The 70,233-nt window shown below is 40.2% G+C and overlaps 6 protein-coding genes across 7 annotated transcripts in view; 4 read left to right on the top strand and 2 right to left on the bottom strand.

Annotated features, from left to right (window-relative positions):
* The window catches only part of coro1ca (coronin, actin binding protein, 1Ca), a 32,720-nt gene extending 5,327 nt beyond the window's left edge, over positions 1–27,393 (top strand). For both annotated transcript variants that reach the window (XM_007559140.2, XM_007559141.2), the window contains exons 2-11: positions 7,346–7,542; positions 20,232–20,354; positions 21,943–22,072; positions 22,187–22,368; positions 23,257–23,376; positions 23,514–23,618; positions 23,733–23,878; positions 24,069–24,126; positions 24,223–24,465; positions 24,905–27,393. In XM_007559140.2, the coding sequence (XP_007559202.1) occupies positions 7,346–7,542; positions 20,232–20,354; positions 21,943–22,072; positions 22,187–22,368; positions 23,257–23,376; positions 23,514–23,618; positions 23,733–23,878; positions 24,069–24,126; positions 24,223–24,465; positions 24,905–25,024 (1,424 nt within the window). In that variant the 3' untranslated portion in view covers positions 25,025–27,393. The remainder of the gene's footprint in view (positions 1–7,345; positions 7,543–20,231; positions 20,355–21,942; positions 22,073–22,186; positions 22,369–23,256; positions 23,377–23,513; positions 23,619–23,732; positions 23,879–24,068; positions 24,127–24,222; positions 24,466–24,904) is intronic.
* A 2,088-nt stretch (positions 27,394–29,481) lies between these two features.
* Positions 29,482–34,728, top strand: LOC103142863 (transmembrane protein 119a). Its single transcript, XM_007559139.2, has 2 exons — positions 29,482–29,764; positions 33,772–34,728. The coding sequence occupies exon 2, from the start codon at positions 33,787–33,789 to the stop codon at positions 34,522–34,524; it is 738 nt and encodes a 245-aa protein (XP_007559201.1). The 5' UTR covers positions 29,482–29,764; positions 33,772–33,786; the 3' UTR covers positions 34,525–34,728.
* Positions 34,729–37,501: 2,773 nt separating this feature from the next.
* On the top strand, positions 37,502–41,416 carry tmem119a (transmembrane protein 119a). The gene is made up of 2 exons (XM_007559138.2): positions 37,502–38,251; positions 39,948–41,416. The coding sequence occupies exon 2, from the start codon at positions 39,954–39,956 to the stop codon at positions 41,319–41,321; it is 1,368 nt and encodes a 455-aa protein (XP_007559200.1). The 5' UTR covers positions 37,502–38,251; positions 39,948–39,953; the 3' UTR covers positions 41,322–41,416.
* A 17-nt stretch (positions 41,417–41,433) lies between these two features.
* On the bottom strand, positions 41,434–43,645 carry iscua (iron-sulfur cluster assembly enzyme a). Its single transcript, XM_007559137.2, has 5 exons — positions 43,427–43,645; positions 43,195–43,308; positions 43,000–43,110; positions 42,843–42,921; positions 41,434–41,848 (listed from the first exon to the last, which is right to left on the bottom strand). Exons 1-5 carry the CDS (start codon positions 43,526–43,528, stop codon positions 41,781–41,783), a joined length of 474 nt encoding a protein of 157 aa, XP_007559199.1. The 5' UTR covers positions 43,529–43,645; the 3' UTR covers positions 41,434–41,780.
* A 633-nt stretch (positions 43,646–44,278) lies between these two features.
* sart3 (spliceosome associated factor 3, U4/U6 recycling protein) lies at positions 44,279–54,867 on the top strand. Its single transcript, XM_007559136.2, has 19 exons — positions 44,279–44,516; positions 45,880–46,006; positions 46,096–46,200; positions 46,302–46,486; positions 46,673–46,778; positions 46,996–47,120; positions 47,230–47,385; positions 48,553–48,691; positions 48,800–48,907; positions 48,983–49,060; positions 49,512–49,570; positions 49,850–49,959; positions 50,069–50,181; positions 50,775–50,851; positions 50,973–51,132; positions 51,240–51,691; positions 52,205–52,357; positions 52,866–53,053; positions 53,141–54,867. Exons 1-19 carry the CDS (start codon positions 44,322–44,324, stop codon positions 53,340–53,342), a joined length of 2,838 nt encoding a protein of 945 aa, XP_007559198.1. The 5' UTR covers positions 44,279–44,321; the 3' UTR covers positions 53,343–54,867.
* Positions 54,868–55,846: 979 nt separating this feature from the next.
* On the bottom strand, positions 55,847–58,480 carry ficd (FIC domain protein adenylyltransferase). The gene is made up of 2 exons (XM_007559135.2): positions 57,890–58,480; positions 55,847–57,250 (listed from the first exon to the last, which is right to left on the bottom strand). Exons 1-2 carry the CDS (start codon positions 58,161–58,163, stop codon positions 56,169–56,171), a joined length of 1,356 nt encoding a protein of 451 aa, XP_007559197.1. The 5' UTR covers positions 58,164–58,480; the 3' UTR covers positions 55,847–56,168.
* Positions 58,481–70,233: the final 11,753 nt, after the last annotated feature.

Here is a 70,233-nt window from a genome sequence, read left to right as displayed (position 1 = left end):
TTAAAGAAGAGAAAAGAGGGAGAAAGGGTGACCGACTTCCCTGCTGCTTTCCCAGCTGGATACAAACACTACATCCTCCACCGGCTCCGCTTCTTTTAGCCATCACACGTGGAGAATTGTACGTGTGAAATCCTTTGGGGGTCGGTCTGTCTTAATCTCGCTCTCTGAGGACAGACAAGGGAAATATCTAGAGTTTGCGTCTCGGTGAATTCCTGATTATTCTTGGGGGAGTTCAAGTTAGCTGTAGTTTTCTGAAACAAGCCCAATCAGAAGTGATAAATATTTAATTTTAAGTATCCTAATGTGATCAAATCAAGCTAAGATGATGGTTTAGCATTTACATTTTATGCTGAGGCACTTAATCTCTGTCATTAAATTGTTCACGTTTTTATACTCATTCTTGACCAGTTTAATTCTTGTATATTCTTTGTTTTGATTCAGATGCACAATTAGAATAAGTGGCTGACACAACATGATTACCCCCCTGGAGTCAATAAAGTATTCTGAATCTCCAAAAATTTATGGTGGGAAATTAATTCACCTGTAAGGTGTTGGATGGATGAATGAATGATTGGCCTCGCAGTCGTAGATTCTTTAGTGAAGTATGTCATAGTCGTTTTTTGCACGTTTCTTGTCCACAAGTGTAGGATAGTTTAGTCTGTAACAATTGGTTAGTCTGCCGGAAAGATATACATTTGCCTTCTTAGCCGAAATGGGTTACTACTCTCTCCGGTATTAATCTAACCTTTCTCGAACGTTGCTGTGAGTCTCAACGGAGGTGAAGGCTGACCGAGGGCACCTGGGGGTCAACAGTAGCACAGCTGTGTTTGGATTTGTTAGCTGTCTCAGACACGGCCGCCTCCGCTGGTTATGGTGCGGCACGAAGCCTTTAGAAGTGCACAGCCTGTCTTCCTATGGCTTTGTGGACTGAGGAAGTGGGTCAGGAAGCGGAGGCAAACCAAGCAGAAGATGTAATGGAGGGCTTGGTCCTGTGGACTGCAGTATGGTGTGAGGGCCGTGGTTAACTTTTGAACGCATTTAAGAATTGACATGATACTGATGTGGTCATATTTGTAATACGTGCTGAGTGTGTAAAAAATAAAAATTGCATAACAAGGCACTTTATCAAAACAACAAAACCTCTGTCTGCTAGAACATGTTCTTTGGAAAGAACTGACTTGTCTCGTCGTCATAGATTACATTCTTCCGACATGTATGACATACCTCAGGTGGTGTCTAGTCTTGTCTGATTTGATCTCGACTGTGTATTCAAGAAGAACATCAAATGGAGGAAGTATTATTCAAAATTTAATGTTAATGTTGCCTGATGTTTTGTTTTTTGTCAATCAATAGGAGATATTTCTTTTGGGTTTTTTAAGCACAACTGGAAAGGAACAGCTCATGAACAACAGACTCAGCTGCTGTTTCCTGTTAACTTGTAGATTAGGCAGATCTTAATCTGCTAATTTTTTTTACACAGCTTGCAGAAGATGAAACTTTGTATCAAAATATTTGCACTACTAAAAGATACAGCTACAAGATGCTTCAGTGTGTCCAATAAATCAACTGCATGGATGAAATATTTGGAATGTTGTATTATTTGGGCTGCAATATTTTAAAACTCTAATTGCTAATAATATCCACTTGGATGGTCCATTACTGTCACGTCTGAAATAGATTTCAGTGACAAAGATCCTAAAGTTGACAAAATGGTGGGGATATCAGTAATTGTGTGAATGTGGGTAAATAGCAATCAGTATCATCATTGCATTTTTCAGCAATATTTTTCGAAATATTATGCAGACTGTTTGAAAACTAATCAGGAGATCATGGCTACTTTTAAACTAATTTCTTAATCTATCAGCTTTTTTTATTCCATTGTTGAACATGTTATTGGACTGGTTTTAGTTTCTTTTATTTGTATTTTTTAATGACCCTTGACTGACGATTCTTACAGCGTGTGTTGCGTTTTAATGCGGTCGTATTGTCCAGGACATCCTGGTAAATAAGATTTATAATTACCCTTCCTGACATGGATGTAGACAATATTTTTGTCACTAAATGAACCGTAGGTATTAACCTGTTTGACACAGTGTCTCTTTAGTGAAACATGGAGGCTATGCTGCATTGTGAATGGCTGAATCATCTCTGATTTTTGTCCTCTTTCAAGCCTAGCAGTTCAGGCAGGTGCAAAATCATTTCTTGCATTGTCTCCCACCAAAACCAGTGACGTGTGGAAACGGAGTGCTGTTTTGTGCATAATTCATTAGGGGAAGGGGGAAGTGGCTGATCAGGAAGAGGAGGCGACTGCTTTGTGCTCAGGACTTTTTATTTTTTCTTAGGATCTAAGCTGTAAGCAGGCAGATGTTCTACTTACGTGGCTTTTCATACAGTTGCAACTTGATACATGTGCACACACTGTTACCGGCAAAAAACACAACCCTTTCCTGTTTTTGATTGGTTTTGCATTGCTATAAAGTGATTCTTGTAAACCGGGACTTAAGTAGGATAAGAAGTTTAAGATTTAGTTTTAAGTCTCTCAATGCAGAAAGTTGAAGTGAGAAAGGAGGGTGTTGAGCTTTAAGTTTCATACTAAACTTCCAGACTTTATCTAGTCCAATTTTTTTTATGTCTTAACCGAAGGAGTCTGTTATTCCTGTTCAGGAAAGAGGAAGTTAAGAGCTGAAAATGTTGTATTTGTAAATATTGGATCAGGTTTCTGAAGAACTGGCAACCTGTCTGCTGTATAACCAGCAACAAGGCTTTCCCTGGTGGAGTACATATTGGAAAAAGAGGTGGTGGATTAAGTATTGGAAATATTTCTGACTGCTTGTTGCCTGACTTGTCAGTATGGTACTCTATCACAGTCATGTGGCGTTGAGCAGAGCTGGAAAAAAAAAAAAAAAGTTCCTTATCTGCGATTCAGTGGAATCTGACTGGAATCTGGTTTCCAGAGCGCCCTGTGGCCTCACTTACAGGAAGAGGATTTAGCTGCCAGTTATCTGTGGTCTTGGTAGCAAAAGGCAAAGAACAGACACTGTGGAGCGCTCTGAGGTGGCATCATGGAAGTGTGTGTTGTGACAGGGGAAGCTAAGTGTGGGTAAAATAGGTCTGTAAGCATTTTTAAGTAAGGACTCAAAAAAGATGAACGTAAAACACTAACACAGAACTTTCAGATTTTTGCTGCTGTCAGCTGGATGCAACTCGGACTTGGGAGATTGTGACTTACACATTTCTTTGTATTTATTAGATCAGTTTAAACAGTGCACATTATTAATTTAATATTGAGCTTTCCTGTGCTTTCAGAGAAATTACTTGTCTGTGTTATATCTGCAAATCCATTTGTCAGCCATTGCATTCTAGTTTAAGAATACTATTTTAAAGAGTTGATTTTTTGTGAACTTTTTGCATTTTTATCTAAAGCAGTGTCTTGAGTGCTCATATTAAAGCACTTAGCAATGTTTATAGAAGTTGCAAACAATTTTCCTTCATCCATTGTGAGTGCAGCTTTGTAGAGTGCATGAATAAACAGCAAGGACATGGAAAATGTCATCAGTGAAGTTTGATTGTTTTCGTCTTGAATAAAGAAGACTAAACATTACTAAAGCTAGGATTTTTTAAAATGTGATTCTTCTGGATTTTTATGCATTGTGTCCATAAGCCCTTCAGTTCAGCCCCCTTTATAAGTGGAGCTATGGAATAAAATGCGAAATGCTTTTCTTGCAGTAACTTTAAAAATGGCAGCAGTAATAACATCTCCAATGGAACAAAAGTACTATAGTGTATTAGACATTTGCTGGTATGCTTTAGGTTTGTCTTAAAATACCATGTTATCAAATCAATGACATAAATAGATTGCAGAATATTTTTGCTTTACGGTAGCACAAGCCTAACAAGCTGATGTTGGTTGGTTGGTTAAGTAGGCGTGTTATTTTCATTGGTAGACGTCCTGCTGCAGATTGCTTGACAAACATGCCACTCATAGCTTGGCAGCTGTAGTTTTAAAACAGAAATGGTGCTCTTTTAGATTCCACACCTGTTTTTCATCATCAAAAATATTTTCAGACTGAGAATTTGTCTCGATTGTAACAGATTTGAAAGTGTTATATAGGCTTTCTGCATCCTGCTGACTAGCAGTTGGCAGCAACGATTGGGGGAAGAGCTATACTGGATTATTTATAGCTAACTCCAGTTACTCTACTGGTTTTTCTGGCAAATGTATTTTAAAGACTTTTTAATAAGTTTGTTTTTAAGCAGCACGTCTTCAGCAAAAGTTGCAGCAAATGTGTTCTGACACTAAGCTTGTGCTCTAGATCTGTACTTTAAGGTTTGATTAAACTTAAAGTACAGTAAAAGGACAAAATATTTCCAGACTTAGCTTTTCTATGCTCAGTTGGGTGAAGATTCATTACTAAAATGCTTTGTGACTCAAGGGACAAAAACGGCTGTTGCACTTTAAATGCTAAAAGGACTAATATTTTGCTACGCTGGCTAAACAAAAAGACTAGCAAAGCAGAGACAGAAGTAAAGGTTTATTTTTTTACATTTGAATTTACTTCTGTTAAGAATTTAGGTGAACAAAGTTTTCAGTGTTGGAGACAAACAAATGCTAGACATCTGGTGCAGTGAGAAACATCATGTCTCCACTGTAGTGTCTTTAATGCACACCCCTCTTCTCTCACTGAAAACACAGTAAAGACTACCATTGCTACAAAAGCTTTTTAAAAATGTGTTGCTTTCTGGTTCAATCGGTGACCAGATGTTCATTCAGGTAACGCATGGCGTCCTCAGGGATTCTTTATACATATACACGAAAGACCAAAACTTTTAGCTGTTTGTCTTCTGTAGGGTTTTCAAAAATTAGCCAAATATCAGAAAATGCAAGGAGAAAAAAACATAGATTTGAAGTGAATATGCAGCTGCTTTTATGACACAACTTGGTAATAGATTGAGATCCAGCTATATAGGAATGGTCAAATTAAAATAATTTGATTATTAAGCTTTTAACTTTTCTAATATATTATTACACGGTCACATTTTTGATGTACTATGTTGGTTCATCTATTGTTTACACACAGTTATCAGCGTAGTCTTGCTAGAGGACTGTTGCTTGTGTCCTGTGGCCATTGGGGCAAGAGGCAAGGGACATCCCTGACAGGTCAGACGTCATTCACAGGTCAACATGAAGACACTGGACCAGCAACCATGTGCATACACACTTACTCATAAGATCAATTTAGAGAGACCATTTAGCCTGACGTGCATGTTTTTCCAACTCTAGCAAGAAACCAGAGTATCCATATTTGCTCTGGAGGAGGGCTGCTAAAAGAAGGAAGCTAGAGCATGTTGGAGTCTTTATGAAAAGTTTTACTTCAGATAAATGGACAGATCACCTCACTCTCTTGAATTTACATTTAAGCCATTTTTTTTTTTTGCTTTTTGGAGGTCATATTGTCGTTTAACTTTGTGTCTGTACCAAAAGTCTTTTAGCTCGTTGACCTGTGGCCTGGTGGTAGATTTACCTATTTTTGTAATTCCTTTTTTGTTCTTTCAATCCTCTGGATCACACATCTGTGGAAGTTGTAAGCGTTGCATTGAATGATTTGCTGACGTCCTGTAAAACTCTAAACCGCCACCCACTTTGGAAACTGAAGGCCAGTTTTTCCTGTCTCACCAGCTCTGGTTTAGTTGAGCTGTACGTTTAACAGTTGCTTTTCAAAGGAACCTCAAAACATTTCTTGCTTCATACAGCGGGTGCAGAGAGAAATGACTTCAAGGGGAAACAAAAAAAATAAATTAAGTTATCTATATTTAAAAATCCTTCCCAGTGAGACGTTTTTTTTTTTTTTTTTTCTTCTTTATCCCTGTCTCAAGCCTCCTGGGTACCGTGTCACACCAGCATTCACCATAATCTGATCTGAAGGCAGTTGTGCCATCACATCTCATTTCTTTAATGCAGGCACAAACATGTTGTCCCTTTTCAAAAATGTCCTCAGGTCACTGTTATTTCCTTACACCATTTCACCTTCGTTGAGCAGAATGACGTCTGACTTCCTTGGAGCTGCCTTGTGTACGTGTGCAGACATTCCTGACGATCAGCAGATTTCATGTTGGATACATGAGAGAAACGGTTTATAAATGATCAGAATGCAGTTATGTTTACTTTTTCACTTGTTTTGATGCATTGCTGACCTGTGTGTTAACTAATCGTGCAGTTTGGGTTAAAAGGTGCACTGAGCCCGAGTTTTATTAGTGATATTAGTGTAAGCAAACAAGCCCCACCCCGCACTATTGCTTGATTACCAGCCCACATGACTTTAGTTTTATGGAAGCGTTTGGTCACTCCCCTCTTCTAGCAGAATCAACACGCTTCTTATGTTGCAATTCTTGTTTTGTGTCGGGAAAACGAGTCGCAGCAGCTTAAGTCACATTCTTTATCTCTCCTCATTGCCGATTCTTTTCTTTTTTGCCCGCATGTACACACACAATGGGAAAACCACCTGCAAAACATGTCCCACATCCTGTGGGTCGTTTTGGTCGTGGTGACTCAGCCTGGAAATGCGTTTGTGGGGCGTATCAAAGTAAATTTTCAAAATAAGACACGAGGAGCTTTTGAAAGTGATTTATGGAAGTTGTCTCTGTAGGTTGTAGGTGAAGTCGGGCCTGTTTTTTTTTTTTTGTTTTTTTTTCCCCTTCCTTTTTTTTTCTTTTTAATCTGATGTTGGCCAGCTTTTCCATTATTTTTGGAAGTGCTGTGTTATTGTAGAGAGAGCTGTGGGACCCAATCCTCTGAATGAGCATGTTTTCCAGAGCTCTTGTCTGCCAGCAGATTTTTGTCTTGTGAGGATTTTCCCTGAAACAACCACAAAGTCTTTTTGTTTGGGTTGGGTATGGCATATCCTCTTCTGGAAGTGGACCTCTCTGTCCTGTTCCACTGATAAACGTTCTTGTTTAATATTCGACCTATTGGAAGATGGGATCCTGAAATAACTAGGAACCCTTTAAAAAGGCTTTAAGATATTACACTTTTTTCCCCCCATAAAATATACGTACAATTTACATAACATGGGATTGCTTTCAGCTGTCAAAATAACCAGTGATATGTTTAAAAAAACCCACACACACACAGTAGCCTAACACATCTACATACATGTTGCTTCCAAGTGAAAGAAATGCTTTCAGTTTGCAGTAAGAAGTTCACCGACATTTGAACGTCTTAAATATTTCACTCTCCTCACTACAACTCTGCAGAATGTAGCTTTTCTTTTATATTCATTAATTTCAGCAAAGCGAGCCTTAATTTTCCAGATGTTGCATGCAACTTTTTTTCTTTCTCCCCCTGCAGATATGAGACGAGTTGTACGACAGAGCAAATTCCGTCATATCTTTGGCCAGGCGGTGAAGTATGACCAATGCTACGATGACATTCGGGTCTCAAGGGTCACATGGGACAGCTCCTTCTGTGCAGTCAACCCCAAGTTTGTTGCCATAATTATTGAGGCCAGCGGCGGTGGAGCTTTTCTCGTTCTCCCTCTTCATAAGGTAAGTTTTCGATAATGTAGAAAATGTTTGTATTTACTGTACATGCGGCATTGGAGGAAGATGGAGAGATCCAGATGAGCTGATGAGTGTTTTTTTTTGCTTAAAGTCTGATTTCTGACTCGGCAGTAGATTACAGATCATACCTTCGTTCTGAGATTTTTGAAAGGGTTAAAACATTTTACATATCCAGCATGTTTCATGAAAGGCAGAGCTTGTTGAAAGCTAAAAAGGCTGAAACTGAGCAAATCTCTGCTCTATTCAGCCTTTAACTTGTGCTTTATTTCGCAGCCTGTACATCTTAATTTGTCACAGAAAATATGGGTTTCTTTTTCCGACATGAATTTTCAAACCCTCACTGATGAAGAAAACTCTCAACTTCAAGTCTCCTTTCCTCTCCAAGTGGCCTGTTGGGGCTTGTGCTGATCGATGACAGTCATTTTATTTATTTTTTTCTTCCCAGTGGATCATTATCTTTAGCTGAAGGAAGTCCTGTTGTCCTGTTGGTGTTGCATACACATGATTACTTTGTCCAGTTAAATTGAACACATATTTGGATGAATGCAAAATTAACATGAAATATCTGTGTTTTTATTTTAAAGGGATGCATTGGTTAGTTTCCACTTTTCTTTTTTTTAAATAAAACAAATGGTCATTTGTAACGAGCACTACCTCGTTTCTGCTGAACCATCCAGTCGGTGTATTCTGGGATTAATGTTTACCAGCAGGCTGCTTGACACGCCCTTATGTGTAAACCTGAAACTACTCCAGAGCTCTGAAGTTAACAGTGTCCTGATTTTTTTCTCCATATAAGGAATCACTCCTAAGATTTAAGACTTTTGTTGGGCAAGACTGCTTTTATAGAGCGTCTTGATGTAAACAAAGTAACTGAGTGTACTTGCTTCTTGTCTTTAAATGTGCTGTCATAATGGGATTAATTAATGTGTGGCAGAGGTTAAACCGCATCTTAAACCAGCCTCTGTCCTACTTAAAAGCAAAAAACCCAAACCCTTTGATGTCAGCATGGTTAATGGCAGTTAACCGTTTAGCCTCTTGTTTCTTTTCAGCAGAGGCAGACACTGGCGGGATGGCAGGTTCTAACACTATGAGCGACATAAGCACTGCAATCTGTTGACAGATCTGCCCAAAGTCTGTAATTAATGTACAGTGGTACTCTGCTATGTCATATGAGAAGGATCTGGCATGGGAACTGGATCCTCAGGGCTGTCATCGCACAGCTTACACCTCTCAGCACCTCATTCAATGCAGGGCTTGTGCTGGAGGTGGGCTGTGGGCTCAGGGCTTTCACGTTCCTGCTGCCCTTCTTTCTGCGTCTATCTTTGTGTGAGCTGCCCTCTGCATGCCATGTGAATGCACAGCGGTGGTGCAGCCAGAGAACAAACTCTGCTTTCACGACTACATCTGCTGCTGAAGAAAACCCCGGGGCAATTACCTCAAATCGGACAGTGGGAAAAACGGATACATTTTCAGACCGCCTTGCATTTAGGTTGATGGGCTAGAACTTGAAAGACCAGTCCTTCAGCTGTAGCGTTTGACCTATTCATTGAGAAACTGGAGCTGAAAGGGAACACTATCTTTCAGAAGAGCTTTGTATGTATTTTATGACTTAAGACAGTTTGCAGAGTACAGCAAATGAACCGGGTTCACAATTTGGCGAGTGGAAAGGATTTTTTCCTTGGAAATAATGGAGATTCCCTTTTTTAATTTTTGCTTTTTGTTCTTTAGATCATTTCAGCCTTTTATCTTTGTACAATTCTTAAATAGGTTTCTGAATTATAAAAAGTTTGTTGGAAAAAAAACTATGTAGCATCAGGAGGCTGTACAGCTCTGAAGTGGGACAAAAACTGTTCCTGCAAGCAGTAGAAACAGTGAATTACTCTTGTAAACCTGGACTCTGTGTGTGTTATGTTCCAATAAACCAAAAGTTCATTTTCAGGAAACCAGAATTTTATAAAAATGTAAATTGAAGTAATTCATTTTATATGGATTCCCTGCACATTATCCTGCCAATACCAAGAGTTATATTCTACAAGAGTTGATGCTGTGACATTTTTTATAGCTACAACCTCATTTTTGCATATTTTATTACAGTGGTCATGTTTTAACTTCCTTGATTAGGACAAAACTAATAACTAAGTGGAAATTCACCCTTTATAAAAATAGAACATGTAAAAGTCACTTCCTCGTCGTTTGCAAAACATATTTTTGTACTGTTAACAAAACTTCACAGCAGCAACACCGTACAATTTCTGTGTGTGTGCGCGTGTGTGTGTGTTTTAAGTGATGAACTGCAGCAGCAGGGTAGTTTATGTCTGATTAATTTTTTTACCCCCACACGGTGGATTGTGATGTGGATTCGATCAGCCTGTGGTTGTGATGAGGTCCCTCCAGGAAGTTGCAATGTTGCGATCACAACTATTGACACAAATTCATTTTTCATTTGCAAATTTTGCGCGTACATGCAATTTTCGCCATCTCTTGTGCAAATCTGACCAGTCACCTTAACGTTTCCTTCTTTTCTGACCAATCACTGCAACTCAGCTAAATTTTAACCAGGTAGATAATTTCTGATTTAATTTCCTGTTTCACAACGTCCGAGGCGTCTTTAAACGCACCGCGAGCGTTCACAGTCTGACGCTGGTTATACTGTGGATCTGATCAGTGAAGGGAGAGCTCCAGGGTCCGTCATGTTCAGCAACTAGCCAGAGCCAAAAAGCAAAAAAGACTTTGCTGTTTTCTTCCAAACAAACTGTAAGCTGAGTAATGCTGCTACATGCAGCAAATGTTGGCTAAATCATTCATCTATTTTAGTTTATAATATTAAGCTGGTTAAGAAGAATACTAAATGTTATCTATTTTACACCCCTTGCTTCTTAATGCCAGGAATAAACCCAATCCTCTTTAATTTCTGTACAGAAGTTATGCCCTCTGTTGCTTTCTACATATTTAATAGAAAAGTTTGTCACAATAGAGAGATCAGTGAGGGAGGGGACATTAGACCAGAGGCCAGCAGCAGGACGATGATGCAGGGTCTTCTCAGGTAAGGAGGGATTATAATTGATGAGAGAAAGAGAAGAAAAGAGGAGGTTATGTGCAACAACTTCAACTTTTTTTGTAATACCATATTATGGCAAAGATGAAGCTTGTAACTAACTGTTTTAACTATATGCTAGGACACTCTTGTGAAAGACATCTTTGATCTCACAGGGTTTTATCCTGGCTAAACAAAGGTTTAAGAAAAAATCTGTAACTTTGACTACAACTTTTTGAAAAAGGTGCCACAAAATCGGTAATTTTAGGCTGCATCAATCGCAAAGAAAACATTGCAGCATCCTGGAGGGATGCTGGAGGGTCAAGGGAGCCTGGGTTGCTTTAATGGTGGCCATCAGCTTGAATGTCTTGTTGGGTTTCTTGTATCTCATATTCCTCTTGATCCCCACAGAGACTGAGGCTTAAGGCAAGAGCGTTTGCTGGCCAAACAAGGACAGTGATGGGCATTAAACCAGACATGGGTACTTTTGGAAGTGTGGCCTGTCCAGCTGGAAAATTAAATCTGCATCTAAAGAGAATTTTGACCCATTGAGCAACAGGGTAGTCATTTTACTCTCTAGCTCTAATAGAGACCTGTGTTGTCATCTCTGGTTCTGGAGTGGTTTAACACGACTGCGATTGTCTCCTGGATGTGGCTGCTGTTTGGTGGCCATTGAAGCAGTGACTCCATTCTGCGTCTGTAGCTTGTGAGTGTTTCTGTGAATTGGCATTGCTTCACAATGCTCTCATGGCTGTGGTTTTTTTCTTGCTGCTTGTGCCAACTTTCTCCTGTACTTTTTTCTTCCACTTAACTTTCTTTTTCTTTTGTTTGATAAAGCACTCTGTGAAACCCAACTTTGTTGCTCTTCCACATTTTACCCTCTTTGCGGTAGGAGTTAATATGGACATGTCGAGTTTTCTTCATCATCGTGTAGTTCATTGTTAAATTATACGTGAATTTTTATTAAGTGTTACTCTAGTTTCTGGTTCCCCCTAGCTGTAAGCCATAATCAATGCTTAAAACTGAAAGTGTGATTTATTTGGGTTTTGTTTTATTTTGGTGCTGTTACTGCTGCAATCCTCCCATCTCTGATGCATCTGTTCTGTTGGCCCATCTGCTTGTGCTGTGCAGCTATACGTCTCTGTAGGCAGCCAGCTGCTCTGGGCCTTTGTCCTGCACTTACTCCCTCTGAAGCCTTTTGTCATTATTGCATTTTAGTATTGGGAGGAGGGGCTGGGGGTTTAGTTTGCTAGAAGTATGATCATGCTCCTTCCCCCTTCACAATTAAGCCAGTCATTGTTATTGTGGTGTAACAATAGGAGTTTAAAGAAATGTTTTTCTACATTCCTATGTTCTCATATATCTGGTTTGTTTGTTTTTTTATTAGAAATTTGAGTGTCATCAATAATTCAGAGGTACTTGCAGTTTTTTAAGCTAATTTGAAGCCTCATATTGTGATGGGATGGCTCTTTGTTTGACTCCCTAGGCTGTGGGTTAATGCAGCAGGTTCCCCCGACTCGGCACAGATATGATTATTGCTATTCATTCTGTCAGAACAAGAGTATATATATGTACACTCTCTCTCTCACACACACAGGGGGGGATCAGATGTCCAGCTAAACAGATTTCTTTTCTCGTCCCTCATGCTTTGAATCTCCACTTCTCATTCTTAGTTGAACACCAGCTAATTTATTCCCTGATTTCCATATGAAGGAAGTTGTGGGAGTGATGGCAACTAGCAAGTATTTGGTGATTCCTTTCTGTATGTGCTTAATAGGAAAAGGGAAGTTATTCCAAATACTTTGATTTAAATCTGCGGGGAAAAAAATTGACAGTGATTTATACATGCATCGGAACATTTTTAACATTGTTTTAGCTGAAACATTTATTTTCCATGCTGTGTGCGTGCCCACTGTTATCCACTGTATGTGGAGTTTATTTGATTTGGATTCATTCCCTCAATGATCCATTCATCCTGTGCTCAGTCTTAGCTTTTAGTAATCCCAGGGTGTGTGTACAATGACACAATATTTGTCCTTTCACACCATCTTTAGTTCTAACCGAGCTTCATTCAGCCTCTGAGTGCATAAACCTTTTGGATGTACATTATATCCCACGTCTTTCACAATACTTTGGTCAGTTTGTGTTTAAAGACTTCTGTATTGCTCAGTTCTCTCTGCCTTTACCGCCCATTCCTGCTGACTGCAGATTTTACCATATATGGTCATTCACTGCTCCCTGCCTGACAGGCTTCCAAGACCATTTCCTCATGCTCTGCCATTGGCTGCTTCATGCCGTGTCGGTGCAATTCTGAAAACTGGGATAGGCCAAAATGAGAGAAGCGCTCAAGATGATAGAGCTGGGTTGAAGTCAGATGTCGTCTGTATCAGAAAGATATTAATTGTGTTCATAGCCGATTTTTAAATAGTTGTTTTAATTTAGTCTGTCGGGGCTTAAAGTTTTACATATTTATTTATTTTTAAGCAGCAAGCCCTGAATTTAATCTGCTTCATTTTTACTAAAAACAGGTGTAGACTCCAGTGTGTTTCCCCCCCTCATCCTCTCCCTCCACGTCTAATTAAAAGCATGCTGTAAATGGCACAACTTCAAAACACATCTGGAATTGATATTACTGCTTCAATCTGGCTGTCCGGTTTTACAGATAAGATGCATTTTTTTATAAACTCCAGATTATTTGTAGTAATGTGGACTAATTTTAGCTAAACTGTCTGCACATGGATGGGGCGAAAGGCAATAGATTTTGATAACATTTGCACAAAGGCATTCCCCTCTGTGGATGTACAAATATCCTTTATGAACTTTTTGATCAATAATACAGCAGGAACTCGATGAATGTGAAATTCATTGAAGATTTAACTTGCATGAACCGCCTGATCTGGACCTTGAACAAACTGGCAACACAATTGGACATGGAAATCGTTATAGTCAAGTCCACAATTATTCATACTTGCAGATTTGGATTTAAAATTAAGTCGGTTCAACCAAAAAGTTTGTATCTGATACAAAGTGATAAAATAAATCAGTGTAAAATATGTAGAAATCTTGTCAAAAGTCATGTACCTGTATGTCCTTATTAATTGTATTGATACAAATTAACATTGTGGCAATCAAACTCTCCTCGTGTTTGCTGACCAGCTTGTTTGGACTTGTACTTTAATACTTTACATTTTTTTAATGAACTCAAAGTCTTTCATGCTGGAAGGCCTTCTTGCCAACACCCTAATCTGAAGATCCTCTATCAGTCAGTTCTGACTCTTCATGGGCCAATGCAAAACTTTTATATTCAGTAAATTAAGAGGCAACTTTAAACCTAAATATGTGACATGTATAAATAATGTTGAGCTTAGCAGTCTGTGTATTTATGTCTGAGTTAATCTCACATTCCAGAGTGAAAGACGTCTGGATATTCAGATGCAGTCTTCCACATAGCTACCTTTAGAAATGGACGGAGAAATCAGACGGCGGACACAATCTGAATATGTGCAGCTCGACTAAAGACCTGTTTCTTCTCACTACACACATTATACACTAGAAACATTATGTATTGCTTTGAACAACACTCTACAGTGTGAAAATTACTACCGAGTGATTCTGTTATGAAACATGCTAAATTTTGGAAATGAAACGGTGAAAGGCCTCCATTCTAAAATTAATACACAGTCTGATTAGTTGGTAATGCTAACTGTACTAAGGACAGATTTAAGATGTCGTCTCAAAAAACGTCTTACTTTGGCTGCTCTCACCTACAGGGTGTCGTCAACTCTTCAGATTTTTTTTTTTCTTTTTCTTTCATACCAAAACGATTGCTTCACACTCTGGTATTATTGTCATGAAGAACTTTTTAATCTTTAATGTCATTCCTTCCCACTTGGGAGCTCATTTGAGTTTTCTCCCTTCCTCGGCAGAATGACAGAATCTGCAGCTCAACCAAGACTAGCCCACGCTAAACTGAAGATCATTGTGTTGTTGAGACTGCCCCCGATTGGCAGCAACATGCTGTGGCATGTATATTTGCAGAGCGGGAGCATACTTGGTTTTCTCTCAACAGCATCTATCTGAAGAACTTCAATACTGAAAGTTATCTTTATTATTTTTCCTTTGTTCCACACGTACTTCCAAATCAGTAAATTAGCTCTTGGCTCAATTTCTCTGAATTTAATGAAGTTGTTCTTGTCGCACAATGGAGTATACACCACTCGGTGTATGCTTGGTACTTGTAGAAGGCAGTTTTATTGTGTGTATTTATTGCATGGTATTGTTCCCCATCATAAAGATAGGCCAGATCATAAATTGCTAAAAAAAATCCAGGTGTAACCTTTACCTTCGCTGCCTCGGCTGTTTGCATTAAACTTCCATTCGAAGGCTTGTAAAAGTGGAAATTTCCATGGAGCTCTGAGCAGCTCTGGACAGTATGCATGAAGACCCTTCAGTGGTGTGTGTGTGTGTGTGTGTGTGTGTGTGTGTGAGAGAGAGAATCACATGTTGAACTGCAAGAAAAGGAAGTGTGCAGCCCTCTTATTTGAATGAAAAGAATGTCCTCTCTTGCCTTGAGGGAATATTGTTCATGGTTTTTTTTCCCTGTGTGTGTTTCAGTGCTGTGCTTTGTATCCATCGCCTTGTGATTCACTCATTTTCTGCAACCATACGTGTTGCCATGCAACTGGTTGTTTTGAGGCCTCAGACATTCCTCTTAAAGGAAGTGTAGTTTAGTCATGAACATATTAGATATTCAGCTGCTTGGCTGCAGTATGTGACCATGTAGCCCCTGCATCTTGTGTGGGTAGCTGCTTTATGGCTTTTAGGTGCAAGTGCATTTCACTTTTTGGATATTCTTTTACTTATGGATTACTTGGTGGCCACCTTATTTGAAAGTGACTCACTAACAGAGTCTGGTAGGGTCCTGTTTAGCACTGGTTACTGTTAGCTAAGGTTACATTTTGTTAGGGAAAACTCAAAAACCTACACCATTTACAATTTGATAACCTTAGATATTTAGGCTCACTGTATTGCATGAAAAATTACACTATGTAATATGCAAATTGCTTGGACTGCAAAAAAGAATTAGCTGAAATAACATGCATCCAGACTCTCTATTCTTGTCATTTATTTTGTGACACTTGAGCAAAAGAAAAAGTAAAACAAAGTTGTTTCGGTAGCAAAAGGGCAGATGGCAGCTGAAAGCAACTTATTTAAACTTTGAATTGTGTATTTACTTATATTTTACAGTGGCTGGATAGAATGAAACCCAAAGCAGAAATATTTCAACATTTCACAATACTGAATCTATTGCATGTGATATCACAACATTGATCAGTATTTTTGCGTATTACCATTTTTTTTTTTTCTAATATTGTGCAGACCTATTGGCTGGCTGGTAACTAGAAGAAGTTTTAGAAATGGTTTTATGTCCTCTACTGAAGCAAAGTCAGTTTTAGATTTTGGTCAATTAGGATATCTGCAAGTCACTTTTAGTAAACATGTATTAAATAAAGATTAATAGACATGACAAAATGTAGTGATGCAGCCGAGCGATTGAAGTCAGGCTGCCAAGAGAAAGAGCAGCTTTTTATACACTTGCCCCATTTCATTTTTAGTTTTTGAATCAAGTACAATGTGACTGGAAAGATTGTTAAATGACCTCTGCTTATAGCATTAGGAGCCATAACTGTTCCCAATGAACCTGCCACAGTCATAACACAGCAATGCAAAGGTGAGAATAAAGCTGCTTTTTAAAATCATGTCAGACAAAACAATATGATTTATTTCTGTTTAAATAACATTCAGAAATGTTTGCTTTTAAAATGACTTACAAAGTTGTGGGGAAATTCCTCAAAAAAGTAAAATGCATTAATTAAAACCTAAGTCATGGCGACAATTTCAGAAGTAGTAAGATTGGCTAAAAATCTGCATAAAGCTGTTTTACACAGCCGAGCAAATTTAGAACCAATTTTCTCGCCCTTTAAAGAAACGGTAATAAAGCGCATCTCCCTTTTGTCAGATTTGCTACCAAGCCCTACCATAACCATGAGTAGCGGTCACAGAGGTGACCTTGAATCTCATATCTACCCTGACTTAACAGTAAGTTTTTCTTTAACTTCTCTTCTTTACCGATGCTCCTTTGTCCTGAGTTGTTTGCCATCCAAATATGTGGCGTCTGTATTGATCCAATATCATACAATTAAAAACGGCAACTCTTTCTGGGCTGTTCATTTCTAATATTGTGCCTTGCTTCCTCAAAAAAATTACATTTACTATATGGTGAAAATTGCCCTGAATTGTTTTAATTTCAGATTATTACCTTGACCTGCACTACATTTTCTGTTGAATTATAAATCTTAAAACAAATTGGTTTGCATTTGTAATTTGAAATGCCATAACTCTGAATCGGCTGATCAGACCTCAAAGGTTATAGCAAATTAGTGTTTGCCACTAAAACCCGTTTGCTGCAGCGTTGCATCAAAGGGTGAAGTTTTTGACATATCTTCGCTCTTATTGGTTACACACACATTTTTGGATGCTTTTGGCCAAGCTATGAAAGGTGAGGAAGGTTTTGCTGCTTGGTTCCACTCCTCTTGAGAAGATCAATAGGTCTAATCTGATATCTGATTAAAGTTTTTTTTGTCCAGCTTTTTCTCCATTTCATTTCAGAATGTGCTGGATAACAATAGACTAAAGCATCGAAATTTTGAGATGGTTTATGTGGTAGAAATTAAATTGGGTTCATTGACACTGCACATTCTGTTCCTATAGTATTTGGCAATGTGAAGGATGAGTAGACGTGTACAGTACTAATTATTGTTGATTATTCTTACATGCCAGAACTGGTTAGACTGTGATGATACTCTAAGGGATGTTGAACTGGACTGAACGCAATCCACCGTATCATTATTTGGATAGCGTTTTGTATTTTCAATACTCCAGTATCTTAATCAGAGGATTTATTCTCACACTTGTTTATGTAGTTTCTGTCGCTACACCTGGTATTCATTCCATTTCCTTCCTGCTTTGCATCCTGCTCCAGTTGCCTTCAGGAAATGGAAGAACAGGAATACGTTGATATAAGCTGTTAAGTACATTAGAATCTAATATGTCCGGTATGCAGGGATTTAGTCTCGTCCTTTTGTTGAAAGTTTTATTTGTTGAAAGAGGAATTTCCAGTGAACTCTGCTACATGTAAGGCCACATTTTTCTCAAACTACAAGTGTTATCTGACACTGAATGGTGGATCAGAAATTCCTGCCAACAGTGGCGTCAGATTTAGCTTTTTGCCACTCTAGGGCAGAGTAGGTTTCTGGGTGTGATTTGTTCATGGTAAGGTTTAGAACATAATGCAAATAACATTTAATGCAAAGATCCTTTCATTTTTGCATTAAATATGTTCACATGTTAAAAGTTTTGTTTACCAACTGTACATGCTGGTTTCCAAGCAGAATCATGTCTGCCAGATCTTTATAGTTTGCCACTATTTGTCAAGCCAAAAACCAAAACGCTGCTGTCAAGGTTCCTAACCAGTGGCTGATTTAGAAACAAAATAATTTTCTTCCAAGTAAGGCAACCATTTCACCAACAGCACCAAGCTTTTGTTTAACCAAAGCAAAAAATATAAAACTAAATAAAAAATAGATGGCATTTTAGAAGTGTGATTCTGTAAAAATGAACTTGCTGCTTATATTTTAATTGGAGTATATTAAGTTTATTTGTACAGATATTTCAGCAACAAGGCAGTTCAAACCTTACACCATAAAAACATGATACAGTAACAAGCGATAAACGGTTCATTTTGTCAAATGTGATAATCAAATGTACATCAAATATCTTGATCAAGAGTAGATGACGTTCTGATCAATTTTGTTTTGGATGAAGAGATTAGTTTCCCTGAGAGACTTGGCCTTGCAGCTAGACAGAGGAAACCATTTCCAAAGAGAATTTAAATCTCAAACATGTCAAAGTACTTCTAAGTACTTCACATTATCAAGCCTTTGCTGTTTGTCTCTTTACATTTGACTATAATTTACATGGTTGCAGTGAAGGCCATTTGATTTGGTGGCTGTATTTGTCCAGGGATTAAGTTTTATCTCGGCTTCAGAGTTGAAAATGTGGTCTGCTTAACCTGCATTTTTTATTTATTTATGTTTTTACATGAAAAAAGTATTGCAGTAGAGCATGGGCCAGTCCAGTCTTCAGTCTAAAACTAGTTCTATTTAAATAATAGACACATGCTAAAGTGGTGGTAGCGTAAAGATATCTGCTTTGAAAATGGCTCCACTCATCATTTAGCTCATGTCTCCTGGCAAAATTTGTTATCTAAAGTGAAGTCAACCAGAATTATCAACCAGAGGCAAGATATTGACTGTTCACAAACCTCGCCACTAAACCTGACAAAAACAAGGCAAACGTACGAGACAAACACTTCAGTTCTGCTGTGTTTACAAAGTTTAGACTGTTTGGCATTTACTGCCTGGTATTTTGATGGGAGGAAGTTAAAGCAGGTGGGAGGATGATGGTATTTATTCTCAAACTCTTCATTTTATGGTCCCCTGTTTTTTTTTTTTTTTAAGTTATATTTTTTGGGGACTTTGGTTATGATGCCATTTTTTTTGACCTCCATCACATTTTATTTTTGAATGGGGCATCATTCAGACATGACTAGTATACAAACCGTGCTTCTTAAAAACTGAAGCTTTTCCTGGTGAAACAAGAATGGGACAGCAAAGTTGTCCACTGACCATTTATTACAGTGCATCTAACCGATCTGTTTTTCCAAGTACTTCAATAGGCGCTAAATTAGTCTTGGCTCTGCTGTTATATCCAGTCAAATAATCTTCACCAGTTTCTAGTTTGTCCATTACATAATATTCAGTTTTTAAGTTTTAATAGCTATCCTTCAGTCTTTCCTGGTACGATGGTGGAGTGTCTGCAGGCAGTGCGAGACTGTTTCTGCTATTAGACTGTTAAGCTTTAAATAGAGGCGCTGCTGCAGGGCTGCTCAGCAAGTGACATCATCTGGCCCTGTGGTGGTACTGAAAGTAAACGCAGACTAGGGTGTGTCTTAGACACCCAAGATATTAACCTAAAGGCTCGCTAAGGTAGCTTAGTATTTGGAGAGAACGTGTCAGAACCTGTTGTCTCTAATAAAGCTTTGTGTTTGTATGTCAGAAATTTCCATCCGTTTAGTTTACGAGTTGCATAAGTAGATTATGTAAAGGCCACAGTTCATTGCTTGATTTAGGGTTTCTAGCTTAAATGTAAAACTAAGTCTTGGCATGACATCACCACTAATGACGTTCTTTAATTACAATGGCTTAGATGTTGGAGCTGAATCTAATCGGAGTTTACTTCTGCGTAGCTCCAGAAACACTGGGGAGGTTTTTTGTTGTTGTTGTTTTGAATGAAAAAGATTTGCATGTTTTTTTTTTTTATTAATATTATTTTGGTTCTTTGTTGGACAACATTCAGAATATTTCCTTTATTTCTTGCTCATGTCACTCATCTATTGTTTTTACATTGGAAGAATCCAGCTTTGTATGTGAACGCTTCTTCCTGTAGCTGGGAAGAAGAATTGTCCTGTTTCAAAACACAGACCTGATTCAGACTAATCTTGTTCTGTTTATCTTTACAGTCAGGACGCATTGACAAATCCTACCCAACAGTATGTGGTCACACAGGCCCTGTGTTGGACATCGACTGGTGCCCACACAACGACCAGGTCATTGCCAGCGGCTCTGAGGACTGCACAGTGATGGTAAGGTTTACCTTCCCTGTTCTACCTAAAATCATGCATCTTAATAGTGAGAAAACTGTAATGCTCAAAATTTGGTCAATGAGTGATTAAAGTTTGCATGTTTTTATTTTATTTTATTGGAAGAGGCCTGGCTGTAGCTCGGAGGTGGGTGCAGGCCTCACACTCTGGATTAGATTAGACTGAAATATGTGTTATAGGAATCAGAGGAGGGGAATGATTTAGCTGTTTATTGAGCTGAGGTCACTGACTTCTTTTGAGACTGTTGTTCCTTTTTCCTCCACATGTCCTTATTTGGGCTGTTAAATGCAGAGATTAGTTTTCACAGATGAAACATACCAGCTATTAAAGTTGAAGAAAAGTGCATAAAATTTGGGATCTTTTGATGATGTTGAGGATAACTTTCTCTGTAGCATTGCATTTTTTTTCATGCTTTTTAAAATTAAAATACATTTTTGTTGTGCCTTTTTATTTTCTTGATTCTAGATCATTGTTCCATGGCATAACACTTTAATCTCTTGTTTCTGTGCAGTTGATTTCAATATTTATTTGTTTTTTTGTTGTTTTTATTGAGCATTTCATACATTAAGTTTCTGTTGCTTTGGTGTTATACTTCCCTTTAAGGTGACTTTACCCCATGTCTTGGTCAATGCTGCCCCCTGCAGGTTCCTAATAATATTTAGGATATTTATAGCCAGTAACACTGTATTGAGTCAATTCCATGCTGGTTGCTGTCAGTGAAGGATGAGATGCAACCTGTGCAGTTAATCTTTTCATTAACTTTTCTCTGTATTAAACCGAAAACAAAACAAAGGACAGCACATGTTGAGGCAACTACAAAAGTCAAAAGTCCAATTTTAACATGATCTTCAGATTAGTTCAAAGCAGGGTATCGAGAGCTTTCTGGAATAGGAATTTCTTGCAAATCAAAGTGTCAGATTTAACTTGTAACCCCAGAAGAACTGTTGTAGTTGTGTCAGATTTAGCATCACTGCTAGACTCTGAAGCAGGATACACTTAGTGCTGGTTTTCAATTCGGAACAAAAATACTTTATTAATCCCAAAAGAAATTAAAATTCAACAGTTCTTAATTGACTGCATTGCGCCAAGTTTAGATTTTAGAGGTGGTACTATGGTTTAGGCTGCATTTTTTTCAGAGGCACGCTTCAAGTTACAGGAAACTCTTAATACTACTGCGCACAAAACCACATTGGATAACTTGCCTGATTTGGTCCATAAGGACATTGTGTACGTTTGGTGTGGAGGAACTTTACTGGTCTTCACAGAAGCTTGACCTCAACCCAGTTATACAACTTTGTGATGGATATCCCCGTGAACGTTTGTGGAAAGCCTTTCTGAAGAGTTGAGGCTGTTTTAGCTGCAAAGGCTGAGCTGACTCTATATTAAAGCCTCCTTATCAAGATTGGGATGTCATTAAAGATCATGTATATTTAAAGGAAAGTGTGTCATTAGTTTTAGTGATACAATATAACCTGGACTTTACACGCACTAAAAATGTATTTTAATCCAGAACGGCTCTTGGTGGGTGTGCTTTTCTTCTGAGCCTCATTCATATCCTTGTCCGTTGTAGGTGTGGCAGATTCCTGAGAATGGCCTCGTGACCTCCATGTCTGAACCAGTGGTGGTTCTGGAAGGCCACTCAAAGCGTGTGGGAATCATCACATGGCACCCAACGGCACGAAATGTCCTTCTTAGTGCCGGTAAGAGCCCTGCATTTGTCTTCAGCTTTTTAAGTTTAACAATAATATCACAGCAATAACCCTTTCTGGCTCAGTGACGGTGTATGTTGTCTGATTTATCGCTGCTCTCACCAGGTTGCGACAACCAGATAATCATCTGGAATGTGGGCACAGGAGAGGCCATGATCTCCTTGGAGGACATGCACCCTGATGTCATTTACAATGTGAGCTGGAACCGCAACGGTAGCCTTATCTGCACTTCCTGCAAGGACAAGTCGATCCGTGTCATCGATCCCCGCAAGGAGACCATTGTTGCTGTAAGCCACTTCCAGATAAACTGTTCTGTGTCTGTTTATTTTGCCCAAAGTCAGAGGTAATTATAAGTGGATTTTAAAAATGCATTAAAACTGGGTTGTTTCTAGTTATTGTGGTACCGAGTGCAGATTTATTTTTATTGCACAATTATGCTAAAACTAGGTGTTTGATTGCTGCAAACATCAAGAGCCTGATTGGAGACAACAAATGAATACATTTGGAGAAATGAAAACCACATCACACCTTGGTTTTAACTTTGTGCAATCAGCATATCATTTTCTGTAATTTTGGTTTTCAACTTCCTGACTGCATGCACATGCATTCAAAACTCAAAAAAGGTGATTTTTTTTTTTTTTTACTTTTTTTTTTCAAACGCATTTAAATTCAGGTTTAGCTGCAGTCTGGTTAAAACAACAGCCTATGAAAACTACTGTTTTGGGAAAGGCATCACAATTAGTAAATTATTTTTTAAAGAATCCAAATTAACTGTCAGATGCTTTTTTTTTTTTTTACATTGAAATTCTCAAATAAAATTTTTTGAAAAGTAGAGGATTGCAGATTTTGAAAGGAGCTATGAAGTTAGTCCAGATGCTGGTAAAGCAGCACAATGTGCTAAAACCAACCAAATTAGAAGCCATTTTTATTGTGCTTCATGATCTGTGGATTCTGCAGATAAGGAAACTATTAAAGCAGTTTAATTTGAATACGTTATAATCAAATACCTAGAAAAAGTCTTGAAATTTGATTCTGGAACAATCAGAAAATGTTTAAAACGAGAAATATGTAGGAACACTTTTATACGCCAATATTTTCACTCTGATCATGTAGCATAGAGTAACACAAACTGGTGATAATGGTATCCTCAATAAGCGCCTCTTTGTGTTTTGCAGGAGAAGGAAAAGGCACACGAGGGCGCTCGACCCATGAGGGCCATTTTCCTCTCCAACGGCGACATCCTCACCACCGGCTTCAGTCGAATGAGTGAGAGGCAGCTGGCTCTCTGGAATACGGTGAGTTGTTTCATGTCCCCTCCAGACCCCACACATGCAAAGTCCTTCTCTTGTGTGTCCCTCAAGAATCAGAAGGATCCTAAACAGCTTTGTTTCGTAAAGCTCTGACTATATATAATTTTTTCCTGTTTCTCCAGCAAAACATGGAGGAGCCGATGACCGTCAACGAGATGGACACGAGCAATGGGGTGCTGCTGCCCTTCTATGATCCAGACACCAATGTTGTTTACCTCTGTGGAAAGGTGCCTTTCCTTTTCAGCCATCGGTTACTCGCATAACTGACATTATTAGATTAGCAGGAAAAGATTTTATCTTTTAAGCAGCAGGAATAAACAAGCTGCTTTATTCCCCTGCAGGGTGACAGCAGCATTCGTTACTTTGAGATCACGGATGAGGCTCCGTACGTTCACTTCCTGAACACCTTTGTGAGCAAGGAGCCACAGAGGGGCATGGGGTACATGCCCAAGAGAGGCCTTGATGTCAATAAGTGTGAAATTGCAAGGTAAGCAAAGATGGGAGGAAGGACATCCCTCGTGTTCTTTCCATAACCTCATTCAATGCTGTAGCCACTTACTGACTTCACCACTAGGAGGCAGTAAAGTCATAATGATGCACTTAATTCCAAATCATGGTGTATGCTGTCATGTTATGCACTGGACTGTGAATAAAGCAGTGTGTATTTGTGTTGTCAGGTTCTATAAACTGCATGAAAGGAAGTGTGAGCCTATTGTGATGACTGTACCAAGAAAGGTGAGTCCACAACCAAGTTGGCTTAAAATCTTCTTTGTCGTTGTGTGTTGGTCTTGTCGTAGGTGAAGTTTTTAATATCTTGTCCTTCCTTGCCAGTCGGACCTGTTCCAGGACGACTTGTACCCGGACACAGCGGGACCGGACCCCGCCCTGGAGGCGGAGGAGTGGTTCGAGGGCAAGAACGGAGACCCCATTCTCATATCCCTAAAGAACGGCTACGTCCCCGGCAAGAACCGAGAGTTCAAGGTCGTCAAAAAGAACATTTTGGACAGCAAGGTCAACAAGAACACGGAGAACTCGAGCCCTGCCAACAAGTCTGCTTCTTCAACTCCATCAATTGTGAGTTGCATGTCATTTTCTGTGTTTTCCAATGTGAGATTGCCACTTTAAAATGTCTGGTCTGCTGTGACTTTAAACTGCTGCACCTTGAGTCTGGAGGAGTAAAAGAGTAATTAAAAAAATATTTGAAAGTTTTGTGGGTATACTGAAGAAGAAATATATGATTTTAAAATTGGATTCACTGATATTTTTCCCCCCAAAACTTTGGTTGGGTGGGGGGGAAAAAAGCATGTTGGTTTGAAACTATTTCTGGACGACTTAAATACTCAAAGCATTTATATATCCAGAACTGGCTGTTTTCTGTAGTATTTTTCTCTTTTAACATGTGATCTTTTGTAAAACTAATTTGCAGATAGCTAGAAATCAGCCTGAAAAAGCCAAATTGGTGCCCTGTTTTTATAGAAAACTAAGATTCTCATCTGTCTCTTGTTCTTTACAGAAATCTGAGGCAAAGATGGAGGAGATCTTGAAAGAAATCAAATCCCTCAAGGACCTGATCAGCAGTCAGGAGAAGCGAATCATCAAACTTGAAGAGCAGATGTCCAAAGTTGCCATTTAGGGGCCATTTATCCCCCCATCCCACTACAATTCAGGACGTTCCTTTAGCTGGGGACTTCAGGGTGCGCGGGAGCGGTAATCCTCTGTCTTTCTGATGGCGTTTGGTCTGAATCCTGCCAGCCAACGATCCCCAGCAACATTCCAGACGAACTTTTTCTTAGCCAGATCCCAACCCTCAGTCTAACACAGGTGGAATAAGAAGGATTTGGTAAATTTAGCAGAAAGTACTTTTGCTTTTTGATGAAAAGAACATTCCTTTTATTCTGTTTCAGTCTTTTATTTCCCCTAGCTGATTTAAAAAAGAGGTCTTAATTCGTCTCATTTTAGACTGACCAAATCGACAACAGTTCCACTTTTTCTGATATCTCTTCATTTTTAAGTAGGTGCCAGTGTTTTGTGTTGGCGTGTCCCGAAACGAAAATGTTGCCAAATTTAAATTGTGTTTACACCTCCTGAACAGTATTTTCTTTCCCTTTCTGCGAGACTGTTTTAGACTCAAACAGTGAAGTTTGGTGAAGTGGACCGTTTATATAAAGAGGAGAATTTAATCATTTTACTACTATGAAAACAGGTAACGTAGCTGTAAAATGATTGAAATTTAGATGCCGGTTAAAGAAAAGGCCTCCCAGTTTTTCAGTCAACATTAAACATTTAGATAATACCCCAAATGACAAATCCCTTGTCTTAGTTCAACCTGCACAAATCTATCCCTGCTTTCTTTTCCATTGACCTCCATGTAGACATGCATACCTTTCCTTCCCGCTACATTCACATGAACTCTGAAATTTTTGTAGAAAATCACATTCCACTGATTTTATCATGAAAGGACCAAAAAAAGTTCCCGCCTCCTCTCTCTGTAAACGGTCTGCTGTAGCGGCTCTGGTCACCTAGTTCATGCTTTATGTGCTGCACATAGAAAGAATAAGAAGAGCTTTTTTTCTTTCGTCTTTGCCACAAAAACGGATTTGTCTTTGTAGGACCTGCAGCTTCCAATCTCAGTGTTTGTTGTAAACAGTCTTGCTAAACCCACATGTAGTTAGTTTGTTTTCTGTATAATTAGAGAAGAAAAAACACCAACAACAAACTGATTTATTTCAGAGCATCTTATGATAAAGGTGGATATTATAGAAGAAGCTGTTCATGGTGAAAATCACGGGTCCGGATGTCCCTGCTTTGTTTCCAGCTCAAAGCAAAATGAAGGTCCATTACCTGCCTATAATTTGGGAAAAAAACGAACAGTTTGGATACCGCTTACCTGTTTTTTTTGTTTTTTTTTTACTATTATTCTGTTTCTTGTTCCAGCTGTGCTTGTATCCCTCTTAGCACTTCCACTTTTTAAATCCTGTGAGTTAATTATGTCCTTAAATCAGTGTAGTTATTCCAAATACCAGAACCATTGGATTGTCCAACTGGAGTCGTTGCGGTCCAAAAGAAGCTCTATTTTTCTGAGGTTTTAGATTTGTTTCCCAGTGGGAAGCTGAGACGGGTTAATGGTTCAGTCTGTTGTTTGCCTTTGTTAATTAACACTGTACAGACCTGAAAGTGCCATAGAAGAAACTCTGAAAGTGTGTGTTGGAGGTTGTGTAGTGAATGGACGAATTGAAAGGTGCCTGGATTTTAAAACCACTTTGAGGTGCTATACTTTGTACTGACCCCCTGTTCCTAAAGTGCTGATGACACCACCGAGTCCTGCCAGTCATTCCGACACGTACACCAGGCAGCGTCTTCGCTCTCTGTTCAATCTGAGCATTGAGCCACTGACATTCTGGCATTTTTCTTCTTGGTACGGGTATAAAAATCTTTTTAAAATTGATTTCAAACCAAGAATTTTGCGGCTGTAGCACGGCCGTGGAAGTCAGCGGCCATCGGGATGCACTTTGAGCAGCGAGTTGTACATAACAGGAAATCTAATGAGGCTGCCACTCCGTAGATTTTTATAGCATGGTTGGTGCAAAACTTTAGTATCTAACAGCAATCCAAAGGGATAATGTAGGTGGAAGTGGCGCTGAAAGATAGGTGTATGTTTGTAATTAAGGTTTAGAAAAATGAGTGAAAGCTGGTGTAAATATGATCAGGAATCATTGTTTTTTTTTTTTGTGGTTGTGCTAAAGAGGGTGTTTGTATGGGTGATGGGTTTTAAACGTCTTCCCCCTCCCCTCCTGTTTTGTGTTCCTTGCACCTTTGCCCCCGTACCACCATAAGAGGAAAGCAGAACCTCCATCGCATATGAAAAATGAGAAACTAGATCAGACAAAAACCAACCAGGACGAAAGCCTCGGTGAGGTCTGCTCAGCTTCTTTTGTTCATTATCCTTGCTTCAAATATTGGACATTGATTATAAGAAAATTAATAAAGAATTTTTAAAATGAACTCGCTGCTGATTTTGAATTGAGTGGGATTGGTGGGCTTGATAAGAAAAGGCCTGCATTGATTTCAGATTGTAACAGTTTGAATCACCGCAGGACGTTTCTCATACTCCATATTGTCAAAAGTGTTTACTTGTCTTCCTAAACAAACATGAAATAAGATCACTGGGATCTGATGAAGCATGTTTTAGACAATTATGAATAACATTTTATATCCATTAAGTAGTTAGTGGTATGTTGGACAGCAGTTATGAGGCACAAAATGTTATTGCAGATGATCTCCGGTTGTGACGAAGAAGCCATCTTCCATTCCTGGGATGAAAATAAACTCTGGATGCCAAATGGACACGTAAAACGGGAACTAGTAAATAAAGCATCGATCTGTCTCCTAGAGTAAAAGAATGAGAGTCAAAGAATTTGAGGGAGGATGGACGAGAGCTGTGACGGTACCTCCAGCACCCTCTAGTGGCGAAACTGTGGATTGATTACTTTTTTTAACGTACTTGATAAGCATGATAAAAATGTTAGATTTAGAAAGTTAAGCTGAATATGAGTAAAGTAAAAAAAAAAAATCTTTATTTAAACAGGCTAGTGAGGCTTTTGGCATTGAACTGACCAGCTGCCAAGGCCTTGCAAACGTGTTTAATCTCCTGGTATGTTCTTTCATTTTGATGACCAAAGAACACACAAGACAAGTCAGAGATGAAGTGTAGTTTATAAAATGTCTCAAGATTTAGATGTTGATTTGTTTAAGCTACCGTCAAAGAGTAAAGCAAACCTACCACGACATGGCCGTCCACCTAGACTGACGGGCAATCAGAGCATTAATCGCAGAAGCAGCAAAGATTTCCTGACGACCTGTCCTGCAGAGATCTGCAGCTCAAATGGACGTATTTCAAGTAATATTTGTTGTACACTCCACCAGTCTGGCCTTTATGAAAGAGCTGCATTTGCAATTAGCCATGGAGGAAGGTGCTCTGGCAAGATGAGACCAAAATAATCTTTGTAGCTGATACGCATGACTGTGTGGTGGAAAACTAACATTACACATCACCTTGAACACAGCATCCTAGTTGAAACAAAGAGGTGGCAGCATCATGATGTGGGATTACGTCCCTTCAGCAGAGACGGTGAACCAGGAAGTTGGATAAGAACAGAGCAAAAGACTTGAGCCTGGTGTTTTAGTTCACCTTCCAGCAGATCCAACACTCCAAGCCTACAGTCAGAGCCACAGTTAAAGGGTTTACAGATGAGAGTATAGTTTGTGTTTGGCCCAGTCAAAGTCCAGATCTAAATCTGCACTGAAATTGTGACATTTTGCTTCAATAAATGAGCGAAGATCTCAGTCTCCAGCTGTGCCAAACTGCTAGACCCATTTCAAACATTCAGTTGTAGCTGGAGCGGAAGATGGTTTTCCACATGGAACTGACTAAATGTGGATAATTACAAATATGTGGAACATTTTTCTAATTTGCTTCATTTTAAAACGATTGATATTTTAGTATATTTAAAAAAAAAAGTGTTTTATACTGAAGCATAACCCTTAAAGGCAAAAACTGATAACCAAACGGCTCGTTTTCTGCGAGACGGTAAATCACTGCTCAGTACCTAAAGTTGAGGTCTTGTGAAAGAATTAATTTCAATCAGAGGGACATGAACAGCTTTGAACAAAAGCCTTTCATGTTCAAAGGTAAGGACGCCAAAATGGTCCTTAAGTTTATATGTTCACTTAGTTTGGTGTGTTTTTGGGAGGAAACTGGTGCTTTTTCTTCCCTGTGCTGCCTTCCAGAGTAAGGCTGTAATCACCACGGTCTTAATTAGAAAGGACTCGGTGGGAGGCAGGGACTGTTTGGTCAGACTCGCCCCAACAAAACCAGAAATAACCATTTCTGCTAAAACACGAGACCTGCGCACCTTCTGCAACATCACTGCAGCTGCTGGGGTTAAAGTGCCAGACAAACTTTGGGTTGAAGAGAAAAACGCAATGTGCTGAAATAAACACATTATGTAAAAAAAAATAAAATAAAAAAAAAATCTTCTTTTTATGCTAAGATAAGAAATCAGTATTATAGACAGACTTGATTTTAAAAAGGAAAGTAAAAATCCAAAATGGCTCCTGCATAAACTTGGATGGATCCTGAGGATGGAAAGCTGAGAACGAGGGAGGAGACGCTGAGGATGGAGGGCTGGGCATCCTTTTGCTCCGAGGAGACATTTTAAAGCTGAGTGAAAAATCTAAGTATAACTCAGCAGGGAGGGGTGGAATATCCTCACTCTCTCCTTCTTGTTGCTTTGTCCCTTCTCTTTTTTTATCAGTCCGAACCTTTCTGCTCTGCATCTGCTTCCCAGTCAGACAAACGAAGGAGATTCCTTCTGTAAGTATGTCATTAACATTTATATTTAACTTACAAGCACAGATAACGGTAGCTTCATTTGGTCATATGTGTCTTTTTCAAGCTTACTTGTGTTTTTAAAGATTAAAAAAAGAATTGCTTTCCTTACTAAAATGTGGTTATTTAACATAATACATCAATTTTATTTAAAACAGATGTAGATATTAATTGTTGCTATTTTTATTATGCTACATATTCAACATTTTGGTCTGCAAATCTTTTCTCTGTATTAAATAATTTAATATTTGTCCCTTTTATCAGATTCTCAGGTTTTGTACTGATGATTTATTTGCAGACTGTGTGTAGTTTCAACGAATCTTTTAGATAATTACTGATAGTTTTATAGACTTTTATGTTCGAAGACGGGCCTTTTAGCTCCTCACATCAAGGATAGGTCAGGTCGCTTTGCCTTTTCCAAAGAAATATTGTGGTGCTCTTTGCTTGGTGGCAAATCTATTGTCAACATCCTAAAAATACTTAATAGTTGCGAAACTTATTCACAAAGTTAAAGAATTGTCTAAAATGTCAATGTCCATCTGTGGTTTTCCTGAGAAAGGTAGTAACCATCTGCCCATCTCATTTACACCGACATGTCAACCCGTATAACTAATAACTAAAAATATGCTTGATTTTGTTCCGGTTGTCCTCTTTGTTTTTCAGGAAACAAACATTTTTATTATTTGTTCTTGCTCCTGAAACAACCAGACATTTAAGCAGCGCTCTGATTAATCATAGTGAAGGAGCTTTATAGTATTTTCCATTCTTTCTACTGAATGTTCTCCAGCTGGGATCATGTTTCCTGTCCATCGGCTGCAGCAATTTGTTCAAGTTCAGTAAAATGTTTTAAGTACAGACTCACTTTTAGAATCAGACTCACACAGGAACCAGTAAATGAAATTTTCATTGAAACTTTGTTTACTTAATATGAAAAGGTGCAGTGTCATTTAATTTCAAACATAAAAAGTATTTTTTTTTGTACATTTTTTTTTACAACTGACTGAATGTCCTCCAATAGTTGGGATTCCATTTCTTTTTCTTTCACCAGGTGTTGAAATCATTTAATGTTGGAAATGTTAGAACTGGAAAAACAGAAGATCAAACTTTGCAATTATGGCTTATAATTATATATCTAAATATCCAGCTCTGGAAAAAAATTAAATGATCACTTGCTCTGGTTTTACTTTTTATAGGTTTGTGTTTTGAGTAAAAGGAACATCGTTCTTTTATTCTATGAACTGCTGACAACATGTCTCTGAAATTCCAAGCAAAAATTTCGTTTTTATTTGCAGAAAATGAGAAATGGTCAAAGCAACAAAAGAGAAGCAGTGCTTTAAGAGCACAAATAATGCAAAGAAAACAAATTCATGTTGATTTAGAAACAACAACACTAATGTTTTAACTCAGGAAGAGTTCAGAAATCAATATTAGGTAGAATAACCAGGAGGTTTTCAAGGGCTTTCAGTGCAGTGGGCTCTTAAGTTTTTCCAGAGCTGTATACGTATCTATATGTCTTTTTTGCTGGTGATGTTTTTATTATTATTATTATTATTATTATTATTAGTGGCAAGAATAAGACTGCAAGTAGTTCATATCTCAACCTAATCAAAATTTGAATCACAAATATAAGAGAAAAAAAAAGTTCAACTTGGCTTCATCATGCAAAGCTGCTTTTGGGGAATATTAGAGCTTCACTGATTTTCATTTTTCACTTCCAAAGAACTGACGCTGTCAGGAAAATTCACAAGAGGTGCTCCGAATATTTAAGTTGTTTTTTTCTCAACTTGATGTACAATTTTAAAGTTACATTTTTGAAGTACTTTGCACAAAACCAGAGTGATCATCTGTTAAATAGTTTCATGTTTTTGCAATTGATTGAACATCTTCTAAAAGCTGCGGTTCCCTTTCTGAGTAAAATTATTGAGACTGGAATAAATTAGACAAACTTCGGATAAATCTGTTTTATAAATACAGCCCTTTGAATAGTATTTAGATTTTCTAGCCCCTCTACGTTCATCTTGAAGATCATCTAGAAGATGACCCCGAATGTAACACAACACCTCTGTTGTGCTCCCTTGGGGGCTTGTGGAAAACTTTTGATTTTTTTTTTTCTTTCAAAAATGACTTTCTTCTTCCACAAAGACTGGAGACAGATTCTCCCACCTGAGCTGTCGGTCTCTGCAGTTCCCCCAGAGCCACCACAGGCCTTGTGGCTGCTTCTCTGGTTGCTGGTCTTCTTGTTAAGCCTCTCAGTTTAAGTGGGCAGCTGTCTTGGCACACAGCTTACACAGAGCTGGGCTCTATCTACAACTCCGATCTGGGAAGTTAAAGTGGACTGAATACAAATACTTGATATGATTTTAGGTTTTTATCCGTAAAGATGATTTTCTTATAGTACCCAACCATGCACAACGTTGTCTGTCTCTACCATGAAATCCAAATCAAATAACTCTTCAGGTCTGTAGCTGTAATGCGCCAAAAAAACAAAACAAAAAAAAAAACATGGAAAGCTCAACTTTTCCAACTGACACGACGCGACCGGTCGCGTAAATCTTACGTCTGTGACGGCGTGGAAGCGCCTTAGAAGATTTAAATGAACTCTGAGGAAACTGAGCATTGTCCTATCTGATCTCTGCATGTTCTAATCTTACGTGGTGACTGAGTGGTAATCTCAGCCCCGTGGAGATATTTTGGAAACGTAAATTTAGCTGTAATTGCCAGACTCAAGACGCAGAGCGGTCATGTATGGCTGTACATCCAAGGATGAATACCCAGCCCACCATGTGGTCCAGCAGAATACACACTGCATGTTTGACCACACAAGCAGCGGAGGGGTTCGCACTGCTGCGCCACGACGAGCAGCAGCAGCTTCGCTCCAGCGCGATGCTGATTAGAGGCTTGTTTTCATAGCTTGGTGCTTCATAATTACACGCCAGATTAGGAGGAAAAAAATGTTGCTAAAATAATGGCAGCTGGAGTTTTCCTTATTAGCGAGAGAAAATTCAGTGAAAACCCAAGAGGCACCGTTTGGTTGGGGGAGTTTATTCAGTCAGTTGGCCTGTTTCACAAACACAGGTTTTCCTGGAAGCAGAAATATCTCCCTCGGGCCTGAGCTGCTGTGGGCGGGTGTGCACCAGCTGGTGCCCGGTGTAAATATAGAGGCCACAGCCACAGGTCTCCCACGCCTCTGTGCTCCCACTGGAATAAAGCTTCCTTCTGGCTTTGGTGTGGTGGCTGGGTGGCCTCCCTCTACTTTACAAATTATAAGGCCAAACTTTGCCGTCTCCACCCCAAATAAGTAATGGCTACTCTGGAGTCGGCTGAAATAGATCTGGTGCAAAAGCAGGGAGAGGCAGAAAACACGGACACACCAGAGATGGAGGGAGAGTTCTTCACGGAGAGACGTCTCACAAAAACATTTAAATCTAGATGCACAACGCATCTAGGTCTTTGGTAGCAAAACAGAAGCTTCGTTATTATATGATAGCAGGCAAAAATCTTTGGTCATAGTAAAGATAAACACGTTAGACCTTCATTGTCCCTCTGAGGGTAAAATTAATCTCACCTTTCTTTTGTGTTTCCTTTCCAAAGAGACATAATCGTATTCGATCTTTTAACGATTTAATTACATTGTTCATTAGGTTTTCTGTCGACTTCATTTTCTGGCAGAAATTCCTGTTGACTTCCATTTAGATACTCGGGATTGTCATATAGTCTGGATAAACCAACGCAAATGTTCTGTCCACCATTTTCAGGAGAATTGTAGTTTTGCGAGTTAACACTGATCTAAAAGTGTTTCAGTAACTTTTTTAAAGCTCTTTAAATAAGGATTTAAGGATTTTTGTCAAACCCTTTTTGATTTTAATTCATTCGTTGATTTAGTTGTTGTGTTGCTTGCATGTACTGCTTTAAATTTGACTTTAGAAATCAGTTTTCTTGTGTACGTTTTTAAATTAAAAAAACAACAACAACTGATTTTGCCGTTGTTGTAGGACCCGCCGTTGACGATGAAGTCCCATCTGGTTTTTCCCGTCTCCAGCGCCGCTCTGCTCTGGCTGTGCTGCGGCCTGTGCCACTGCAGTCCTCTGTTCTACAACATATCTGTGGACGGCAGCGGCGACGAACCCGAGCTGGAGCTCATTTTCCCCACCTCCTTCTCCACACGAGCGCCCGTCGAAGTCTCTGCTGCCACTCCGCCTCCCAGCCTCACCAACACCATCACCACCACCATGATCCGCCTGAAAGACTTTGTCCTGAGCCGAGTGGTGGATTTCCTGCAGGAGAACCTGCTCATCATCATCGTTGTCACCTCTCTTCTCATTGTTTTGGTCTTCATCATTTGCTGTGCGTTCGCCATGAGCCATAAGCGCAAGCTGGAGGCTTACAAGCCCCTGTCCAGCCCGCCCAGGAAGTACGCCGCCAGTAAAGCCGGAGCTCGCAAGAACTCAAGCGAGCTCCAGGAGAAACCGTACGCCGTGGACCACGTCAAGAGGGTCCACGTTCAGGGTCCGGCTTCCCCCAAGCATCTGCGCGTGCCCTCCAAGGCGCTGGTGGGAGACAAGGGAAGAGACGTCAGGTCGTCGCCTCGACAGGAGGCCAGGAAGGTCGGAGGCACAGAGGAAGTGGAAAAAAGGCGGGAGGAAGTGAAGTTCAAAGAACCAGTGAAGCAAAGGGAGGAGGTCCAGAAGAGCGCCAGCTCCAGTCACCCGGTCTGCACCTGCCACCTGAAAAAATCCAACCACTAACACACAGCCGAGCCAAAACGGGCCAGAGTGTCACTCAGAAGGGAATGCGTTCAGGTGGAATCACACCTGCTATGAAAACGTGCATAAAATCGGAATAAAGTCCAACAAAAGACAGAAAGCTGAGTGTCTTACTGAGCGGGTCTGTAATTAATCCACAGCGCCTCAGCGGGTTTCATTATCAAGATTAAAGAAAAAAAAACAAAAAACAGAACCTCTATATATTTATGTGAGGGAAAGGAAAAAGCTGTGCAATTTGTAAACAATGCAAATGGGAAATCCTAATGACAAGTAAGCGAATGGATACAAAATGGGTGGATAATTATGTGCATAATGTGTATGAATTCATGCACACAGCAGCACCCTCCACAATTACTTATGCCTCTAGTTAAGATGTGTGGAAGATCTGTAAACTTGTCAAGCCTCGTTTTCCACTGATCGTTTTTTTTTTTTTTTGCTTGTTTGTTTTGTTTTGGGGGGTTTTTGTTACAGCTCCGTCTGCAGATATCGACACATCCAGGAGCGTAACTATTTTTATTTTAGCCATTTCCTAACTAATGAAGACCAACATACATCTGCCTTGCTTGAATGAAATGCTGTCTTGTTTTTCCCCTTTTGAAGAATGGCAGAGAAAAAAAAGCTCCTATAAACGAGGTCATATTCATACCTCAGGGAAGTGCTACAAATTACTAAATGAAACTTCATAAAAACTCTGATCAGCTGAAAAAAAGTAAAGTATAAATAAGACAATGCTTCAGGTTTTACAGATGCAAATAACTATAACACCTTTAGTTGTATTTAAAAAGACATTTTTATTCCTTATTCATGATCTCCCACCATGGAATAAATTCTGCCAAATTAAAGATTGATTTTTATTTATTTATTTTTTTACATTTTTCAGGTGATATGATGCATTTTGTAGATGAATTCATTTAAGAGTTTCTACACCAGGCGGGTCAATAAACACGGAGTGCAGTGTGATTACAGTACATATTCTACATCAGGCTGATGCTTCTCAATACTTTGCTTCATGAAACCACATCACCATTTATTACTTATAAGGCAGAGATGAGTAACAACGTCTGATTTTTCCAAATGTTACTTGACGGGACTGTGATTTCAAAAAGATCATCGTGGCCAAGCAGAGGTTTTTCATGTGGGGGAAAGTTTTACCCCAACCAGAAAATCTCCGCTTTGTGTTGGATTTTTAAGAGCTTCAGAGCTGAACTAGCCACTCAAAGCAACGCCTTTGGCGACGTAAATAAACACATAAATGCCAGTAAACCTGACTTGATGAGCAACAATTATTCTTTTCTTTATTAATATTAACTTTCATATTTACCTCTACTTTAGTGTTGTTATATCTGGTGTCTTGTTGTATTTTGTTTCAGAACCCAGTCAGAAAACCAACATGAAGAATTGTCATTAATTTTATTTCAAAAAATATTTTTAACTAAAAGAGAAAAATATTTTTATTTTATCCTTCATACGTTTATCGGTGTTTTTGTTACCTGCATTGTCACATGGAGGGATGAAAAATAGAAATTATAGGGTTCGTTATTTTATATTTATATATTATATTAACGTCTGCTTTTCTGTCATACTGTAAAGAATTTAAAAAAAATGAGTCAGAAAGTTAAGTGATTAAATGGATTATATTTACACCGAGCATCTAAACTTAGATAAATTTGTATGTTTTGTAGGTTGTCTCTGTTTAATCCGAACCTCACACGTTGCTTTCTCTGTGACATTCTACAAAATGGCAGAGGTTTGTTTTGCTAATGTTTAATAAAACTAAAGAAGGACGTGTGCTTGTCATTCTTGTATGTGCTGCTACTCAATTAAAAAAAGAAAAAAGAAAGAAAGAAAAAACGCAGCCCTGAAGACATAAAATTAGGAAAGACAACAAGGTTCCAAAAATAAAGGAGGACTTCTACATAAACATCACGTTCCTCTGAACATCTGTAATTTGGAGCTGCATCCACTCAGGGATCACAGATGACTGCTTTACGCAAACAAAAGCTTCATAATATCTGCTGCGACAAGGCAGAAGATCTCCTTTAATTTCGCTGACACGGCAGGAAAGCCTTGACTAGGCCGTCGACGCCGCAGCTCTGAAAGCGGGAGAGCAGAAGAACGGATTGGTTTCTGGCGCTGACGAGACGGTCCTTTGTTCCCACCGGCTACTGTACAAGGTTCTTTAAATATTTCAGCAGATGTAACCCAGATACACACACGCCTCCTTTTGGCCCCTGTATTGTCTGCACAAACGACACACACTGATTTGTTCCAGTTTAGGGTTGCAAACAAATAAAGTGGCTATTAGGCAACACGCAGCATCCTCTGGGAATATTGACAGAGGCTGGTAGATGCTTTGAAAAGATATTCAACTAAACTATTTTCAGTTGCAATTAACTGCAATGGAGTGTCTCGAAAAAGTTGGGAGGCTGATACTGTGAATAAATACACGCTTTGTGAGTAAGTTTGTAACTGTAAATAATCCTGCAGCTTCTTGTTTCTCGGGGATTTAAAGACGATGAAACACGGAGGCTCATATGCCTCAGCTTCCTCCTCCAGAGGGGAAGACGAGAAAACATGCCACTCAAGTGAGGCAAATTACTGTCGAGCTGCGTGAGTCACAAAATTGTCACAGGAGAAGAGCCGTTTACCCTAACTGGACGATGCTTATGGCCAGAGCAATCATTACAGAGAGTTAAAATAACTGTAATTGCAATAAACAACACAAGCTGGACCCGAGGCTGTCCTGTCACCATGCAGTGGAGGATGGTAAATAAATCACAAAGTTAAGCAAAAACACCTGGTCACAACAATCATTATTTTAAAAAAAATAAAAGTATGGTGGATGACTGGTAATGCTGCATTATTATTTATTTTATTTTATTTTTTTTATCATAAAGGCTTTTCCTTATAATGCATCAGGAAGTTTTTGAATTGTGCTTTTGGCTATTGAATTGTTCTGAACTTAAATGGATTTTTTTTTTTTTTTTAAAAAGAAGAAGAAGAAAAAAAATACTGCCCCCGTGTGACTAATTCAAGCACTGACTTTTCCTTTTCTCTCTCCCTCCCCCCCACAAGTTTCACCATTTGTCTTTGTGATGGGATTATATCAAATTTATATATAAACTATGAAAGTAAATCTGATCTGAGTCATGAGCAGGTTAAAACATCAGAGATCAAAAATAAGATGACAGCAACTCACAATCAAAAAGCAGCCAGGTTGGCAGGAAACGTGAGCCCTGACAGAACCCACGGGTCAGATTCCCTGCTCTTTAGCCGGCAACGCTCTAAATAATTCGAGAAAGTACTCCCCCCTTCACTTTCACTCCTCCCATCAGGTAGCAGGAAACACAGAAACCTTCTCTTGTTAAGGAGCCCCGCTCGTGAGAATCAGGGTGTTGGATTTTTAACGAGCCCGGCCTGCAGAGACCTCAGCTATAGAGGACACCTGAGACGCACAGACCTTACTATTCCTTTCTCAAACTGATTGTTTTCATGTTGTTGCCTGCCTCTGACAAACAATAGGACCTCTCAGTCAATGTGCATGGTGAGGAGGATCCAGAAGAGGTAACAGAGCACCTTGAGGCGCTCGTGAAACTTTGATGAGAGTCCGGCTGGAATTTGGAGCAGCAGTGGTCATCGTTAAAGACCGAGGATCACAGACCCCTGACCGTCCCTACAGAGGAGCAAATAATCCCAAAGCAGGATAATGGTGAGTTCAGCCAGAATTTAGCTAAACGGGCAGCATTACGGTCAATCCCAGCCATGTAGTGTCATATTGTAGCACAATCAAGTGATTATGTTACCTTCAGTTGATATGAAAATGCTACACTTGTCAAACGTGACTTAAAAGAAATTTGACTTTGTGATTTAACATCTTAAAATTGGGCCTCTGTCTCTGTAAAACAGATTAAAGTAATTTAAATAAAATAAAGTTGTGAGTTGCCAGATTGTGAAAAGAAAAAAAAAGGTGGTTCATGATTCTTCTATTTTTTTTTGGTGTTTTATTCTTTTTTTTTTTTTTATTTCTTCATCTGCTGAAAAAAAATCAAAGATTCTCTTTGGAAAGAGGTGGTGAACTGCTACATGTTGTGACTGTAAATCTGAATTTAAGCACGGCGCATGATCTGAAAGAGGAAAAGCAGAACCAACAGTGGATGAGTCAGGAGTTCATATTTCTGTCTGTGACGAAGCTGCTGCAGGTGGAAGGACATTTACTTTAGTATCTGTAATGCAAAGATTCAAACCAACTTTCTGCACGGTGCTTCTTTTTTTTAGTTACGCTTAAGATTTATATCTGTTGAAAAACAGCATCTGGAGTATAAGTTTATAACCTGGCAGTAAAATTTGGTTTCAGGAGTAACTTTCTCTATAAAACAGCTCACTTTATTTTAATTTCTGGGCTTCTTATTGCCATTTTCTTTTTGCTTTGGTGCCAAAGAGACTTGATTCATTAAGAAAAAGATGATTGTTTCTATATTAACATTCAGACATTACAGTATTATCTCCATGTTGCAAAGTCAGCCAGCTGGAAACTCTGCTAGGTGAGAAATCCTTGAGGTCAAATGTCCCCTCCTGCCTGCAGTGGCTGTTCTTCCATTTCTTAGAGAGGCATTCATTCTGTTTGCAGCAGAAAGACAAATGTTCAGGACTGGCGGTGACTGACTTGTGTCAGAGTAGAGACTCTTCAATGTTTTTATATTAGATCCAGCACTAACTCTAGCACATTTTATTAGGATTTGTCACGGTAGGCCAACTCAAAGCAGCGCTTAACTGCGGAAGAAGAAAAAATATTTTTCCAACAGTCTCATTTGTGCATTTGTGTTCCACGTTAATCCCCAAATAAAGGCGTCACCTTATTGGTAAACAGAGACCAAGGAACTCAGCGGACAGGTCAGAGACAAAGTTGGAAGGCCGACGGTGACTCTGGAGGAGTTGCACTTCTCCAGAGTCACCGTAAGTTTGATGTGAATTGCTCATGATGAGTGGCAGGTCTTTAAAACTTTGACAGGACATTTCCAGATCCTTCCCCTCACTGCCTCCTTGAGTGAATAATTGATGAGGAAGGGATCCTCTGACGATCATCACACAGTCACCATATGTCAACAGACTGGATCCGTCCTCTAAATGTTACATTTTCAGGCAATCTGTCAGGGAGAAGTGTGCTTAAATAAAATGAATAACGATCCAAGGAGATCTGGTTGAAGGAGCCGACTTTGATAGACTATCAAGAAAAATAAAAGGCTGCCCAATAATCAACAAGCTGGGTCTTTGAACGTTGGAGCAAGAGGATCCAACGGTATCAAATGTAATCAATGGTTCTTAATAAGGCATAAATTAGAACGTTAGATGACTCATTAAGTAGTAAAACTGTTGCATGTGTCTAACTAGCTCCTCATCCTTCACAGTGAGTCATGCTGTGGTACAGACGTCATGTCCTCCTCGCTCTCTTCGTCTGTCCCCTGGCCTGCCTCGCCATGTCCCCGTGTCCCCCCGGCTGCTGCTGCCCCGGCCCAGGCTTTCTGGTCCTGTGCGAGTCTCTGGGTCTCAGGTCGCTGCCCCGCTCCGTCCCTCTCAGCACCTCCGCTCTGTCCGTGGCCAGAAACCAGCTCTGCAACGTGGACCACCTTCTCCAGGCCTTCTCCGGCCTGCAGGAACTCAGCCTCAGCCACAACCTGCTGGCCCGCTTCCCCCGCGGCTTGCCCCCCAGCCTGGAGTCCCTGCTGCTCCAGGAGAACCGCATCACTTACATCACGTCAGGAGTCCTCAGGCAGCTGAGGAACCTGACCCGCCTCCATCTGGAGGACAACCGAATCCGTGCCATCCAGCCCGGAGCGCTGCTGGGTCTGAGAAAGCTGCAGCTCCTGACACTGAAGGGGAACAAGCTCACCAGCCTCCCTCGGAGTCTCCCGCCATCGCTGACACATTTGGACCTGTCGGAAAACTGCATCTCGTCTCTGGACCTTCCCTCTCTCGCCGCCCTGGTCAACCTGCAGGTCCTGCAGATCAACAGCAACTGCCTGCGCTCAGTGCCTGAAAACACCTTCGACAGCCTGCCACGCCTCAGGTCCGTGGGCCTCACCAACAACCTGTGGGTGTGCGAGTGCGACATCTTGTATCTGTACCGCTGGCTGCTGAGCGGCAGACTGAAGATGGCTACGGATCTGGTGTGCAAAGAGCCGGTCCACCTCGCTCATCGCCTGCTGCTCAATCTCTCCGTCGTGTCCATCTGTCCACGTGTCCTAAAGCCAAATGAGAAGACGCGCCTGCCTGTGGTCGCCTCTGTGGAGGCGGTGGGGACATCAGATCGAGGTTCACATGAAAACGGGGATGATCTGCAGTGGAAAATGTCAAAAGAAGCCATTGTCACAAACGAACAAAACCTCCAGGGTTCTCGGGTTTTGCCCTACTCCTTCGAGACTCTCACCTACGAGGAGTGTTTAAACTTCAATGCGTCTCCATCAGTCACTCCCACTGACCTGAAAACTACATCTTTCCCAGAGGACCGGGGATGCAGAGAAAACACGACATTTCCCTACCCACAAGGCAACGTGTCCTCTGCTGCAGGGACACAGTCAGGACTGTCCACCAACAGAGAGGAGACCGTCCCTCCTGTGGACCCCCAGGTGTCCCCCCACAGCGACTCGAAGGTGATCGTCTCTCTGCTCGCCCTGCTGTGTGTGCTTCTGGTTCTTGTGATGCTGGCAGTGCTAACCCTGCTGAGAAAGGTTCTGGTGCGCCAGCAGAGAGTGGCGCCGGCAAACGAGCGATCTGTTGGGTGAAAGCAGCGGACACACCGAGGAGGTTGAATCGTTTATTTCAAAAATAAATATATATATGAAACTGTATGCCAAATAAAACCACAAAGCCAAAACAAATAAAGACAAATGCGAGTCATTTTCATTTTGCTCCTGGTTTATTAAAGATCTCAATTTTGTTTTTTGTTGTTGTGTGCAGGAGCAGGAGAACAGTCTGGGCAGCAAAATAAAAAACATAGATGTCAAATATTCAACTTGAGACTCAAAGCTTTTCAAATCATCAGCACTTCTGGTCATTTGAACCCAAATGAATACACAAACGTCTTCAGGAAAAGGCAGCTAAACTTTATTAATGCTCCCTGAAGGCAAGACTCAGTCACTCATCTTGACAGCTCTGCCGAGAAATGTTTGTCATCCTGACGTTGATGAAATATTTCAGTACGGTCGGTGCGTCGTAGCTTAACTGCTGGCTTTGGCACAACCCTATTTCTTCTCCTCTTGTTTTAGTCTGTAGTCCGACAGCGCGGCTTTAATGGCGTCTTCTGCGAGCACTGAGGAAGAAGGAATGGAGGAGAAACAGAAAGAGTGACCAACAATAAAAAAAAACCATACTGAACTATAAAACACAACATTATAAAACATATAATCTGTTCATATAAACTATTTACATATAAGAAATTCCATATAGAGAGCAGAAAAGGACAATATTTAGTCATATTTGGACAGTTACCTTAAAAGTTAGTACTTAAAAAACAAATTAAGGTATTTAAAGAGATTAGAAGTGAAATCTATAAATCCTTGTCAACAAGAAAGTTTAAATTACTAGTAATGAACAGTTTCTAATACCATTTTGTCAGCTTGAGGCAGAAATCGAAACACTAAGAAAACATTATGTTTACTGAATTAACTAATTACTTTTAAAATGCACCTAGTTTACATAGCTAAAATAAAGTCAAGAATTTCTGTCACAATGTTTGCAAAGGTGTAAATAATCTTCCATAATCTGGTCTGAAAGTAGAGCCTGGCCAAGTATGAATTATTCTTATACACGAGATACAGCTGCAAAAATAGGACCTTGAACTTTTTCATATTATTACCACAAAACTTTGTTGCATTTTATTTGGCTTCTATTTGATCGATCAGCACAATGCAGAAAATGGTTGTAAAGTGGAAGGAATTGATACGCGTTTCAAGTTTATTAGAAGAAATTGAAAGGTGTGTGTGGCATGCAATTGTTTCCAGCCCGCTTTGCTGGGGTCTAAGTGATTTAGTCTCAGTATAAATCCAGCTGTTCTCTTACAGCCTCACAGATTTATTGGAGAACAAACATAATTATGACGACCAAGGGAAAGAGCAGAACAGCCAAAGGTTAAAGCTGTGGAAGAGTTTAAAGCAGAGTAAGGTTAAAGGGGAAAGAGTATACTCAGAGGGCAGTTATTATCCATGCAGTCCACAGACCCGTTAATGATGGCTTAAGCTTAATCGCAGGTTGGACTCTGGAAGAAAACCTGTTAGAGGTGGATTGCTTCTACAGTTTTAACTTACTAGAGCAATGAAGCTTGACCGGAGGAAGGCAGAGTTCTTTGGCAATGTCTGTGTTCTTGATCTTCAGAGCTTCATCAACCTGCAGGATGAAATTAGATCAATCGGGTCCTCTATATTTAAATCAATCAATCAATCAACATGATAGTGCTGTTCCTACCGACTTCCCCTTCACCCACTCAGTCGCAAGAGAGCTGGAGGCGATGGCTGATCCGCAGCCAAATGTTTTGAACTTTGCTTCCACGATCTTGCCGTTTTCATCTACTTGAATCTGGAGCAACACAAGAGGCAGACCGTTAGTAACACACCTGTAGGACGGAAGTCCTGGCAACGGTCCTGTGCAGCTCCAGCTCACCTGAAGTTTCATAACATCCCCGCAGGCTGGTGCACCCACCAGCCCTGTCCCCACGTTCTTCTTGTTCTTGTCCAGTGAGCCCACGTTTCTAGGGTTTTCGTAATGATCCACCACCTTCAGAAAAGGTAAACATGCGTGAGGTGATCTGTTTTTGACTTCTAAAGGACAACATACCAAATTTCCTCTACTCAAAAATAAAATGGTTAGCAGCCTGAACGGTTCAGTCGGTTACCTTTTTGTGATAGGAGCAAAGCGCGTTGAGCTCCGGTCGGAAGAAACTTTTGCTGAATAATGACAGCAAAGACCTGGAGTTTCGTAAAGTGACGGCCGCCATCTTTAAGTGCCAACGGAAGTGAACTAGCAGGCACGAGAAACTACGGCTTCTTTGTTGACAAACAAGTGGGTATGAGTTTTGTATCAGGAGAACGCCCTCTACCGGCCAATTGTAGACTGAACGTTGTTGGACTCATGAACGTTGTATGGCAGGCTGAGGTAACTTATAATTGCACCACAATCCGAGCTGTACTTAAGGGATAGGACTCCCGCTGGCATGATGAGAAATGTGCAATAGAACAGAAAGTAAGGAGAACTTTTTAATTCAAAAATAGCACGTCGTCATCTTTCTTTTTGAAATTACGGATATATGTAAATCCATTACCAATACAATCATTATTTTAAAGACATGGAAGTATACTTTTTCTTGTTTTTTGTTGTGCTTTAAATCTCAAAAGTTAAATGTCACATGGACAAGAATTGACTTTAATATCAACCTGAACACAGCTCCACAACTGAATGACATGGATTACCACTAATACCTTTTCTATTTTCCTTCCATTTTTTTAACATAATATACCACAAATCAACACAGAACAATATGTCAAAAGTTTTTTTTCTTGATCTTCATTTAAAAACCTAGAAATAGGCGTCTTCAAAAACTTATAATTTGTTTTTACTTAAAAGGTAATGTATTTGTGGGGCTAAAATGACTCTTTGGATAGTAAAGGTTGCAAAACCCCGACCTAAAACAAACAACTGTGTGGGTTAATTCCATACTACAACGGCCTACCATACAACCCGCTTCTATCATCGTGTCGCCTTGTTGTTACCAGGCAGACAGCCTTTCCAACATGGCAGCGCCAAGCAACGCAGAGCAAACGCAGTTGCAAGATATGGAGGAGGAGGAAGAAGCAGGAATGGAGGAAAGGGAGATGGAATCGGACGAAGAGGAGGGCATGGGTGTAGAAAACTCCGAAGACGAAGAGGAAGACTCTTCTGAGGATGAGAAGGAAAATGAAGCTGAGATCCAGCGATTGGAGGAACAGGTAACTGAGTAGCAGCCCTGCCAAGCTGCTCGGCTAACCACCGCTAGCCGAGCACCTAATGAGAATGAATGAGTGGTGAACACACTTAACCACCAGGGGGGAAAACAGTAGCAAACGCTGAGCTGATATGGATTAAATAAAACAGATTTGGTCGTTTTAGCGACCATTAAAACGTTTAAGTCCACGCATTAGATATGTCGTAGTTTGCACGCCGTGATTAGCTAGCGCTAATCTGTGATGCTAACCGCCTGTCGTACATCACCCGCCACTTTACTCCACATGATGGAGTCACAGTAAGAAGCAGAATCACATCAAATATTGTTTAAAATGAATTGACTGCTCAATCCAGCAGTCAATTCAGAGAGACGGGAGTAATAATGATGTTGTTCAGCTTCCAGTTTGGTAGACTGAACTGAATTAAACATAGTTCAACACGAACTTTATGTTAAGACGGCTGCATTAAAACATAAAAAAAAATCTAATTACCTCTCGTGTATTCTGTAAATACGTCATATAATATTTAATCATAACCATAGCTACTAATTAATAGGTCAACTGGATATCAGTAAAACAGCATCCAAATCTGGATCATGTCTATTTTATTGCGCTGTGTGGTGCAGCTGACACTTTTATCTGGATCTGGCTTACATGTATAATTATTAAAACATCGGTTCTTTTTGTCCTGGAAAAGAAAATAAAGCTATCAAAGACAACATACTGTGTTCCAGATTGTACCATTAAATTGTATTAAAATTGAAAGTTAGTTCACACCCCATAAATCTGTAAACTAACACTGCCCAGTCTTTCTCTGCATATGTGGAATTTGAGGTAAATATTTTTTGTGATAAAGTGCCATAAAGACTACCAGAAAAATGTAGAAATGAAAGATTTGTGAAAATCCAGAGAGGGGAAACATTTCTCTACTCATATTTCTTTGTACACCTGGAGACAACTCTGGCTGTATTTCTGTGCTTTTCATTAAAGAGCTCCAAACCATAGGGTTTGCACGAAGGAACATTTTAACTGGAAAGCAAATTTATTTCAGAAAATGGTTTCTAAATGATGTCTTAGGACCCAAACAGCTGGAGGAGCTTTGAGATGATGTCTGGAAGATCTAAGGATCGTTGAGCTCTAGTTGGAAGGAAGGAAAGCGAGTGACTAAATGTGCTCTTTATAGAAATACTCATGAGTCAGTGTGAAGGAAAAATCCTGCAGTCATTTAAGACAAGAACAACCAAGTTCACTTTCTTTTTTCTTCAAAACTCAGCGATACGAGCTTGAACGCGAAACCTATTTTAGCTTCATGTGCTTGTCTTAAGTTCTCGTCAGACTTTGTCATACTTGTTTTTATGAATCGTTGCAGCTGTCGATCAACGCCTTCGACTACAACTGCCACGTGGATCTGATCAAACTTCTCAAGCAGGAGGGAGAGCTTTTCCGCCTGCGAAAGGCGAGACAGAAGATGAGCGAACTTTTCCCTCTAACCGAAGGTTTGTTTGTCTGATCCAGCTCAGATGTCAAAGGAGGCAGGATTTCCAAACGAGCCGCAACTAAAACGTTTTGTTTTTCAACCCTCCAGAGATCTGGCTCGACTGGCTCAAAGATGAGATCCGGCTGACCGAGGAGGATTCAAACCGAGAGAAAGTGTATGAGCTGTTTGAGAGAGCTGTGAAAGACTACATCTGTGAGTGGGCCTCCTCCACGGAGACTGTTTGGTTTCATATTTGGCTCTTTAAATGAAGTTTAATTATGTTGTTGTTGTTGTTTTATTTTTTATTTTTGCAGGTCCGGATATTTGGCTCGAATACGCCCAGTACTCTATTGGTGGCATGGGGTCACCAGGTGGGATAGACAAGGTGAGGTCCATCTTTGAGAGAGCGGTGACGGCGGTGGGGCTTCACATGACCAAGGGACAGACCCTGTGGGAGGCGTACAGAGAGTTTGAGAACGCGGTTTTGTCCACAGTGCAGGTGTGTGTTTCCAGACACTTGACTCTATATCCAACATCCACATGCATGAGTTATACCTAGATCGCTCTCTGGCCATTTAAGGGATAATTACCATTCTATCTGCTGTGTCAACGCTGAAGCTAATTCCTCTCGTTTTTAAGCAGTCTCCACATTTCAGTGTCGTTTTCTCTGCCGCCTCTGTCTCAGCCTCCCCCTGGCAGGATTCCCAGCCGCGAGGAGCAGGAGCTGCTCTCCGCTCAGCTCGAGCGAATTCATACGCTGTTTCGCCGCCAGCTGGCCGTTCCCTTAATGGGTGAGCACGGCGACTCCTCTGTCCAGATGGATTGCTGTAAAGTGGGAAGGACTCCTGTTGTGTCGTGGCCTTTCTGAAAGACCGACTTGCATCATTTAAATGTTAATATTAACAAGATGACACTTTCTTCAGTTTGTTGTAGGCAAAGTTAGACGTATGTTAAAGTTATTGATTGTTCCAAATCCACAGTCTAGTAATGTGTTTTGTGGTTCTGCAGACATGGAGACCACCTACGCAGAGTATGAGGAGTGGTCAGAAAACGGAGTCCCCGAGACGGTCGTCCATCTGTACAGAAAGGCTCTGCAGCAGAAGGAAAAGTGCAAATCTTACGAAGAGGCTCTGGTAAGCGACTGGCCATGTTTTTGATCTGCTGTCTTCAGTTTCTTTTAATCACATGCACGGTTTTTGCAACCGAGTACATAATGTCTCGCCTGCGCTCGTCTTCCTGCAGCTGGTAGCCGAACCTCCCAAACTGGCCGAATATCAAGCCTACATTGATTTTGAACTGAAGGAGGGCGACCCGGCACGCGTCCAGATAACATTTGAACGGGCTCTGGCTGAGAACTGCCTGGTGCCGGACATGTGGACTAAATACACCACATACCTCGTAAGTATTGGTTAGTGACCGACACCATCGTGTTCTTTCAATCAGATTTCTTTTTGGGGTTTTTTTTCTTTTGCTTTTCTTTTGCTTTTGTAGAAGCCTGGTTAGTTGAAGGTTACCGGCAAAACGGCAACTCAGACTTAAATGTTGAACATATAGTAAAGTTCATAAGGACAGATTCAGATAAGACGACTTGTTCAGTGAGGAGGAGGAGGAGGAGGAGGAGGAGGAAGTCAGTAGAAATGTTGTGTGAGTGCACCAGCCTGGAGACTTAACGCACCGACACCCTAATCTGTGATTTATTTAGGCATGCAGTTGTGAACCCATTCTCCCTGTAATCCACCACAGTGATGAATGACCACTTGTGAGAAATATTGTAATTGGGAAAACTGAAAATCTGTCATCATTTATGCATATGTTGTAATTTCTGCTCCTCTGTTGACCAGCAGTGTTACTCTGGAGAACATTGTTCTGAGTCAGCACTTCTTTTCTCCAAACAGTCCGACAGGAATACTTCAGCGAATTAGTAATACCGGCAATGAATAAAAACAAACAAAAACATTTGTTTTTTTTCTCAATAACCTGCAGTTTAGATCTTAAAAAGACGCTCTTACTAGATATGTTGAAGAGAGACGAACACAAAGTGAGCTTTTACTGATTCAGTTTCGTAATGAAATCTGCAGATGTGTTCGTATTGACAGTGAACACATAAAACGTGAAAACACTCATTTCTTTTAACTGGGAAACATTATGCTCACAAACAGCATTCTTGGAGTGAGAGGCTGGTTTTGGTGGGTACTACCGTTATGTATTCTATGTCTTCATCTTTATATGATATTTCTGTTTTAGAACGATGCGGCTTATTATTTTAAAGGGTTTTTTTTTAGTTCCAACATAAGAAATTGTATTATTAAATCTGCAACCGCTGACAGCAAAATGTAAAAGAGATTTGACTGGTTTTAATCTTATTCTCTTTTATTTCATGCCTAAGGTCCCTTAAGATATTGCAATTTAAAAATGTTTGGTTATCTTATGTGTTAGTGGGAAGATGTTTGCTATACACAAGCCTAAAGTGTAAAACAACACATCTTGCTTGTTGTTCTGTTGTAGATTTGGCAGATATGCTCCCATCTTTTCTTATTTAATTTTATTTTTTTTATTTCTTTTTAGGACCGTCAGTTGAAGATCAAGGATTTGGTCCTGTCCACTCATGAGCGAGCCGTCAGGAACTGTCCCTGGACCATGAGTCTGTGGAAGAGCTACCTGCAGGCTCTGGAGAGGCACGGCGCCGACCATCAGAGTGTGTCAGGTAACGGCTGAAGTGACGCCTCTGCATGTTTTTAATATTGCCGTTCCTCTGTAGAAGCCTCGCGTTGCCTTGACGGCGTGTCGGATCTCATTTTGTCCTTCCGCTCAGATGTTTTTGAAAAGGCGCTGAATGCAGGTTTCATCCAAGCGACGGATTACGTAGAAATATGGCAGGCGAACCTCGACTACCTGCGGAGACGAGTGGACTTCAGTAAAGGTGGGCGCAGTGCTGCATCATAGGTGAATCTGGGATCAACCGTTTAACTGATGGTGTTGTGTTTCTGTTCTCTAGAATCCAGTAAAGAGCTAGAAGAGCTACGCGCCGCCTTCTCTCGATCCCTAGACTACCTGAAGCAAGATGTTGAAGAAAGTGGGTGGATTTCTCTGAAACAGATTTTTTTTTTTTAATCAGCTTTACTTTGATTCAGTTCAGTTCTGTGTGTTTGTCATGCAAATTCACAATGTGATGTCAAGGATCTTTACATGGCAGACTTATTTTCATACATCTTGTTGTTCGAAATAAATAAACATGAGTTCAGATCAAATATCTAAACAGAAACATGCAACCAGATGAATCCAAATTGGAAATGCACTCCAATATGATGCTGCTTATAATACATTGCAAGATAGTTTTGAAATGCGAGACGTTGTTTACCTAAACGAGGTTACGCCGTTGTGGTCTTGACTTTGCAGCAATCCCTCCACCGGAGCAAGAACATGGCAGCAGTGGATGACTGATCTGAATCATTAGCCTTGCAGAGACTCATTTCTCTGAACTCGCTCTTTATTTTGACACATCTCTCCATGTTTTGTGACCTCAGGGTTTGGTGAGAGCGGAGATCCGTCTTGTGCCATTATGCAGATTTGGGCTCGGATAGAGGTAGGCAAACCCTCTGTGACGAATCACTTTTTAAGAGAGTAAGTGCTGTTACAATTATGGGATGTTTGTCAAGGCTAAATGGGGATTTAACACACGATTTTCATCAAAAACCTTTAAGCTTCATGAAATCAGTGCGGAGAAAGCTACTGAAATGCAAATGTGCAGTTTGTAGAGGACTTGTTCAAAATCAATTCAAAAGTATGTAATATATTCTGTCCTTTTAGGATGTAGAACAGGAAAAGCTGAATTTTGTCATCTTTTACATCCTCTGCCCACCAGGCCCACCACTGCAAGAACATGCAGAAAGCAAGAGAACTGTGGGATAACATCATGACTAAAGGGAACGCCAAATACGCCAACATGTGGTTGGAGTACTACAGCCTTGAGAGGTTTGTCAGATGGACTCAAAAAGAGGGAAACTTTATTTTAAAATGGCACAGAAAGGCTTTATAGACTTAATTCCCCAAGCATTTGTTTCCCCTCCTTTCTGACCCATAGAGCTTATGGAGACATGACTCACTGCAGGAAGGCTCTCCACAGAGCGGTTCAGTGCACCTCAGATTACCCAGAACACGTGTGTGAAGTCCTGCTCACCTTTGAGAGGGTAGAAGGTGAGTTTCATCCTGGAATAAAAAAAAAGAACAGAGAAATAAAGAACTTTTTACATGGCAAGAGGAGACATTTTTTTATAATTTATTGGACCGATGCCGACGTTAATGCCTACGTATGTCGTGCATCCCCAGTTGAAACGCACTTTTATTTATTTAAGGACATTGAAAAATGTCAGTCTTCTTAAACTTGATAGCACCTATTTATTTAGTTTAAATTGCTTCATATAAACCTTTTACCACATAGCAAGTCATAAGCACTGTACATATGCAGCAGTTTTCCAGGCTCCTAAATATTTGAACCGTCTTAGTGTGTTTGCTGCAAAGTCTGAATGTGCTGAATATTAGAAATGAATATTTACTGAAATATGTTGGAATACACATTCTGCAGAGTTCTAACAATCACCATCATCCTCAGGCATGTCGGCCTCAACCTGACTTTAGCCCTTGGAAGAAATGTCCTGCTTACTTCTACTTTTCAAACTTCAATTGGTGTAGCAGCTGCTTTTCAAAAGCTTTTCTGCTTTTTGAAAGTGTTTCCACATTAGACTGACTCCACACTCAGACTGTTCACGTATAGATGTGTTCTAATCCAGGTACGTTGGAGGACTGGGACACAGCGGTGCAGAAGACGGAGACGCGGCTCAACAGAATAAATGAGCAGCGAGCAAAGGTAGGAGCGTACGACGGCCCTGCAGCGTCGCTCTATTATTGTGCACCTGCACACCGTGCTGATGCACTGTTTGCGTGCGGCTGTGTTCGGCTGACGTTCCCGTGTTCTGCCCATCTGTCAGGCGGCAGAGAAAGAAACCAACCTGGCGCGTCACGAGGAGGAGAAAATGGAGCAGCGGCGGAAGGCCAGGGCAGAAAAAAAGGCCCAGAAGAAAAGTCGAGGCGGGGAGAAGAGAAAAGCAGAGCAAGATGATTATCAGGGGGACTGGACTGAGGAATCGGGTAAAAATGTTTGAGTGATTTAAAAAAGAAAAATAACCTACATTTTATTTTCCGATTCAGGGAAATGTTGACTCCCCCCACCCCCTCTCCTCCCTGTATTTTACAAGCTCCTAAAAGGCAGAGAGGAAACGGTGACAACAACCCAGACGAGTACATGGAGACTGAGACCGGACTGTTTGGGAGGAACGCCCCTCCTGGGAATAAGCCTGGCCCGGGTGGAGCTAGGAATGCCCAGCAGGGGTCAGCGGTCGCCGCCCAGAGGCAGAACGACGACCGGCGTGAGCTGCGAGACGACAGCTGCAGCGTGTTCATCAGCAACCTGGCGTACACCCTGGAGGACCCAGAGGCCAAGCTGAAGTTGCTCTTTGAGAGCTGCGGTCCGATCCGACGGGTCCAGCTGATCACCGGCAACAGAGGGATCTCCCGAGGCTACGGCTACGTCCAGTTTGAGTCGGCGGCGGCGGTCCCCGAAGCTCTGAAGCTGGACAGGAAGGAGGTGGAGGGCAGACCCATGTTTGTGTCACCTTGTGTTGACAAAACCAAAAATCCCGAGTTTAAGGTGAGAACACATGTGTGCTAATATCATCAGAAAGTCTTCCCAGTTCAGTGTTTATGGAATGGATCACATTTACCACCTTATGCAAATGTAAAATTATTAATTTAAAAAAAACGACATGAAAGTTAATTTTCCTGGGTCGTGTTGATTTTTGTTTTTCTCCCATTTAACATTTAGATTTTTATGTTAAAAATAAAAACAGAAACTTGGAACACCTTTTGATATAATGGACAAAAGAGTTAATTTCCTTTGTTGCTTTAAGTTGATTAAAACTTAAAGCAACACTGAAACCTTAAAGTCCCTTTGACAACACATTCGATTTCAAAAATGCTTAATTTTCATTGGGCAGCCAGTCACTGAAAATTCATATGTGTGCTTCAAATTATTTTGATGAACAAAGTCCTGCTACATGGTGAACATGTCAAAATGTTGTTGTACCTTGAAACCACTCCCCAATTGTTTTGTTTACCTAGGAAGGGAAGACTTAACACATTTTCACAATGATGTTCTCCGCAGGTGTTTAAGTACAACACATCGATGGAGAAACACAAAATCTTCATCTCTGGGCTGCCGTTCTCCTGCACTAAAGAGGAGCTGGCTGAGATCTGCAAACCTCACGGCAGCATCAGAGACGTTCGCCTCGTCACGTTCCGCTCAGGGAAACCGAAGGTGAGAGATTCGGTTTCTTGCAGAAGTATTCACGCCCTTTGAACTTGTCCACGTTTTGATGCGTTACAAGTTTAAACTTCTGTGTTCCTCGAGGAGTTTGACGCAGTTTTTTTTTTTCTTAACTAAATTGCTTGTGCGACGTCAGACTTCAGATCAGTAACAGTAAACAGCAGATTTTAAGTGTTGCCACATTTCTAGATTAGATTTTCAGTGTTGACTAGGCCGATATCACACATAAATATACTCTGATGTAAACAATTTTCTGCAGCAATTCCCTGAAGTATTAGTTTTCTGCCTCTGGAACGTAGGACAAAAACTTCTGTGCTACTTTGTGTTTGTCTATCACATTAATACAGATTAAATTGCATTGAATTTTGAGGTTATGATGCCATAAATTGTGGAAATGGTCAGTGGCTGTGAATATTTTGTCAAGATCCTATAAAAGAAGCCAGAAGAGTTAAAATATCCAAGAGAGCCATGTTTGTGATGCACTGACCTCTCTTTGCAGGGTCTGGCATATGTTGAGTTTGCAGATGAAACGCAGGCGTCTCAGGCGGTGCTGAAACTAGACGGCATCGATGTGGAGGGTAACAAAATCTCGGTTGCCATTAGCAACCCACCACGCAGAAACCTGACGGATAAGCCTGGCTCCAGCCGACCCGCAGGAGACATAATGCCTCGTCAGGCTTACGGATCGTAAGTTCACCAGCATTTCTTCCGCATTTCCAGCGTGTTGCTTGTCGTTGCAGCTCCTAAAAGTGATTCCACGTTTCCCCGTTTCAGGAGAGGGAGAGGACGCACCCAGCTCTCTTTACTCCCTCGCTCTTTGCACCGCCAACCGGCGCCTCCAGGCAAAGTGGAGAACGGGACTGCAGCAGAGCGAGCGCCGCCGCCGCCGCCATCAGGCAGCACGGCGGCCAACGCGGCCGGAGAGCCGAGGTCTTTGTCAAATTCAGACTTCGCAAAGATGCTTCTCAATAAGTGAGCGAAGCCGAGGGGAACTGTGAACTCCTCCTGCTGAAAGCCATCCTGTGTCCTTACAAATTAGTGTTGGTGATTTCTGCTGTAGTTGGTTTCCTGACAGTCCCTTTAATCTCACTCACACCTTCATCATCCGTTCTGCAAGATTGCCTTAACAGTCATGCACCTTCCCTCCGTCAAAGACCCAAACAAACAGAATTTTTATTTTTTCTCCGGTGTGACTGATTGTTTGACTGCCAGACTGGTTTATATATGTATAAAAAAAAAAAGAAAAAAGAAAAGTGTATTATATTTGTGTGTAAATATGTGAAGCTGTTGAGTTTTCTGCTTTTGTTTCTTGCTGTTTAAAGGATCTGATAGATGATTACTTGAGAGTATTTTTTAAATATTCAAAACAGCCGAACTTGTATTGATTTAAAAGGGAAAAAAAAAAGTATATGCAAAGGCTCTGACATGGTGTAATATAGTTTGTGTGTACATAGTGTGGACGTGCTCTGGTGACGTTTTAATTTTGTGTTACTTAGGACGCATCAAACATGTTTAGCCATTATATTTTTTACAGATGCGTGGTTTTACTAGTCATTGTTAAGTTATTACGGAGTGCACCTAATTCATCCATCAAATTAATACGGATTAACTTTTTTTTTTTAATCCATTGTGAGAGCTTGTTTTACAGTAGAGAAGCTGTGACACTCCTGAAGCTGGATTTTTCTGTCGTCATTGAGCCGTTCCAGATACACTGTCCTATCTTTTATCGGTTTTATTGCATCCTTTCAGTCGTTACAGAAAACAGCGTCCGCTACCAAGTCGGTTACGTCTCAGAAACCGATGTTTGTTTACGGCCCAAGCGGGGATTTATCGGAGTTGAACTGGATTTCCTTCTTGCTGTGAAGTTTTTAGTATTCCAAGATATTTGCTCACTCCGTGACGATCAACAGCTCACCGATTGTCCGACCGCGTGGCGCTCCAAGAGTCTGTAGACGAACTTCTTATTAGTTTTGAGAAGCTGTTGAGTAAATTTAATTTCACAGCTTGTGGGGAAAATAAACGGTAAACGGAGTTGCGAGAAACTTTTAAAGGGAAAGTGCGACTGGAAAGGTGACGCTGTGCCCTTCAGTCCCGGGTTTTGTCCTCAGAGGTTCGTTTCGTCCTTAATCATGTCAAAGGATCTCCACGGTAACCCACTAAAACAAACGACGGCTGTCATCTCACACGTAGGTCTTTGGAGAATCTATGCAGTTTTTCCATGTCGGGGTGAAGAGGTTGGGTTCTTGTACATACTGTTCGGTAAACAAAGATCTCCTTAGTTTGTAATAAAAGCAGATTTACATTTACAGATGGTATGTGTTGCTCTCACCACAGTGCCCTATGTCTAGAGTGAACTAAAAGTGTAAATACCAGTCTGAAGTCATCTTCTGTTTTAATGTCCAGTACTAAATGGTTGTATTGTGAGTTTTGCTGTTTTGTATGATTTCTAAAGTTCATGTTTTAAATTTGGAGGATCTGAAAAGAATAAAAGGCTTTCAGAATTTATTTTAGTTTGTTTGCAGGTGCATCAATTAGACCATGGAAAAGTTCATGTTCTAGTAGTGATCAAAAAGTGAACCGTATAGATTAATTGCATACATTTTTAATAATGCTTTTGTGGTTGATGAAAACCTTAAATTCACTTTTTTTTTTTTTTGGAGATTTGAATATTACACAAGACCAATAGTTCATTAGTTGGGCTTCAAGGAGGTTCTGGATTCAAACTGTGGATTGAGGTCTTTCTGCATGTATTGGGTCAGTCCATCCCTCCTGCCCTCCTTCGTGGTGGTATTACTTATTTGGCCACCCTTCCTTTTTCACTTATGCCCTGACGTCTCTTCCGCAAATTTTCTTTGTTCATTTCATCTTTTCATCTATGTGAGCCTAGTATATTATATTTTAAAATTAATGTAATGGATTGAGTACTCTGGAAGTTTGCATTTCTAAAAGAATGATTTTTTTTCTTTTACATTCTATATGATGATGTACTTATTATAGAATTAAGGCCTAGACATTGATGGGAAAGACTAGCTGCTTGACAGAAGCTCACTGTTCACAGGATGCAACATCCAGGCATATTTATGGAAAGTTAAGTGGAAGAAAAAGGTGCACCAGCAAAAAGGATAACTGTTTTGAAAGGACTGTGAAGCAAGGCCCATTCAAGAGTTTGGGGCAGAAGAATGGAGATTCATTGCTTCTGTTCCTCAACACATTCATGCAGTAATGAATGTAAAAGGAAACCCAACAGAGCACTTTTTACTGTATCAGGATTTTTTTTTGTCATTTGAACACTTTAGTATATTTTAACTAAATTTAAGGTTTTTATAATATGAGTCAATATTAACAGAACTAAACACTTGACATGCATTTTTGCACTCATCTAATAACATAAGAAAATAATTTCAATATTTGAATTAAGATGCTCCTGTGCATCTTTGTTAGACATTTTATAACCAAAATCTCATTCGATGTCAAAAGGGGTTTGCGCATGGTAAAGAAACAATGACTTTTATTTTAAAATAAATACATGAAAGTGCTTCACAGTATTAGCAAACAACTTTTCCTCAAGGCAAATATTTAAACACTTTTTAAATTGCAGCTTAAAAATTAAATAATTTCCTCACGTTAGTAGTCAAAACTTCCGTTTGCACTTAAAGAAAAATAAAATACTTGCAAGATGTTTAATGGTTTGACTCTGGCCAAATGAACACCATAATTTAGAAGAAACTACAGACAGAAAAACTTCTAAATTAAACGGTGCACGGTGGTGCAAGAGTACATCATGCTCCCTCTTCTCTCCGGTTTAGTTGTGGGCTGGAATGGTCTGTTTGCAGCTGGGACAGGCCTGGTTCCGGTCGGCTTCTGGGAGTCCCACGGCGTACTCCGTTGTGGAAATCAGCAGCGTGTCCAGTGTCATTTCCGTGCATTTGGCTATGAATCGAATGAAGGGACGCACGTCCCCCTCGTTGGCCGTGTTCAAAGTGGCGTAATATTCTGCCCGTTGCTCTTTGCGGATGGTAATTGGCGGATATCTCGCCTGCATGAGCACGAGGTTCATGAGCAGCCGGGACGTGCGTCCGTTCCCGTCTACAAATGGGTGTACGTACACCAGCTTGTAGTGGGCCAGAGCTGCGTACTCCACGGGGTGCAGCTGCAGGGCTTCCTCAGAGTTGAGCCACTGGACCAGCTCGTCCATGTGTCGCTGCAGGTCTTTGGGGTGTGGTGGGATGTGGTGGCCCACGAACACCTGGCTGGTCCGCAACCGACCGCCCTCCACAGGGTCTACGTAGCCGAGCACTCGTCGGTGAATCTCCAGGATGTTGCCGACGGTGATGGCTCCTGATCTGGACAGCAGCGTGGTGTTGATGTACTTCATGGCTGCATCCACGCCGATGGCCTCGTTCTGCTCCTGCAGGCTCTTACCGGGTACGGCATAGCGCGTCTCGATGATGTGTCGGATCTCGGACAGAGTGAGGGTGTTGCCCTCTATCGCCACGGTGTGATAAATGTGGTGGTAGTACGTCTCCTCCATCACTCGACGGAGCGCCGAGTTGCCTTTGGGAATGGACATCAGCCTGCGCACTTTACTGTCGATTAGGCTGAAGTAGCGCTGGTCGATCTCCTCCACCAGGGGAAGGGTTCGGTCTCTGCTGACCAGAGCTCTCTCGTTACACGGTGAGAGGGCCAAGGCCTTGGTGTAGAGGTGGTCCGCCTGGACCACATCCTTCTCCTCCTCCAGTATGGTCCCCAGCTCCGTCAGAGCGTCCACAAAGTCAGGATTCATACTAAGAGCGTGCACCAGCAGCTTGTGAGCCTTCTCCCTCTTCCCAAGTTTCTTCATCTCCAGAGCCTGCTGCAGCGCTGCTTTGGCCTCCAGCTCTGTCTCTGCATTCAGAAAACAGAAATGATGCAAGTGAAACATACAGCAGGAAACTAGATTCTTGGGGTACAGAATAACAATTATTACAAAGTACTCATTGAGACACGTTTTTAATTACTCTTATTTGTTATTTTAGTCACATTACAACCAAAAACTTTAATCATTTTTAACTTTTTCTAAACTGATAAAATCAGAAAAGTGTGGTCAACAATTATAATCACTTCCTTTTACTTTGATACTCCTAAATACAAGTGAGGACTACTAAGAACCTTCAAAAAGTCACCTGCGTAATTTAGTTGTGGTACGATTACAATTTGAATTGTTGTTAACAGTTTGAACTCTGGTCACTGGATACCAAAATATTAAACTTTGTGGTCCATGTGTAAAACAGGATGCAGTAGGAAAACTCACACAGTCCATTATTCTCAATATAATCATACAATGCAGGTACTTTTCTTTAGCAGAGACAAGAAGGTTGATTTAGAAGATGGATGGAACCAAATCCTTGGCAATGGTGAGAAAACAAACTGTTTGAGGACATGGCAGATTTAAGTCTGGGGTAGAGCTTCGACCTCGAGCTGCAGTAGATTGATTCAAACAAACAAACAAACAAACTCCCAGTGCCTTTAATAGGCCATCCGTACCTTTGCTGGGTTTGGTCCTCTGAGGCAGCACATCCAGGGCAGTGAAGGGGACAGTCAGGCTGGTGGACTGCACAGCTGGAGGAGGCTGTGAGCTCCCCCACAGCTGGCAGCGGAGCTGGCTGATGCCCCTCGTGGAGCCACAGCACTGGTTCTGCAACCCTATCAGGGGAAGCAGGAGGGCCACCAGAGAGCCGAAAACCACGCACAGTAGTGGGCCCCATCCTCCGAGGACACGGCGGCCGCTGATGTAGCACCACTCCGTCACAGCAACCATGGTGATCCCAAGTTAAATCCTCCATCCTTCGGCGCTAACAGCCCCCCATCTAGAGCCGAAGGGTGGCTGAGAGGAGAGAAACCTCGACCAGAATGAACACCTGCCTGGTCACTGGAGACTTTAAAAAACCTACGCTAGCTGTTTTGATTTACGTCTCTGTCGTACTTTGTTTCTTTCAGTTAGCGCTTCACAACAAATTCTGATGAAACCTTCTGAGTAAGATTGTTTCTCTCCGTCGGCACGAATGTGTACACATCAGACTTCCTCTTGGAGACATCTGAGTAATCTCGCGTATTATTGGTCAGAAGCTTACTGAAAAGCTGTGCCTATTGGTTAGAAATACAGCAAAACAATATGAAGTTCGTAACCGTTTCTGATTGGTTCATGTGTGGGATAGTTTTCCCTCAGCATAAACTGTCAGGCTTAGTTTACGCAACAGTTAGAAAATTACGTACACAGAACAAAGAGGAGTTAAAACTATTTAGCTTTCCCGATAAGATGAGATTGTGACGTCGTTTTATTTTTTTTATTTTTTTCCCTGTCACAAATTTACATATTTGTCTAAAGATGAGTAAATAGCCTTAAAGTAATTTCAGCTTTCGTTGTAAGTCCGTTTATTTGTAAAAATCTAACATTTAGCTTGAGTAATCTTATTAAGTGTATTTTTTTTTCTAACAGCAGTATATTTTGTATTTAAAAGAAAGTGACACTGGAAAAACATCAATTTATTTAATCTAATTTACTCTGTGTAGAGTGGACACCTACGACTAGGTAGCTGGTAAGACTCAGAAGCATTCAAGATAGTTTAGTTGGTAGCAGTGAGTATTAATATGAAACATATTATTAATGGTTTTGTAAACACGATTAATACATTATTTTATGAGATAGGTGGACTTATGTAAATATAAGTCCACTGATATAATTAAAGTATTTGGTTGAAAGCAGAAACTCATCAAAAATGTATAAGATACTGAAAGACAATAAAAATGTTTTCTTGTAGACAGAAAATACAAATTACAGTTTAATGATATGGAGAGATGATAGAGTTAAAACATGATATAAACACACAACATTGAAAGAAAAAAAAAACGGTTTTTTTTATTAATTAACAGCTGTGTGGATATTCATTTCAACCTAATTAACACTGATACCCTTAAATGAATTAAAGTGCAACCAATTGCCATCAGAAATAATTATCAAAGCCCACGTGTTTGTTATTTAATCTTGACATTAATGCATTTTTTGTTCTGTAGGAGATTTGTTTTATAAAAACACCAGTGAACCAGCAATATAATGATTACCGACTAACACAGGACACTGGTCAGGGTCTGAAGAGAGCCAGCTGGAGAAGGTTTTATTTTAAACTGAAGGGAGCTTAGTAGAAAAGCATGATAGATTTCCCAGATTACTATTAAGTAAAATAATTATGAAAATCTTGCATTGTTTTCCTTCAATTGCAATAATTTAGTCATGCTTTTTTTTTTTAACTATTGGAGGACGTTTGAGTACCCACAGAGAATTCATACATGCACCAAGCATTTACAGAATGGAGCATCTGAGCTCCATTCTGTAAAAATCTGTGCAAAATTTGTCTTTCAAATAGCAGTTTGTAGATGCTAAGGTGCAAGTGTGATTTGTTACTCTTTTAAAAGGCCAAGATTTCTTCAGAATCAGTGTGTAAAACAGTGTTTTGATACTGCTGCACCACAAGGTCACTCAGTAAAACCTTATCACACTCACACTGCTGAGGCATGAACAGTTCATGTGGGTCACAGACATAAAAACACTAAGACACACACACATAGTGAATCTTAAACAGTGTGCTTCTCTTAGAAGAATGGCAGTTGCCTCGTATACTGGTAACTATCTTAATTGATAGCATTAATACAATAATTGTCTGAGGAGGAAAACAGAGGAAGAGCAAGGTTGTTCTTCCAACCATTCATAATTATTTTGTATTCCCATCATCATGCAATGCATCGGGAAACTGGGAACCATGTAAAATAGAGAGAGAGAGAGAGACCTTGTGTAACCAAAGGTTGAAGAAATTACCAACAATAGTTCTGCTGTTTTCTATCCTCAAAATAAATCCAACACACAAGTTTTTAAAACTCCAACAATTCGAGCTGAGGACCTTTCTGTGCTGCCATCTGCAGCCTTCTAGCCCACATGTTGACCACGTGAATTTTATTTTAAGGACTGTAGCGCTCTGTCAATTTTTCAATTTTATGTCCTTACAAACGCTAGAGGGCAGTAGTGTCCTTTTAAAGTGACATGCCAATCACAACCCAACACCTCTTGTTCTCACTGCAGCACCCATGGCCTAAAAATCAGTAATTTTAAGACATGAGCATATGGCTTCTAGATTTTAAACACAGACTGACAGGAGAGTCTTAAAGATTTTTGGGGTTTTTTTTTTGTTAGTTTTTTTTTTTTTCATTAAACCCCTGTTCTGTAATACACCTTATCTATTTATAGCAGCTTTAATGTAATTGCCACCTGCTATGAACAGCATGAGGTGATCAGGACTGACTCCCTGGATAGTTGCCAAAGCCAACGCACTTCTCTTCAGCAGATGGGCATGGCGGGCGATCAGCTCTAAGTAGCTGTTATTCATGCACAGCCTGTGACTTTGCACACCCAATTACAGTCACTACTGCTACTACAGTTAGAGTTATGAATGAATAATTCTCTCCCTGTTTCTTTGTACTTTTATAAGTTTTGAGTTTATGAGGTTTTCCTTGTTGTGTTAAAAAGCCCGAACCCACGGCATTTCCCACAACTAAACAGTCTTTTTCTTCTCCTTTGGCTAACATTCACCTTGAAGCATAATAGCGATGACTATTAGTACGCTTCTATGTTTTATTTATACCCGTTAACGAAAAAGGAGGCTGTGTAAGTTACATTTACCTTTATATCCCAGTTGTCTGTCAAGGATGATGGATGGAAAGGAGCAAGAAAGATGGAAAACATGATGACATTTAATCAGCCTGCTGTCACTGATTAACTGTGATGGCTGGAAGGACAGCTGCGCCTCGTGGGATGCAGGCCTGAATATTGTGTAACTAGGTTAAAATTATACAGACTCACTGCTGTATAAATTTTGCCACTGCACCAGGACATATTCGTCAGGCTGCAGGTATAGGAAGCCGCTTTCTCTCCATAATGCATGAAACCAGGCCCATTGCCGTGGAGGCCACAAGGAGCCACAACAGGAATTTCCACATACGCAGCCTCAGCATGCAGTCTGTGTTTGGGCCATTAGAAATGAAGAGCAAAATCCTAGCAGCACGCAGCACTGCCGTGGAAACAGTCATTATGACAGCCTCACCCTCTCCTAATCAGCACTCAGGGAAATATTTACCTGTTTAGCTGCACTGAGAGCTGCTTCATGCAGCTTTTACTATGACCACAACTACATAAGACGCCTCTATGCAGGAAAAAAAAAAAAAAACTAATCAAAAAAACAACAACAAAACAAACCTTTTCTAACCTTTCACCACTTTATTTTATATAATCTATATTCTGATGTAATTTATCGTTTGCTAAGGAACTTGTGTAATTATGTTGAAATGGTAATGCTAAAAAAAAAACTACCAATAACATTTTCTTTGTGCTACTAATCCCTATCATCTTCTTTAACAGTTAAACCAATAACTTTCTAGTAAGTCAAAATATTTGATCAAATTTAGGGGATTATTTGCTGTAACAGCACAATATCATAATCAGCAGCTGGACGTTCTTAGATCCGGAACCTGGGGGACAAATTTGCAGGGTTAAAAGATGTCTGTCTGTCTGTCATTACAGATAATGGAGGATTGAGCAAAACGGCAAACAGCAAATCATAAAACTTTGTCAGTAATTCAAGATTCTTTCAAGATTGTATGTAAATCTTCATTACTTTCTGAAACTTCAGTTTTTGGGGTTTTCTTTCTGTTTTTGCCCATTTTTTAAATCGATACATTTAAAATTTGATGGATGGATGGATGGATGGATGGATGGATGGATGGATGGATGGATGGATGGATGGTGAGACATTCAGTTGTTAGAACCCAAAAGGCAGAAAATGTCCCCATCTACTGGATAGGTAGAGATTATATTCAGCCTGTTTTTGCTCATGAACACAGAAGTAAAAATTAAACACCATTTATAAATGGTATTTAATTAACTGTTTGCATATGAATATTCTAACACTCCAGGATGAAACTTGTCTAGATCTAAATTTTTTGCTCTTCCTCCAACAAGGAAGAGCAAAGTGACTAATAGTGACTAATAAATCTATGTTTTTATATGAAATATGATTTTTCTGCGAGAAATTCCCCTTTTGTTTCTTTAAATTCATGCACATTACAGAAAGTCGGTGTTAGAAGTATTTCCCCATTCAGGAATCAGTGGATTCTGAAATAGGAGGTTGCAGTCATTTGAACTTTCAGACAAGACCTCGGTTTCTCTTTTCCACTGTGGCGTTATTGTTGTATTACCACTTTCGGTCTAACTTTTGTTCTTGCTTCCAAATTGGTTTGGTTAGAGCAAGAAATGACATAGATAAGCATAAGTATTAGTGGGTGCTGCATTCACATTTACCTATTAACCTATTTAATAGGTTTGAATTTGATTGAAAAGTTAATTTATTCCAGTAACTGAACACATTATATAAATTCATTGCACAAAAACTGATGTTTTCAAGCTTTTTTTCCCTGTTAGTTATAATGATTTTCAACTTACAGCTGATGACACATTTAAGATTAGAATATTACATCAGACCAGTGAAATAAAAAAAACCTTTTAATACAAATGTGGTCTTAATGATATGTATGTTACTTGTTTAATCTGCCAATGGAGCTTTTTTAGAAAAGTACCTTCTTCATTAGCTATGTGACAAGACAGAAATAGTACAATTTAAGGTATTCTTAAAATGCATTACATTAAATTTTATGATAAACAAATTACATCAAATTCACAAATATTTAATCTCCGTCTGATTTACATAGTTAAGTGTCTTGTTTCTGAATGTTATTGTGTGTTCTGTCCGGACTGTTCCTTTGAACAGTTTGGCATTTACACCTTTCTAAGAAATAATATATTTGAGCCTGTGATATTTAGAAATTTGTAATTTACCCACTTACCTGTTGCTTAATTTGAATCTTGATGCATCTACAACCTCAGATAGTTAAAAATAACACGTAAAACAAGTTTTTTTTTAACTTACAGATGTTTTAAATTTTCTAATTTTCTTTTGTCATTTCAAAGAAGTACATTTGCATTGAGCTTGTGCTTATTATGTCTGTTGTTCCTTATAATTTAGTTGCCTTTTTCACCCATTATAGAATAGGCCCAATTTTTGTTTTTGCTGTAAAACTTCAATTTAGCTGCTTAAAACATGGTTAAAAATCATAGCATTTCTGCTTTGGCCTACTTTTCTTTTCCAACAATCCAACTGAACCACTGCTTTGGTTCAGCGGCAAGACAAATGTGGAAGAATGAGCCGCTGATGTTGCAAACGTGATGGCATGAAATGCTGCAGATAAATCTGTGCCCATCTGGCATAAGCCCACATGAACTTCAGGCCCCTCAGCTGCAGATGCAGTGAAACCGCATGGATATGCAGTAAAATGCCTTTTTCTGAATGCTTCATGGCACTTTTGGATTTCTATCCGAATGGAAAAGTCTCATGAATAGCTTGGAGTCCGTTATCTTTAATATATAAGCCAGGTGTGCCTTTACCCCCTGCTTTCTTTGTGTTAAATGACCATGATGATGTATGGTAAACGAGGCTCTCTCATTAATGTCAGAGTAGTTAAGGCATTTTGCATTGAAATTGGAGAGCATATGCGGTTGGATAATTTTCGCTCCAGCTGACCTGCTAACTTAAAGCACACTCCAGAGATGACCTGTCAGAGGCCATTAAAATAACACTCTCTCTTTTCCCTGTTTGCTGGAACTGGGCTCCAAGAGGTGGAAAATCCCATCTGCTCACCTGAAAAAAAAGGTGACCTGTCAGTGCAGGAAATAAATCCCCCTGGCACAGGAACCAAGCATCCCTCCCTATCGGCTCACACTTCCCCGTCCAGCCTCCGCGGAGCCATCTGCAGGCTTGGCTTTCTGTGTGAGAAGAGACTTTGTTCTGGTTGACAGGGCTGGGTGTCAGAGATCGAGGATCTCGTTAGACAGTCAGAGCAGGAGCGATGGTGGCTCTCTTTACACTCTCTCAGTATGAATGCTTCTGCAGGCACGGTTGCTCTGCGGGTGGAGGAGGGTCGGGGGTCTCAATATGGATGGCAGAGAGAAGGAGAGTCAGACTTAGACCTGCTGCTCCGCTCAGCTTCGAGCATCGAAAATGTCCATCTTACCAGAGGGAGTCTGCTCCAAAATGCAGCAGCCACATTTTCATTGGCAGGATGACAAGCGGCGCTACAAGACAGTTTGAGTGAGGTCAGGATGGCTTTCTCCCCTCAGGTGGCAAGAAGTGAGGGCAGGCGGCGGACTCTGACCGCAGTCCACGAGCTTCTCTGGGATCAATAAACCACAGTTTACAAAAAAAGGGGAAACTATCACAGCTCTATTCAGCTTCCTCCTGCTGGTTACAGAACAATACTGCTTCTTAATGTTCGCGTTTCAGTGTTAGATACTTAAAGCAGGGATGTTGATGAAATGGCCAAACTAAAAACGGTTTTCCACACCTTTCATCATCACTGTAAAAGTTGTGTAAAATGTAATTTTGCTATTTCTTTAAACACAATATTGTTCCTGTATATAATGGCAGAATCAACACAAAAATGGCTCACCAGATATATCATCAGCTTTCCTTCTGGTCAGTCTCCAGACCTACATCTGGAATACCGGGGTTGACAAAAAGGGGCTTTTCAAAGCATTAATAGTGCCGGCAAAATATGCCACTGGTGACTTTATGCCCTGTATTGTCAGTTTGAGGTATTTATGTATTTATTTAGAACAGGAAAATGCAAAAGGCTTACGCATAAAATGGAGAAGCAGTCCGTTTCTATAATCGTAAGAAACAGAAAAATAAAAAGGAAATTAAAAAAAATGCAGAAGTTCTAAAATCAGCAAATGATCGAACTTAAACTGAGTAAGAAATACTCAGGGATGTATACGGAACGTTACAGAGGGTATGCTTTTTTTTTATTTTTTATTTTTTTAGCATAGGTGTTTATATGCAATAAAGGATGCCAAAATGAAATAATGCATCACACATAATGTAATGTCAAAAAAAGGTTGGGATTCAAATCTATTGGCAAAAATCAGCATAGAAACAATGTTACCGTCTGTTTAGATGCTCTGCTCTGTATTTCTCATCCATAAAAGCAAAAGTGGAACCGTTGCTGTCTAAATAGGTGAACTCCAAATTATACTTTTCTTTCTTGCATAATGACATTCACAGTTTCCTCAAACTGCCTACTTAATACAGTGTTAGCAAATCCTGTGTGTGTTCCCACTCTGCAACATGTAACCTTTAGAGCAGCTCTTACGTAAGTTATAGAGTTCATAGTGTGACTTCTTCTTAGGTTTTCACCAACTCTTTTTCCGTTTTTGTCTTAAAACTGACTGGAGAAAATATCTTTCATACTCTGTGGTAAAATGAAAAAATACTAAGACCAGAGGGAGGGTTGGTAATTCATTTTACTGAGTGTTTGTATGGATTAATATATCAACAGTGAGTAAAGTGGAGGCTGTTTGCTCCCAACACATCGCCCGAAGCCTGAAGAGACGCGCATGATTTATTCAGTTCATGCTCCATTCTGTCTGAGCGCTTTCTCGTTTTCACAAAGGCTTTCCTCTCGCAGAAATGATTGGAGGAGACTGACATGCTCTGAAGCAGGTTTTGGGGTCTCGCTGGCCGTCCTGGTGGGCTAAATGTTGCCTTATCATATCACAAACCTCAACATGACGGATGCTGTCCTTCGGGCCCCGACAGAAAGTCAAGTCCTGCTGGCAGGTCAGCAGCTCTGGCGCCTGAGCCAGGTCTAACAGGTGAGTGGAGAGAAAATGATCTGCAGGAAAGACAGCAGACTGAAATAATTGGATCTCCACAAAGGGGAAAGCCATTACCAAGGACCTCCTCTCAGGCACATCCTGCTGTTTTCACTTATTATCTCACTTCCAGAGTGGCCTGTGCGGCTCGGAGAGATTGGTGCCTTCGCCGGCAGTCATGTCAAATGAATGTAGCAATGATTCAGGTGTTACTCATTAGGCCCCTGACAGTGGAAGAGAGCAATGGCTGTTGACTTTGTTTGCTTGTTTTGCTAACGTAATAACAGGCACACAATTAAATTATAGTGCCTTACCGTAGAATAAAAATAGCACAACTCTTCTAGATGACAATGTTTGCTCGTGATTGCTTCCTGAGAGAGTTTGTATCTAGCTCATTTTCGTCTAACCCACAAAACCCTCAGATTGCTAATGCAGTCTGAGATATTGTCATCTAACAGCCAGCTCTCTCAACTTTGCTTCAGTTTGCTTTGCAAAAGAAAGTTTGACCTGTACCTTTGTTACAAGCTTTCAATGTTAAGTTTATGATTGCAAATGATGACACTGACGTTGCTGATCATCTTTAAAGGAATTCTTAAACCACATAGAGCCATTTTATGTCAAGATCCGTGTTTCTTTGTGTTTATTTTTGAGTTTTCTGTGTTCAGTCCTGTTTCCCTGTGAGTCTCTGTCCTGTCCTCCCCGTTGATTGCTCCCCAGGTGTGTCTCATTCCCTTGATTACCCCGTGTGTATTTAAACCCTCCTGTTGCCTGTGTTCCTCGTCGGGTCCTCGTCGTTTGACTGCTGTGTCTTATGTTCGCGCCAGTTGTACTGCTTAGTCCTGGTTTGTGTTAGCTCTCGTCTCCCAGTCCTGTTGATCAGTTGCTACCGGTATTTGGCTGTGTGCCTGTCTCTGCCGTGCTGCCTGTGTTTGGACTGTTTGAGCATCTTCTTCATTAAATATCTTCATCATCACTATAACCTGGGTCTCAGCGTCTCTCCTCACCACCACCAACCACACCTTATGACATTTTATAGTACAAATCAATATAGTGCATCTGGAAAGTATTCACAGCATTTTGTTGTTTCCATATTGTTTTCTATATTGCAGCCTTAAAATTAATCTGCTTTGCAAATTTTTTGATTCCACTTGTGGTAAATTCAATAAACTGGACTTGATTTGGAAGGGCACACACCTGTCTATATAATGTCCCACAGCTGACTGCAGGTCAGAGGTCAAATACCAAGCACGAAATCAAAGGAACTGTCTGCAGAGACAGCATCGCCCTGAGGCACAAATCTAGGGAAGGATTCAAATATATTTGAAGGTCCCAAAAAGCTCATAGATCTCCATCGTTAATAAATAGAAAGAGCCGGCCGATGCTCTAAACTAAGTGATAGGAGGAGAAGGGCCTTAGTCTGGGATGTAACCAAGAACCTGATGGTCACTCTGTCAGAGCCACAGCATTCCTTTGTGCTTCCTACACTTTCCAACAACGCGTCTTCATGTTGTAGCATCCATCCATCCGCAGGAGCAAAGTAGTTTGTAAAATAGACCAGGGTTGTCTTTGAGGAGGCTCTAATTGTCACCCAGGTTCTTAAGAGTTCTCAACAATAAATTACTTCATGTGGTTTCCTCATGTGGACTTAAAGTTCACATGAGGAAACTTTAAGTGAACTCCAAATTATTATTATTCCAGATTAAAACTGAATAAATATTAGCCTAATCATTTTTCAACTAATTGTTGAGGAAAATGATACAGGGTTTTAAAAATTTCTTGGAAGTCTGACCTTCAAAAGTGTGATGAATATTTGTATTGAACATCCCTGAATCAGTAGCTCAGTCATACAGCATGGAGAGCACCTTGAATAGCAATTTTCAAGTTATGCTAAAGTTTCTCATTAATATTCAAGCCTGGACTTTCACTAGGCTGATCTGATGCAAGAATATGATTTGATCTGAACCAGTCTATGGCTCTGGCTCTAAGGTCTTGTTCTGCTGGAGGCTAAACCTCCACCCCAGTCTTAAATCTCTTGCAACCTTTGACACATTTTATCCCACGATAGCTTGTGATTAGCTTCACCCATCTTCCCATCAATGCCTGGTGAAATGTCAAAGCCTGGGATATTTTTTTTTTCAATCCAACCCTGTTTCAAACTACTTCACTACTTATTCTGGTATGGTGCTGTTCGGCCACCAGTGTTCTTAGCAAACCTCATAAAACTGAATAAATGGAAGGATAATACAAACGACACGACATGCTAACATCAGCTCTACTTTCAGTAGTGTTTGCAGTTTCACTGAAATGTTTGAGTTTCACACATAAAACTTGATATTCAGGTTTTAATTAACAGAAATGAGTATAAAGACATTGCGCAGATATTTTCCTAAGAGCTTCCTCACATGGCGTTGAGTGATAGTTATGTATTACTGACAGGTGCCTCTGAGCCTCGGAAGCATCTGGCAACATCCGATAAATCACTCTGGGCCCATATGGTAATAATGCAAGCATCCCATCTGGAGGCTGATTTCTCTGTATTAAACAAAAACAAATTGCCAGAAGTGCTTTCAATCCTCTCTCTTCAGCTTCATATTTGCAAGTCCTGTCTGTCAGAGCTTCTTTATCTGCATGCTTGAAAGGACTGAAAAACCAGATCACAGCTGCTAACAGAACAAAGTTTCTGTCTTATTTGTCAGTTTTCAAGAAAAACTTATACATATAATGCAATAGTTCAAAATATGCACTATATCTACTTACCTGTCAGTCTGTCTGTCTTACTGTTTGGTTACCTATGCTACTGTGCATAATCATAGCTGTGTTATTTTTTTCTGTCATTTTGGTGCATTTCTTACATCATTGCTAACATTTGCACCACACCCAGTGTATTTCTCAGAACAATCAGCATCACAGACTGCAAAGCCTACAAATGTGTCACTTGTATAAAATGGATATGCCATTTTTCAAAAGAGAGTGTCCGTGTCAACAAAGTGTCACCAAAATGAAATGTCCTGACACCATGTTTGTGAACAAGACAGTAAAATGGCTTGAACGTGTTTTCATTTTGGAAGCGTTTGCAAAAAAGTGAGATCTTGGAGACCTGAAAACGCTCAAGACGAGACTATTTTCACAGCCAGTTGGAATCTACAGATGTTAACTAAATGCAAAGAAGTGAGCAATCAGTTTTACGGAGAATGACTATTCGTTATTTATAAGTATAGTTTTCATAAGCAAGTGATAATGTTACAAAGCAGAAGAGAAATTTATGGAAGTTGTTGATGCATGTCCAGAAGTGTTTGCAATTTGGTGAAAAAAAACATGAGAATCTGCCACTATTAAGTGAATAAATAACTAAATGTTATGAAGGTTCATAGAATTTTAATTCTGATCAGAGAGATGCATCAAATTAATTGAGAAACGTCACACTTAGCAGCAATATGTGGTGTAATAAATTAACAAAAATATTTTTTCTTACTTACCTTTTTCTGCTGTTTTATATTTACAGATATTTGACAGTGTTTTCAGCAAGAATATACAGGAATAATTAAACTATTGCTTCTTTTCGTATTGGCTTTAGTTGGAAATATGGCATGAAATACAAAAACAATAAATAACAATTAATTCATCAGAAAACACAGAAGATTCTTTGACAGTAAACATCAATACCCAAAGCATCAGTACCATAATTTGTTTTTCAGTATATCTCAGAAAAAAAGATGCCTTATTGAACAAATGAAGCCAGAAAAAATACAGTAAGTTTTCCCACATTTGAAGCGTTGTGTGTTTCACAAAGCTTGGTATTGGCTGATTTAAAGCTAATTTCTATGTATTGGGACTGCAAGTTTACCTTCTTTTAAATCAGTGGAGGATACACCTTCAAGCTGATCTCTTCTCCCTGCAGTTAGTATAAAATCTTACTGATGTAAAGATGTAGCATGTAGCCATGCTGGCCCATCTGTGCATAGCGCAGCTGCCAAGTAGGCAGCTTTAATCTTCTGAGAGCAGGGTGCATGTACGTGTCCTGTCAAATCACAAAGACACGACACAACCGAAGCCTCTTTTGATCTCAGCCCAATTTTCTCAA

The sequence above is a fragment of the Poecilia formosa genome, unplaced genomic scaffold (genome assembly GCF_000485575.1).
Source record: "Poecilia formosa unplaced genomic scaffold, Poecilia_formosa-5.1.2 Scaffold103, whole genome shotgun sequence".
NCBI classification, from domain to species: domain Eukaryota; kingdom Metazoa; phylum Chordata; class Actinopteri; order Cyprinodontiformes; family Poeciliidae; genus Poecilia; species Poecilia formosa.
The sequence above is the reverse complement of the archived record's forward strand: the minus strand, read 5'-3'. Positions and strand labels throughout refer to the sequence as shown.

Coding starts and splice junctions, on each gene's coding strand:
- sart3 (XM_007559136.2), top strand. CDS start 44,322: ATGGCAGCGCCAAGCAACGCAGAGCAAACGCAGTTGCAAGATATGGAG. Junction 47,386..48,552: donor CTAAATACACCACATACCTC/GTAAGTATTGGT, acceptor ATTTCTTTTTAG/GACCGTCAGTTGAAGATCAA. Junction 48,692..48,799: donor CGACCATCAGAGTGTGTCAG/GTAACGGCTGAA, acceptor CCTTCCGCTCAG/ATGTTTTTGAAAAGGCGCTG.
- LOC103142863 (XM_007559139.2), top strand. CDS start 33,787: ATGAAGTCCCATCTGGTTTTTCCCGTCTCCAGCGCCGCTCTGCTCTGG.
- ficd (XM_007559135.2), bottom strand. CDS start 58,163: ATGGTTGCTGTGACGGAGTGGTGCTACATCAGCGGCCGCCGTGTCCTC. Junction 57,251..57,889: donor GAGGACCAAACCCAGCAAAG/GTACGGATGGCC, acceptor TTCTGAATGCAG/AGACAGAGCTGGAGGCCAAA.
- tmem119a (XM_007559138.2), top strand. CDS start 39,954: ATGCTGTGGTACAGACGTCATGTCCTCCTCGCTCTCTTCGTCTGTCCC.
- iscua (XM_007559137.2), bottom strand. CDS start 43,528: ATGGCGGCCGTCACTTTACGAAACTCCAGGTCTTTGCTGTCATTATTC. Junction 43,309..43,426: donor TTTGCTCCTATCACAAAAAG/GTAACCGACTGA, acceptor CCTTTTCTGAAG/GTGGTGGATCATTACGAAAA. Junction 41,849..42,842: donor GGTCAAGCTTCATTGCTCTA/GTAAGTTAAAAC, acceptor CTTCTTCCTCAG/TGCTCGCAGAAGACGCCATT.